At 46.3% G+C, this 58,827-nt stretch overlaps 3 protein-coding genes and 1 pseudogene across 4 annotated transcripts; 3 read left to right on the top strand and 1 right to left on the bottom strand.

Annotated features, from left to right (window-relative positions):
• The first annotated feature begins 8,123 nt into the window (after positions 1-8,123).
• On the top strand, positions 8,124-8,621 carry LOC114491324 (annotated as a pseudogene).
• A 184-nt stretch (positions 8,622-8,805) lies between these two features.
• On the bottom strand, positions 8,806-20,842 carry CTF1 (cardiotrophin 1). Of its 2 annotated transcripts, XR_004902121.1 has the most exons (5): positions 20,745-20,842; positions 19,446-19,564; positions 16,996-17,961; positions 16,629-16,635; positions 8,806-8,817 (listed from the first exon to the last, which is right to left on the bottom strand). XR_004902121.1 is itself a non-coding variant. In XM_028526560.2 (3 exons), exons 1-3 carry the CDS (start codon positions 20,767-20,769, stop codon positions 17,503-17,505), a joined length of 603 nt encoding a protein of 200 aa, XP_028382361.1. In that variant the 5' UTR covers positions 20,770-20,842; the 3' UTR covers positions 16,889-17,502. The 2 variants fall into 2 exon arrangements, 1 of the variants encoding a protein (XP_028382361.1); XM_028526560.2 differs by lacking the exons at positions 8,806-8,817; positions 16,629-16,635 and having other exon boundaries at positions 16,889-17,961.
• LOC114506516 (cardiotrophin-2-like) lies at positions 13,980-16,635 on the top strand (the record flags this gene model as incomplete). Its single annotated transcript, XM_028524292.2, has 2 exons — positions 13,980-14,129; positions 15,640-16,635. Coding segments are annotated over 2 exons (609 nt in total), but the record flags the coding sequence as incomplete, so codon positions are not given.
• A 2,266-nt stretch (positions 20,843-23,108) lies between the features above and the next one.
• On the top strand, positions 23,109-26,924 carry BCL7C (BAF chromatin remodeling complex subunit BCL7C). Its single transcript, XM_028530066.2, has 6 exons — positions 23,109-23,353; positions 23,890-23,968; positions 24,283-24,391; positions 24,489-24,650; positions 26,098-26,183; positions 26,728-26,924. Exons 1-6 carry the CDS (start codon positions 23,262-23,264, stop codon positions 26,851-26,853), a joined length of 654 nt encoding a protein of 217 aa, XP_028385867.1. The 5' UTR covers positions 23,109-23,261; the 3' UTR covers positions 26,854-26,924.
• The last annotated feature ends 31,903 nt before the right edge of the window (positions 26,925-58,827 follow it).

The raw sequence follows: 58,827 nt of genomic DNA, 5'->3' as shown, positions 1-58,827 counted from the left end.
GTCCTGCCAATGCCCCATGAATGGACTTAAGCAGATTCTTCTGCCCTTTGAGATGACTGTAGCCTTTTCAAAGCCTCTCAGCTCAGATTCTTGGCCCACAAAAATGGAAATAATAAATGTTATTTTAAACCATTGGGTTTGGGATAACTTGTTACATAGCAGTGGATAACTAATCCTGTTGTCCTGTCTTTATAATATACAACAGTTCCCAGCTTTTTTTTTTTTTTTTTTGGCCATGCTTGTTTCTGTATGGAAGATAGGGTTGTGTATATTGTTCAGTGGCACTGAAAGTTGGACCCAGAATCCCCTGGGAGCTGGCCCCAATTAAAAATTCAGACAAATATTAGCTTCCGGCCAAGATGGAGGTGTAGGTAGATACACTTTGCTTCCTCACACAACCAAAAGAAGGATAACAACCAATTTAAAAACAAAAACAACCAGAACTGCCAGAAACTCAAACTGTAAGGGAGTCAAACAACCAAGGAGTTAAAGAAGAAACATTCATCCAGACTGGTAGGAGGGGTGGATGGGCAGCCAGAGTGGAGAAGATGTGGGGCAATGTGGTGGCTGGTGGACTGGGCAGTCCCACATTTATGTGCAGATAAATGGGGAGGAATAACTGGGGAGAGAGATAGACCAGGGAACCCAGGGTTCCAGCATGGGCAAAAATAAAGCCTCAGAACCTCTGGCTGTAAAAACCTGTGGGTGCTGTAGCAGTGGGAGAAACTACCAGTCTCACAGTGGAGTCCATTGGAGGGGCCCATGGGGCCCTGGAATGTACACAAGCCCACCCACCTAAGAGCCAGCACTAGAAGGGCCCAATTTGGTTGTTGGTCATGGGGGAAGTGACTGAAAGTGGGGCAAGAGCCTAGCAAAAGGCATTGTTCTCTCTGACTCCCCACCTCACATATAGCACCACAACATAAAGCCAAGTGGGTTGCCCTGCCCTGGTGAATACCTAAGGCTCCACTCCTTACTATGTACCAGGTGTGCTGAAGCAAAGAAATATGGTTCAAATGAAAGAACAAATCAAAACTTCAGAAAAAGAAGTAAGCGACAAGGAGATAGCCAACCTATCAGATGCAGAGTTCAAAACACTGGTAATCAGGATGTTCAGAGAAATGATTGAGCACAGATACAAAATAAAGGAAGAAGTGAAAGCTATTCAAAATGAAATAAAGAAAAATATACAGGGAACCAACAGGGAAAGAAAGGAAACCAGGACTCAAATCAACGATTTGGAACAAAAGGAAGAAATAAACATTCAGCTGGAACAGAATATAGAAACAAGAATTCAAAAAAGTGAGTGGAGGCTTATGAACCTCTGGGACAACTTTAAATGTGCCAATAGCTGAATCATAGGGGTGCCAGAACGAGAAGAGGAAGAGCAAGATATTGAAAACTTATTTGAAAAAATAATGAAAGGAAACTCCCCCAATCAGGTGAAGGAGATAGACTTCCAGGAAGTCCAGGAACCTCAGAGAGTCCCAAAGAAGTTGGACCCAAAGAGGAACATGCCAAGACACATCATAATTAAATCACCCAAGATTAAAGATAAGGGGAGAATCTTAGAAGCAGCAAGAGAAAAGGAGAGAGTAACCTACAAAGGAGTACCCACAAAACTATCAGCTGATTTCTCAAAAGAAACTTTGCAGGCAAGAAGGGGCTGGAAAGAAGTATTCTAGATCATGAAAGGCAAGGACCTAAATCCAAGATTACTCTAGCCAGAAAATCTATCAGTTAGAATGGAAGGGCAGATAAAGTGCTTCCCAGATAAGGTCAAGTTAAAGGAGTTTATCATCACCAAGCCCTTATTATATGAAATGTTAAAGGGATTTATCTAATAAAAAGAAGATCAAAACTATGAACAGTAAAATGACAACAAACTCACAACTGTCAACAACTGAACCTAAAAAACAACAACCCTAGCTGGTGTGGCTCAGTGGATTGAGCGCCAGCCTGGGAATCAAATTGTCACTGGTTCCATTTCCAGCCAGGGCGCATGCCTGAGTTGCAGGCCACATCAGAGCCCCAGTAGGGGGCGCATGAGAGGCCACCACGCACTGATGTTTCTCTCCCTCTCTTCCTCCTTCCCTTCCCCTCTCTCTAAAAATAAATAAATTAAGTTAAAAAAAAACTCAGTAAACAACTAGAACAGGAACAGAATCACAGAAATAAAGATTACATGGAGAGTTATCAGTGGGAAGGGGGAGAGCGATAATGGGGGAAAAGTACAGGGAATAAGAAGCATAACTGGCAAGTACAAAATAGTCAGGGGGAGGCTAAGAATAGTATGGGAAATGGAGAAGCCAAAGAACTTATATGTATGACCCATGGATGTGAGCCATGGATGTGAACATTTCTGAGGGGAGGAATGTTAGAGAGAAGGGAAGTACAGGCAGAGGAAGATAAAGGGGAGAAAAAATGGGACAACTGTAATAGCATAATAAATAAAACATACTTTAAAAAATTCAGATGCATGGGCTCTTTGGGACCTAATGACTCAATGGATGGGGTCCAGGATTCTGTATTTATAGGAATCCCAGGGATTCTTTCATCCACTGAAATCTGGAATCAAAGATACTTGATTTGGAGACCTGGCTTTACCACTAGCTGTGGGGCAATGTGTGACCTCACGTATTTGAACCTCAGTTTTGTCATCTGTAAGAGATATTTCTCATAATGCTGCTCTCTTTCTGTCTCTTGATCCATGAATTTGATCTCTCTTTTGTGACAGAAAAAGAGATTGGATTGTAAGTCAAGTGAGGGGGAGCTGGGCCTAGGGATGGATGGTTTCACATATATCCTTGCATACTCACTGTTATATAAGCATGTACAAACTCAAGTCGTTGCAAGGGAGAGCCAACCTGGTTTTTCAGTTTGCCAAAGAGAAGTTTTTCTGCATGTTAATTTTCATATATCTAAGAAACAAACTACATTTATGGGAAAATCAGCTCAATTTTATATAAAATGTTGAAGAGTCAAAAAATTTTAGGAAATCTGAAACGTTAAACCCCCTTTGGGTTCTAAACTGTCCAGATTCTTTCTGCAAATTGGTATTGAGTCTATGTAATTTAATTGCTCTTCATTTTTGTGCCATATATTTCACATAGTCCCTGTTTTATTTATTTTTCCTAAATTTAGTGGCTTAAAACAACAGTTGTTTGTGATTTCTCATGGTTTCTGTGGTCAGAAATTCAGTCAGGCCACAGTAGGGATGGCTTGTCTCTGTTCCATCATGTTTGAGGTCTCAGCTAGAAGATTTAAAAGCTGGGGGCTAGAATCTAAATCTTCATTCACTCAAGTATGTGGCTATTAATGCTGGCTGTTAGGCTGAGGGCCTAGTCTGGGGCTTTAAGCCAGAAACCTACACATGGCCTCTGATGTGGCCTGCCTTCCTTACAACATGAAATCTGGGTTCCAAGGGCAAATGTCCAGAGAGCCACTTCTAACGACCTAGCCTCAGAAGTCACACATCACTTCTGCCACATTCTGGTTGTTACCGCTGACAGTATCAGTGGAAGCATAATCCATTAGTGTTCTGTGTTGCAAGAGAGTGCAAGTTAATAGTAATCACAAGCAATATCTGGGTGTACTTATAATAAAAAAAGGGACAGATATATTTAAATATATCAAACTTTAACCTTTTATTTTTATAGGTATTATGTTTTGTGACTTGTTTTTTTACTTTATTAATTTTTAAAATTATACTTTACTAATTATGCTATTACAGCTGCCCCAATTTTTCCCCCTTTTCCCCCCTCCGCCCAACATTCCCCACTCCCTCAGGCAATCCCTACACCATTGTTCTTTGGCAACTCCATTTCTATACTATACTTTACCTCCTTATGACTACTCTGTAACTAACAATTTGTACCTCTTTTTCAAAATGACTTTATTTATTTATTTATTTTTAGAGAGGGGAAGGGAGGGAGAAAGGGGGGGAGAGAAACATCAATGTGTGGTTGCCTCTCGTGCACTCCCTACTGGGGACCTGCCCCGGAACCCAGGCATGTGCCCTAGACTGGGAATTGAACCAGTGACCCTGTGGTTTGCGAGCTAGTGCTCAATCCACTGAGCCACACCAGCCAGGCTCCAATTTGTCCTTCTTAATCCTCTCACCTCTTCACCCATTCCCCCAGACTCCCTTCTGATCTGGCAACCGTCAGAACACTCTCCTTATCCATTATTCTGTCCCTGTTCTTCCTGTTTGCTTAGTTTGTTTTTTAGATTCAATAGGAACTCCCCTGTAGGTAACTGTTTTTCTCTCGCTATTTTTAAGATTCTTTATCTTTAACCTTTGGGATTTTACTTATGATGTGTCTTGGAGTGGACCTCTTTGTATCCATCTTGTTTGGGACTCTGTATGCTTCCTGGACTTGCATGTCTATTTCTTTCACCAGATTAAGGAAGTTTTCTTTCAGTATTTTTTTCAAATAGGTTTCCAATTTTTTTTTTTAGATTTTATTTATTTATTTTTAGAGAGAGGGGAAGGGAAGGAGAATGAGGGAGAGAAACACCAATGTGTGGTTGTCTCTCACATGTCCCCTACTGGAGACCTAGCCCACAACCCTGGCATGTGCCCTGACTGGAGATTGAACCAGCGAGCCTTTGGTTCACAGCCCACACTCAATCCACTGAGCTACACCAGCCAGGGCAAATTTCCAATTTTTTGTTCTTTTCTCTCCTCCTTCTGTCACCACTATGATGCAAATGTTGGAATGTTTGAAGTTGTCCCAGAGTCTGCTTACACTATCCTCATTTTTTAAGATTCTTTTTTCTTCTTGCTGTTCTGGTTGTTGTTGTTGTTGTTGTTGTTGTAGTTTTGGTTTCTTATGTTCCAAATCATTGATTTGATTCTTGGCTTCATCCACTCTACTGTTGTTTCCTTGTAAATTGTTCTTTATTTCAATTAATGTACCCTTCATTTCTGACTGGATCTTTTTTATGTTGTTGAGGACTTCACTAAGTTTTTTGAACATTCATGACTTGTTTTTGAAGGCTCTCTCTTAGCCATTTTTTATATACTTTAAAAACTTTATTTATATTTAAAACTCATTTGCTTTTAAAAGCATTAGCAAGAGAGAAAGAAAAACAGAAAAGGTATGGAGCAGAAGACCTGCCCCTTAGTAGTATTCAGTGGGAAGGTACAATTTTTGGTTTTCTGGAATTGAATGCTTAGTGTTTCTTTAAACAACAACAACAACAACACAAAAAAAGACAGTTCAAGGTCCCCCAAAGCCCATGGCTGTTCTATTACCCACATCTCACCAATAAAATGAGCACCAGAAAAAGAGAAAAGAGGACAAGAGAAACAAGAGTGGGGGCAGGTCCAGACAGGGGCAGTTTTCCCTGTGCAGTATTTTCAAATACCCTTTAAAGTATTTTTCTATGTTTTTTGCTTAGTAATTTTAGAGATCTCTTTTGTATTTAACACATTTTTAAAAAATGGTGTTAGAAAGGGATCTGCCTTATTTTAGGTTCCCAAGAAACAGTCCAAAATGAAAATTCTTGACCAAGTGACTGAGGAAATGTTCTCAGAGGAGAATGAGGTCATCAGGATAGGGTGGTGATGAAAAGCTGAGCAAAAATGTGCTCTCAGCTGGTGGTCACCAAGTTAGTTCTTCCTGGAGGCAAGAAATCTGCCATTTATACATCTCTGCCATTCAGTCACTGGCCAAGATCTGCCATGGAGTGCTGGGTAGTTCTCCAGAGGTGTGGGAAGCTGGTGGATGGGTGTACAGTTAGTAAAGGGACCTGGGGTGGTACTAACAGTTGCACTATAGTTCATCTTTGCACTTCTCTGATCTACTTGTTTTTCCCATGCAGTTCGCTCTATCCGCATACAGCTTCTGCAGGATTCTGATTGGTCACAATTTCTGGATAAACCTAGGGGAATTAGTTCTAGATCGTTAACTGATGTTTATCATGTCCTTCTTCTGCTGCTCACTCATCTACCCCTCCCCCTCCTCACCTTATACACTGGCTTTTCTCTGCTGGTCCCCATATCTTGCCTTGTGGTTGACCCAGGCCCTCATCCCTGAAGGGATGAGTCCCTAGTTATCATATTCTATCAGGCCATGGTCATAGTACTTGCCTACTTACAAACAAAACTTAGCATGAATATCTGGAGATGTCCTAATGGATTACCTGGGTGCTAAACATATTCCTGCCTTCCCCATCACATAGCAGCAGTTCTACCTCCTGGTGACGACCAGGGTTTATTATTTCTGGCTGTATGTCAAGTCCTTTCCTTGCCTGCTGGTCTATTGACAAAAGGAGACCAAAGTGATTAGGGGATAGGTGTAGTTCAAAAGTCACTGGGACTCTAGCCATGGCCCCAGTGGAAATACCCACACCCACCATGGGAATTAGGACCTCTACACCCTCAGGGTCTGAAGTTGGGGGGCTGGAAGCATAGGTTCCCTGGGGAGGTCACTGGCAATGATGGTAAGCAGAGTCACTTCTGCTTCTATTCCTTTGCTCCCAGACTCATGTACCTATGTCTGGGGCACAGCATTTAAAACAGCCATTGGTTTAAGGTGTGTGCCTCATCCCGAAGGTTGGTGCTGCATCCTCTCCATGTTGTTTTCTCAGCTGTGCTTCCTGAGGCTGATCTACCACCTCAAGTGGCCAGCAGGTTCTTGATGGTGCAGCAAATTGTAGTGTGTCCACCACCACATTTCCTTTGCCACAAAGTGGGTTCCTGGATATGAGGGAGGAGGAGGCAGTTGTGAGTCAGCAGCCAACACTCATACCAGCATGGGGATAGGTGCACTGAGAGCAGAGGGGATCGGGATCTGGGTGGGACACCCGCTGCATGCATCACAGGGTCTAACTTAAAATTTTCCATATAATCTTGCAGCCATACCAAGACCCTTCATTTTAATATTTTATCCTTATCCTCCCTCATTTGAAATGTCCCTTTTATCACACCCTAAATCCCTGTGTATACATGGGTCTATTCCTGGTCTTTCTGTTCTGTTCTATTGACCTACTAGCCTGGTTCTGTGCCTCTATCACTCAGTATTTAATTCAGTACAGTTTTGGGGAGTTTTGGTTATTTGGTAGGATCCAATTATCTGATTACACTCTTCATGTGTCACTTCTTTGGGAAATTCAGGTTACACAATGGTAATGCAGTATGTAATTGCTGGATGGAATACAGCCCTGCTGGCTCTAATTGCACTTTCTCCCAATTTTAAAACCAATGCCCCCAACCTGCTCCCCATCAGACTCTGCTTCTGGTACAGGGGTCATTACACCTTTTCCTCTGGCCCTCCTTGTTAAGGCTATGGTTGCTCAGGAGTAAAAGCGAAGCTGGGTTAGATTCCAGAGAGATTGCCAAGGGCCAAGTTGGGACTAGGTTAGGACACCAGTGGGGGTATAGGTGCATTGGGCAGCACACTGTCTGACCTGATCTGTGTTTCCCATTTGGTCCTCATGGTGTTCAACTATGTGCCCCAAGCATGGGGACAGATAGTGGTGCAGATATTGGGACAGCAAAGGAGCTACATCTGGGGGTGGAAGGGAACAGCTTGGACACTGGGGCCAGTTCTGAGTTAAAGGCTTATACAATTCATTTTCTGTATGATCTTTGGCAAGTCACCTAACCTCTGAACTTCATCTGTAAAAGTAGAGGTAATAACCACACACCTACTTTCCAGTGTTGTTACAAGGGTTAAACAAGATAATGTCTAGGTATAAAGTGACAGGTAACATATGCATCTGATCTGTGAAATGGGGATGATAGCCCCTTGTCAGATAACCCTGAAGGGAATCCGGGGTGATAAGGATGGTGGGAAGGCTCCTGGACCAGAAAGTATCAATTCCTAGAGACTAGAAATGGTGATAATGATAAAGAGTCTCGGCTCTGGAGCCTGCATTCAAACCCTAGCTATACTTGCTCCCTACTAGCTGTGTGACCCTGCTTAACCTTGCTGTGCTTCAGTTTCCTCATCAATACAATGGGAAAACAGTGCTCTCCACTCTGTGGGGTTTTGTAAAGGAAACATGAGTTTTACAAAAACAGCTTAGAACAATGCCAGGCCTCTAGTATGCACTCAAGAAATGTCATCAAGTGCAGAAATGCACTCAAGTGATGCCGGTTCCAGCCTCTTGAGAGTTTTGATGAGACATGAAGCTGCTTACCCACAATTTCTTGAGCTCACACATGAAAGGAGTGGGACTCCATGGATTCCCCCTTGAGCCTGCAGGCCTCTGAGGTCTGCATCATGCTCGTGGAGTTCAAACCTGACTTCCTGGCACCTACGTACCCAAGGTGGAGTGGGCAGTGCTTCAGGAGGTGGCCAATACCTTGCATCTGGGCGGGGTTCCCACAGAGCAGATTCAGGGATGTGAGCAAGACGAGACATTTCTGAGGAAGATGCACCACATACAGCTGGAGGTGGAGGTGATGGAGGGCACGCTGCAGTGCCCAGAGTATGGACGACTGTTCCACATCACCTGTGGGGTCCCAAACATGCTGCTGAGTGATGAGGAAACTGAGACTTAATCGTGCCAGGTATCAGTTTTTCATACTGTGACCATGTATATCTTTGTTTATGTATATTCCTGTTTGTTAATTTTGTAAAGTGTATCCCCAATTTTGACCCAGTGACATGCCACACTGTTCTTGAGCTCGATATATATTTTTTTCATTAAAGGTTCAACGCAAACAAACAAAAAAGAAGTGTTAGTGACAATGACAATGAGGAAGGCTGTGTGCTCCCAGAGGGCAGGAGCCCTTCCACACCCCAGCCTCTGGAACAGTGCTGTGAAGGCTCATGGACTAGATGAATGCAGCAGACTGTGCTCCTCATCCTGAAGATCCCTGCCCTGGGCACCTCTTCTGTGTACTCATGCTGTGCCTTCAGCTTGCCACCCCATCAAGAAGAGGCAGTAACAAGACGTGCATCTGAGATCAGGAACTAGTTTTCAGCAGAACAGACTCCTGGACTTGGCTTTGCACAGCCCCCATGCTCCTGCTTTCCTTCCTTCATCCAACACTCACTGAAGTGTCTCCTTTGTGCATGGTCTGGCACTAGGGATGTGAAGGTGACAAGGCTCTGCCTCTTGTCACGAGCAGGAGAGAGAGACTGGGAGACTGAGAATCACAGTGTGAGGTGACCAGTAAATGGACAGGGGGAACGGGGATGCTGAGGGAGCCCGGAGGGGGCAGAGGAGGAAGGGAAAACTTCCCAGAGGAGGTAAAACCTGAGTTGAAGTTTAAAACGTGAGAAGGGTTGTGTCAGGTGAGGGAGAAGCAGGAGAGGTTTCTACGCAGGAAGAATTCCATGAGAAAGGCCTGGTGTTGAGCAGGCAGGCATTATAAGCAGGTTATGCAGCTGAGGCAGAAAGTGGGGAAAAGCAAGGGACTCAGGGGTTGAGACCTCAAAGGCCAGGCTACAGAGTGAGAGCTTTCTCCTGAGGGCGCTGGGGAGTAAGGAAAGGTATGGAGGTGGTGGAGAGGGCAAGGCCACAGTTGCTCTTCCCTATCGTGTCATATCTCACCAAGCATCAGTCTCTGCTCTCGGTGTTCTGAAAACTGCTGAGCATGCTCCCACCTCAGAGCATTTGCATGTGCTGTTCTCTGCCTGGAAAAGGAGGGTGAAGATTTATAGTTAGGGATGGAAGGAGAGCTGAACTTAATGTTGAGGCCTGGGCCTCACTCTGTGACTTGCCAGGTGGCATTGGGTCATGCTTGAGTGTCCTGGGAGATGTGTGACTGATGTGGACTGAGCTTCAAGTGTGGCATCGTAAGACATTGAGAAAGCATTATGTACCATTGGGGAAACACTTCAGGGGCCCAAGAGGGGCCTCGTAGCAGGAGTCAAGGCACTTGGAGGGTGGAGTCAGTGAAAGCCTGGGAGGTGGGTATTATCCCAGTTTCCAGATGATGAAACAAACTTAGGTTCGTAGAGGGTTAAGTAACTTGCCAAAACTAGTGATGAACAAAGGCAGGATTTGAATCCAAGTCTGTTGACTCATAAGTTGCTAGGATTCTTCAGACATCAGTTTTTGGTGAGACCAAAAGAGAGATGGAGAGAGGTGGGCTATGAGGTGGGGCTGGACAGGGTGGCAGAGCCAATAACCTCTGCCAAGACAGACATCTTGGATGAATAGAGCTGGGCCTGGAATGGGGTCCTATCCCTCCAGCTGTGAAGGTGCACTTAGGGGTCCAGAGAGGGAGAAAGTGAAGGCCTTGAGAGAAGCAGAAGGGGGTGTGGTTGGGTGAGGGTGAGTCTGCCCTTTTGGATGAGGCCCAGCCCCATGTACACCATCCACCTGTGAATAGCACCAGATCAAGTATCTGCCTCCCTCTTCCCCTCCTCCCCTCCTGCCCGCCTTCTCCACCTCCACTATCTGGCCTGGCCTATGCCTCAGTGCACCCTGTCAATGGGCCGCGTCTAATCCCCTGACATTACCGCCTGACCAGTTTGGAGACTCAATTTAGAATCCCTCACCTCAGAACCCTTCTTTTTCTCAACCTCTTTTCTCCTTCAGCTCACAGTTCAGGCCAGGGACACCCCAGATCCAGTCCTGTGCTAGGGACAGGAGTGTAGGATCTGTCCTGGACTTGCTATGTGAGTCCATATAAGTAGCCATCCCTCTCTGGGCCTTAGTCTCCTTATCTAAGTCTCCTTGACCCCAAGCTAATCACATCCGCCTATATTGGCATCTTCTGAGCATTGTTGCTTTAGGAATTTTTTCAATCAGTTCATATGTTTATTGTTTGCCTAAACCACTGGACTGGGTGCCCAGAAGGGGCCTGGCCTGCCTGACTGTTCCCCTCCAGTGCCAGCACACAGCAGGGCCTCCATCAAAATCTGCTGATGGCATGTATACATGGGTGGATGAGTGAACATACGTATCTCCTGCCTAAGCAGAAAGGGTATGGGCTTTCTCCTTCCACACCAGCCCCAAAGAATGAGGGAAGGTAGAGTAATATTTCAGTCACCCACAAGATGGAAGCAGGGTGGGGTTCTGACTGACACTCTCTGACTCAGCAGGTAGGCAGGGGCTGAGAATTGAACAGTGATCCCTTATGAAGAGATTGGAAAGCTCTGGAGAGGGACCAGATCTAACACCTGTCTCTCTACCCACCCCTCTGCCGTAAGGCCCAGAAAAGGGAGGGCTTTAGATACATGTCTGTGTGTCGGTGTGTGCTGTGCCTGGACGGACAACAACCATTGGCCCAAGATCTGCCAGGACAGCAAAGACTAAGATGTGTTTAGATTTCAGGACTCCTGCCCCCCAGCTGCAGATGTATCTGTGTGCACACACTTGGCCATGGTGTGTATACACCCATGTATGTATATGTTTGCTGTGTGAATGCACCTCTGGCAGGGCCTCCTGTTGTGGCTATGCACTCACACATCTGCACCTTTGTGTGGACACCTGTGTACTCCTCTGTACACAGGCTCTCCCTGTGCAATGTGTGCAGGTCTGGCGGGGTGTACGTGTGACAACATGTGTGTAGGTATGGAGTGTCAGTGCCACGAGGGCAAGGACTTTTGTCTGACTTGTTCTCTGCTCTATTCCAGCACTTCAAACAGGGGCCAGCACCCAGTGGTTGTCAATAAATACTTGAATGAATGAATGAATGAATGCATGAAAGTGTGTGTGTGCACATGCCTGGTGTGTGCCCATGTACCAACATATGTGTAGATGTGAGCACATCTAAGAGTGCACCTGGGTGCAGGTGGTATTGCTTACAGGACATCCATCCTGTCCTTTTTCCAAACTCCTCTGAAGCCAGGGCCCAATGCCTGGGTCCCTGTGGGGCGGAGCAGGCAGCCTTCTCCTCATGGGAAACTGGATCCTGGGACGTGCAGAGCTGCAGGGAGCAGGGCGTCCCCTTTGTCCCCCATAATCCCTCCCTGCCCATATCCCCGCCCTCCCAGCATCCAGGGTTTAAAGTTGAGTTTGGGGCTGTAGGGTACTAGTGTGTCACCTCAGTGTCCCTTTCCCTGCCTCTGGAGCTTCTGCATCTCCTCTTCTCCACCATGTGACTCCTTCCCTCCCCCTCGGGCAGCTCCAGGGCTCATCACAGGTATAAAGCCATCTGAGGGACAGGACAGGTGCCCAGAATGACCCAGAGACTGCAGAGAGGAAGGAGCCAAGGAGAGAGCATGATCTGTTTGCTGGGTGAGTGAGGGGGATGGGGCACCAGGACCCCAAAGACCAGGAGGTCTCAAAGGGGGCAATGCCTGGGCCTTCTGGCCCAACTGTGCCTGGCTATTTTTGCATCTGCTGGGAAACACCAAATTCTTACACACAGAAGGCTTCATTCATCATTAATTAATTAATCCATCCATTCATTCAAGAAGTAGTTTTTGAGTGCTTATTTTGTACTGGGTAATAACCTAAGAATTTGGTCCTGTCTGGTGTGGCTCAGTGGATTGAGTGCCGACCTGTGAACCCAAGGGTTGCCCTTTTGATTCCCAGTCAGGGCACATGCCTGGGTTGCAGGTCAGGTCCCCAGTAGGGGGTGCACGAGAGGCAACCAGACATTGTTGTATCTCTCTCTTTCTCCTTCCTTTCTCCTCTCTCAATAAATAAATAAATAAATAAATAAAATCTAAAAAAAATAATCTAAGCATTTGGTGATAGAGCACTGAACAAACAGACAAAAATCTATGGTCTCATGGAGAGTTTATTCTGCACACAGACAGTAGTCGTGCATGTAATAAATAAGTAAATTAGAATGCCATGATAGAAGGTAAGTACAACGATCCAGTTTTGTTGAATGGATTCATAAACGAATGAGCCTTCACTTTCAGCCTTCCCTTAAGTTCTGAACTTCTGGGAACCCAGGAATCTAGAAAGGAGAATAGAGGAGGCCATCCTGGTTTGCCTTTCATCTCCATTGCTTTCTTCTGGCAACCTTAATAACTCCCCTGCCTCTGAGTAAGGTGTGCCTCCTTACACCGTTGGTGGGAACATAAACTGGGTTTGACCTTTGAGAGGACAATTCGGCAGCATTTACTGAAATCGAAAACGAGCATACCCTCCAGTCCAGATATTTCCACTTTTAAAAGTGCCCACAGAGGCTGGGAGAAGGATGTTCATGGTAGCCCTTCATTCATTGGACAAATACTAAGCCCTGTGCTAGGCACTGGGAAACCAGGTGTGGTTGCCTCTTTCCTGGAGCCAACATTCTAGGGGCAGAGACAGCAACAAGCATGTAGACAAACAAATAAATGAGGTAGCTGCACATAGCACGAGTCTGTGAAGACAAAATCTGGGAGAGGTTGAGGCTTTTGATATATGAGTTGCAGCCTGAAGTACAAGAATGAGTCAGCCTTGGGAAGGTTTGGGGGTGGTCCCAGCAGGCTAAGGAGAATGCTGCAGAACAGAACAGAGGCCAGTGAAGAGGGGCCAGGCCTTCTGGGCCACACTGAGGACTTTGGCTTTCACTCTGTGTGAGGTGGGAGCCACGGGAGGGTTCAGGCAGGGGAGTGATCTAAGGGGTTGGACTTGAGGGGTTACAGCAAGGAGGGCAGAGGCAAGGGTGGAAGCAGAGACCAGTGGGGAGGCCACTGTAAATGGTCAGGTGAGAGGTGCTGGCAGCTGGGATTCAGGGAGTAGCCAGCTACCTTTTAAGGACAGAGCCAACAGGGTTTACTGTGGGGCTGAATGTGGAGAGGAAGGCCTCAAAGAGGACCCCATGGCTTTGACCTGAGCAACTGGAAGAATGGAAGTGTTCTTTCCAGAGATGGGAGAAGAGATGAGTAGTGGATAGTTTGAGTTTGAGATGCTTATTAATATCTAAGGGATAATGTCAAGAAGGAAGTTGAATACATGGGTCTGGAGTTGAAGGGAATCTTCTGGACTGGAAATCTACTTTCAGGGTGATTCTGCCCTGACTTGGATGTACAGGGTTGTTGTAGGCCACAAGGGCTGTACCCATTTGAGCTGTTATGAGAAATAAATGAATCAGTAGACAGGGTCAGGGGCACGGGTCTGACCTCTGATTTCTTCTGCCAGCCCTTCTCTGCCTGTTGACCCTGCTGCTGCCACCCCTCAGTTTGGGGGCCCCCACTTCCCCAGCTGAGCCCATCAGTCAAGCCTATAGCCTGGCCCTCTACATGCAGAAGAACACATCAATGCTGCTGCAGACTTATGTGAGTGATACTGGGCACGAGAGGGGACGAGGGGAGAGGAACACTGCCTTCCCTGTCCAGCCCTGGACAGGGGAAACAGAGCAAGGCTAGGAGGAGTTTCCTCCATGGGTCCGAGGGTACAGGGGATCTGTCAACTAGAGACTCACCCACATGAACACTGTCACTGATGGCTGGTGATCCTGGGTAAGTCATTCTTTCTCAGTGTCAGCTTCCTCATCTGCAGAATGGGATGGTGATCCCCCCCTTTGCTGACCTGTCAGGACTGTTAGGAGATTCAAAGGAAGCATGCAGAGGGAAGGGCTTTACCGGGTCACAATTATTTCCACAAGCATTTGATCCTTCTGCCATGCTGAGCACTCTCTCTCATTATCCTACTGACTCCCCAGCAAGTTCTGAGACATAGTGTTATAATCCACTTTACAGATAAGAAAACTGAGTCTGAGAGAGCGTGAATAGTTTGCCGGAGGTCATACGGCTAATAACTGACAGTGCCAGGATCTTAAACCAGGTCTGTGACATTCGATGCCAATTCCTGCCAATTCTCCCCAAGTCCCCCAACTGTCTAGAAGTTCAGACTGGCAGCCTATTGGCTGGGTCTGACCAACAGATGTTTTCTGTTTGAGCCACGCAGTGCTTGTTCAATTTGGAATATGAATGCCTGTCTGAAGCAGACACAGGGATCTCATTGATCAAAGCCCCTGCGCCCCCACCCCCGTCCATCTTAGTCTTCCTTTCTTCCCTGAGTTACACCATCTGCCTGGCCCCTGGACCTCTAGAGTTTGTGACTCTCCCCCTGTCCTATATTCCAGGCCCATGTGGAGTCACTAAATCTAGTTTCTAGTCCCATACCTGCTACCATTCCATGGATAGTTTGGGGTACCCTAAGCCTGCTTCTCCACCTGTACAATGGGGATGTGCAACTAGGTGATCTATCTGTGAGGGAATTTATCAGTGTGCAGTAAGATTCTGTGGGTCTAGGTTTGTGGAGGTAAGGACTTTAATGAGAAAGGCACTCAACTAAATTTTATAATCTTAATAATTATTTCTCAATGATTATAGTAAAATCAACCAACATAAATAACTAAATGCTATAAATAAAAAAGAAATATACATGGTTATAACTATATTGTCAATAATACATTCAGATCGAAAATATTATAATATAGTAAATAATTACTATAATCTGTGCTCATGATATTAATATTATCCATTAATGGTGCCGTACTAAGAGCTTTATATATATTACTTCTTATCATCTCACAATAATACTGCCACATAGGGATTATTGAAGCTGTGATTCAAAGTTGTACAACTTGTACATGGAGGAAATTAAGTAGGAACCCAATAGAGCCCAGGCTCTGTGCTAGGACATCTCACCAACTCTCTGAAGGGTAGAGGATAGCAACTCCCCCTGGGAAGATGCTGGTCTTGTAAAAGGCAAATGTGAAATCACAGGGAGTCTCAGCGTACCCCTTTGGTCCCCTCACTCCTATCTCTGTCCCTCATGCAGCTCCAGTACCAGGGCAGCCCTTTTAGTGACCCTGGCTTCTCAGCCCCTGAGCTCCAGCTGAGCAGCCTGCCACCTGCCATCGTCTCCTTCAAGACCTGGCATGCCTTGGATGATGGGGAGCGGCTGGGCCGTGCCCAGGGGGCCTTCCTGGCTTTGACCCAGCACCTCCAGCTCGTGGGGGATGACCAAAGCAGCTTGAACCCTGGCAGTCCTATCCTGCTGGCTCAGCTCAGGGCTGCGAGACTCAGGGCCCAAGGCCTGTTGGGCAACATGGCTGCCATCACGACTGCCCTGGGCCTGCCCATCCCCCCTGAAGAGGACACTCTTGGGCTTGCCTCCTTTGGAGCCTCAGCCTTCGAGAGGAAATGTCAAGGCTATGTAGTGACCCGGGAATATGGCTACTGGACAGACAGAGCTGTGAGAGACTTGGCTCTGCTCAAGGCCAAGTACCCTGGATAGATGAGGTAGGACTTCCTGTCAGAGGCTGCAATATTTCTCCTGTCACAATGGATTCTTTTCTGCCTTGCTTCTTCGCTAGAAAGAAAACACATCTTGTCTAGCAGACGGGGTTTGTGTGCCATGTTTGGGGAACATTTCTTGAGAAACAGGCCTCAATTCCCTATTGCCTCGGCCTTCCTGCCTAGGTCCTAAGGCTTCCCTTCCAGATCTGGGTGGGATTCCATGGATATCATTTCATGAGTTACCAATCCAGTGATGCTAGTTGCCTACTTCCTGGGTGGAGAGAAATGCCTCTTTGAAGAGGCTTCACTTCCACTCTATGGGGAACAAACAGTTGGTCTCCTTCCTGGGCTCTCCTTGAGACCTTCCCCTTCCTGTAATTTTGGGAAGGTCCAAGGGCTACCTTCATGTCTCTGTCTACCTCACTTCCTGTCTAAAGATACAGACTTTGTGGAGCAGGTGGGCCTCTCTTCTTGCTGTAGTTCATTTCCTCCCCTAGTCTCCTTTTCTGACTGTGCCACTGTTACAACTTCCCATCTTAAGGGGCTTTACTTCCTGATCAATGGAAGTTCAATTCTTAAAAAAAACTAAGGATTCATGCCACATCTGTTTCCTGATCAGCACACATTCATTCCTGTTCCGGGCTGACAGATAGCATCCCTTGCCCGGGTCTCTCAGGAATACCCTATTTATACTGTGGCTTTTGGGTATGTCTCAGGGGCCAGGCTATATCCCAAGGATCCTATTCTTCTCAAAGGTGTCTCCCACTTTCAACAAGTATATATACTGGTAACTTTTGCGTTCTTTTTATCTTTTTTAACACTTTATTTACAAAAAAAAAGATTTATTATCAGAAATTAAACTCTTTTAAGGTGTAAAGTGTTTCTCTTCACAGACCTGGCTTGGGGGAAGAGGAGATGCAAGAATAGGGCAGAGGGAAGTGAAGGAGGGGAAGGGCATGAAAGGGAGAGAGGGAAGGGGTGGGATGGGGGAGGAAGAGGGCAGCAGGCGAAATGACTCTGGGGAGAGGGAGAGGGACAGAGGGAAACAGTGACAAGGTGTCCCCTTCTTGAGATGAGGCTGAGCTGTACATGTGCTTATATGGGGCTAAAAGGAGATAAGAGAGGAAAAGGGGGCACAGAGTGCCCCCCAGAAATGGGTAAAGGAGGGACCAAGAGAGACTTAGGCAGACCCAAGTGATGGAGAAAAGAGGGAGAAAGCAAGAATATGATAGACATGGAAAGTCACTATGGAGACAAGAAGGTCCCTAGAGAAAAATGAGATAGAGCACACAACGTAAAGAGAGACAACAGACAGAGACAGAGAGATGGAGACACTGAGAGAGATGGAGAGATGAAGACAGGTGAGGAGAAGGTGTCAGAGAACTGAGGGCCACGCCCGCGCTCAGGAGGGGCCCCGGGGCACCAGCTGGCCCAAGTCGGCTTCGGTGCGGCTCACCCACTCGTGATAGAGGCTGCACACGCGGAGCCCCAGCACCTTGGCGGGAAAGACGCCGGCGGCGGTAGCAGCGGCTGTGGCGGCGGCGGGCTCGGGCCCGGGCCCGCGGGGCTCGGCCCCCAGCGCAGCCAGAACCGCCTCTACCGCGGCGCTCAGGGCCCGGGCCTGGCGCGCCGCGTCCTCCAGGCGCCGCAGCAATCGTGGCGCGCGCGGGTTCAGCTCGGCCTGCAGGCGGCGCACTACGTCGAGCAGCGGTGGCAGCGCGGCCAGTGCCCGGGCGTCCAGCTGCAGCCGCTCGGGCGCCGGCAGGCCCTCGTGGCCCGGTGCCGGAGCGCTCAAGCCCACCACAGGCATCCGCGGAGGAGAGAAGCCCGGAAGCCCGAAGGGGTCTCCCTGGTGTTGCACCTGTGGAAACAGGGCCGTCAGCGGGACTCCCGGAACTCCTCCCGTCTCCTGGGGCCTCAGTATCTCCATCTCGCAAAGGACAAATTCCTAACAGAGCTGCTGTGTTTGAGGTAATACAAAACAACAAAAAAGTGCCTTTGTTTCCTCTTCTCTAAAGTGAAGATAACAACACTATCAACTTCATAACGTAGTTTATGAGCATGTTCAAAAGCTTAAGGCAGGTCCTGGCCCAGAGGAAAGGCATAATAAATGATAGCTCTTTTATTAATGCTATCTTACACACTAGGTTGCAATCCTGTTTCCACTACCTGTTCCGTTTCTTACAAAACCATTTTCCTTCTCTGAGCCTCAGTCTTCTGTAAAATGGGGGCGGGAGGGGGCCCGGGAACAGCTCCCTGTCCTGTCTTCCAACCAGAGATCTCCATAAAATAGTGCATTAACTAGTATGTTTCACTCTCTCCCTTCATCTTTGCTCACCTCTGCATCTGCCTGGCACACAGCAGGGGCTCCATGAATAACTGTCATATGAATAAACAAACAAAAGCTAAAGGTGATTCATAATTTGTAAAACTGCTAGAACAATGCCATTTATTCTTTTCTAACATCTTGCCTCTGGCTCAGGCATTGTGCTTGCTGGTTTATACACACTACACTACTCCTAATCTTTGCAATAATGGGTGTGATGGTAATGATGGTGATTTTGAAAATGAGCACGTTGGAGCTGAAGAAATACAGTAACTTGACTTAGGCTACCCATCTAGGAAGGGACAGAGCTGGAATTTGAACCAAAGTTGGTAGGACTACAAAGCTAGCTCTATTATCCCACTACATGCTGTCATAGTTGTTACATCACTATTTTAATGTTATCACTCCTGCCCAAAGTCACAGCAATGTGTCAGGCCCACTGTCTGCCTGATTTGAAATGTTCATCCACTACACCAGAATAATTTGGGAAAATTCCTTCTTTCCTTGGGCAGGGCCCTCTATCCAACCAAAGATGTTGGTAGATCCCCCTCCTTTGTAAAAGTCCCCTCTTGGGATGGAATTTTTGTCACAGATTGAAAACCTTTCTTAGCCTCTCTGCATAGCACAGGTAGAAGAGTTGCAGCTCATCTTGTACAACTTCCTTGTTTTACAGCTGGGAAGACCACGGCCCATGGAGGTGAGGTGACAAAACCACACAGAGCCTAGAAGCTAGGCTTCTTGTCTCTCAGACCAGAGACCTCTTCATTCTCAGGTTGCCTCTGTCGTAAAGCACCAAGGAGGGAGCCTCCAAGCAGAGGTGGACAGAGGGGCATTTGGGGCATAAAGAAGGTCCTCCTCTAATTTGCTCTGTGGCCAGGGCCAAGTTACTGATTCATCTTGGAGCTCCAATTTCTGCAGCTGAGAAATGGGGTTGAGAAAAACTGGTAGTCAGGAAACCCTGTGATTTGTACTTCCCTGTCCCCCAGGCTTCTGGCACCCCCATATCCATCCACACTCACATATTCCTGGAGCAGTTGCTCAGCATATTTGGTGAGGAGGCGGGCAAGGCTGTGTGTCTGATGGATCTTGGCCTCCAAGAGGGGAAGGGATGAGACTGAAGAGTCAGCCTGGGGGTTTTCTGGTGGGAAAAGGAGGGGAAGAATGAGGGTAACCCAAACCCCTACTCCTGACCACTTTCTTCCTGAACCCAGAAGCTCAGCTTTGAATTCCCCAACTTTTAAGCCAGGCAGACTCTGCCCCATTCCAACTGAGGGAAAATGAGGCACCAGACATTTGCCAAATGGTTGTTCTACCTGAAATATGTTTCCTGTCTTCAATTCACTATTGGAATGTTATTATTAAAGCCAAATTCAAATACTGCCTCCTCAGTGCAGCCTCAGATTCACCCCTCTCTTAAATTAACTTCTTCTTTCTACTTAAGGCCTTTTCTTCATACTTCCAAGGTAGTTATTTTAATGGCTCTTTTATCTGTGTGAATTGGTTTCATCCTGGAAGCCCTTTGATGGTAAGGCGCACATATCTCTGTACCTCTGTGATTGTTGGTGGAATTCAATATCACGAAAGCACAGAACTTCAAATCGGAATGTGCCTTTCAGCTCAGTTTACAGACTGGGAGACTGAAGTACCATTTCCTCTCCGGTAGCTTTTTTGCGCAAGGCCCAGAGCTGGGCACCAGGCAGCATCAACGTATGAGTGATCAGTCTTGCTTAGCACAAGCTGTAGGGTGGTGCCCTAAGAGGACTACATTTCCCGAGACACCCCGCGCACGCGCCCAAGGCATGCTGGGGGATGTAGTCATAGCTCCGCAACTCCCGCTCCGCACCACCTCCACCGGGTTTGAGTTTCCCACCGCCTATTCCCATCCTCATCAGCCTTGACTTTCGTCTCCTGTTGTCATTCACTATCTCCTGTGGCCAAAAGACTTCCTCTCCTAACTCTACCCCTCCCTCTGGCCCCCAGGTCTGATTCTTTCCCAAAACTCAAAAGAGGGTCTAGTCGTACAGCCTCAGCCACGACCCCAGTCCTCCCCCAGGGTGTACTCGAACCCGTGATCTAACCCCAGAGACCATATACCTGAGGCACTGCCCCAGGCCTCTTCTGAACTCTGGCGTTAGCACCTTCCCACAGCTCACCAACAGCTCACCGCTCGTTACCTGACACCCGGGCCCTGCTCTCCCCCCCACCCCCCAGGCCGCTCCCTTCCCGGACCCGGAGGTAACAGGGCCCAGACCCCAGTTTCCAGCCCTTCTGACCACTGCTCCCCTTGGGCACTCGGCATCTGCCCTTCAGTCCCTTACCCAGACTTCCCTCCCTCCGGCTCATGCTGGCCCCAGGCTGATCCCGGTTGCCTCCACGCCCCCCTTCCAAGGAGAGAGAAGGGGGAAAGGGGTAGGGGCGGGCCCGAGCGCAGCCAATCAGGGCTCAAACCCCCGCCAAATTCCCCCGCCCCAGGCAACTTTCCTTGTCCCAGAGCTTAGTTCACTGCCTGCGCTGCCTAGTCGAGAAAGGGGCCTGAGGGGGTCGGCAGGTTGTCGGTATGGTGGACTTGGAACCTCATTGCTGGGGGCGCCTAGGCCTGGGAGGCAGCTCTGCATCACGTCAGAAGTAGGAGGCTCAGGCTCGGATCTGGGGCAAGGCTTGGCTCCTGGGCTGCTTTTCGGAGAAAACTGGGGAGATAGGAGAGGGTGGAGCTGGCAGGACAGGAATGTGCCCGCTCTCTTTCTTGGTTGGGAAGGAGGGGGAGAGGGAGTTCGAGAGAGGCGAGAAAAGGCCCTAAGGCTTGGGCTGCACCTGCCCAGACGTACACCTCCAGGCCTATCTTAGATACTTTTTGCTCTCTGTCTCCTCCCACTTACTGGGAGCAGGACTGTTACACCAGCTCATCTCACTTTACTGCGCTCAGTAAGAGAACCCTTCTGACACCCACTTCTGCTGCATACAGACTAATTCTCACCCAGGATCAAGCTACAGAGACAGGTACAGAGTGGGGTATCTTACTCACGTCACCTCCACTAACCTAGTGCAGACAAATGCCTACTTTGTCCTGGGCTCTGGGACACAGAGGTGATCCATACTTGCTCTCTGATTCCTTGAGGAGCTCACAGTCTGATGGGGGAGACTACAGACAACAGCAGACAATGTGAGAGAAGGGACTGGGAAGGAGGCCTGGGTGTCTGTGAAGGTATTGCCAGAATAAAGGAAGAAAGGGATTGCTGGCAGAGGGCACAGCAGTTAAAATTCATGAAGCCAGATTGTTGGTAGGGGCCACAATCACATACTTATTAACAGCAAATATTTATTGGGTATTTACTATGTGCAAGGCATTGTTCAAAGACCTATATGTTTATTAACTCACTCCCATGTTATAGTTGAGGAATTAGAGACAAGTGACTTATCCAGAGTCACTGGATAAGCAGAGGTGGGATTTTACCCTAGCAGTATGGCTCCAAAAATGCTGTCATAACCATCTTCCTATACCTTAACCTCTGTGGACATAGTCACATCAAAACACACACACACAGCAACACAAGTTAATACATGTCATATCTGCTGGCAAACAGCTTCATATCAACCAAGACATGCTCATTTAAAATAAAGTTTTACTTGAAATATAATATACATAGGGAAAAGTGCAAACATCCATGAATTTTTAAGAGTAAATATGCCCAAGGAACCAGCACCATATTAAGAAACAGAACACAACCAGTTCCCAGAGCCCCCTCTTATCCCCTCGCAGTCCCAGGGTGTCCCTTATCCTGATTTCTCACACCATAAATTAGTTTGTCTGTTTGGAACGTCATGTAAACAGAATCACACAGTGTGTACAGTTGTATCTGACTTCTTTCGTGAGACTTGTTCCCCTTGTTGGATGCAGCGGGACATCATGCTCCTTTCTGTCTCCAAGGTGTGAATAGGCTACAGCTCCTTTTCCACTTTCCTTTGATGGGTTGTTTCCAGTTTGAGGCCGTTATAAATAGTACTATGAGCATCCCAGTACATCTCACTTGGTGCTCATAACTACACTTTTCTGTTGGGTGTTGATGATGTAGGAGTGGAATTGCTGGATCATAATGTTGGGGTGTATTTTGGGCTTCAATCGAAAACTGCGCTTTCCAAGGTGTCTCAGAATTTACACTTCCCAGAAATATGAGAGGTCCATTCGCTCTACTTCTTCGTCTACCCTTGGTGCAGTCTGTCATCCTCAGTTAAGCCGTTCTGGTGGGTAGAGATCCAGTGTCTGGCACGTACTTGGCACGCAGTTAATAGACTGTTAAATGAATGGGTGAAGAAATAGTTGGACAGTGTAGACCTAGACCCTGGTGAGGGTGGACACACACACACACACACACACACACACAGGCGTGCGCGCGTTTCAGGGACGCCCACGCGCAGCGGACGCACACCCGGACACAGTCTCTCTAGCTCTCCCAGCCCACGTGGTCTTGAACGAACCTCTAGCCCTGCCGCGCGCGTCCAGCCGCGGAGCTACCCCCAACCTCCTGTGGGCGGCGGGCAGGGGGCGCTGCGCGTCTGGGCGCCCCGAGGGGGCGGGCCGGGGAGGGGCGGGGCTGGCGGGCTTCCAGGCCTGGTTCTGGCGGTCTGCGTTTTAAGGCAGCTTCGGGGACGGGGCGGGGCGCGGCGGCAGGAAGCGGGGCGGGGACTCGCGGAGGCGCTGGGGAGAGAGGGAGGGCGCGGCCAACTCCCGGAGGGACGTCTGGCTGAGAGAACGGCGACCCGGCCTGGCGCCGAGCCTCAGCCCGCCGGACGGGAGGCGGCCCAGCCGCGGGCTCGGTCTCGGCCCCAGCCCCGCCAGCATGGCCGGCCGGACCGTGCGGGCTGAGACCCGGAGCCGGGCCAAGGATGACATCAAGAAGGTGATGGCGACCATCGAGAAGGTCCGGAGATGGTGAGCTCAGTCCCGGGGCCAGGGACTGGACGTGGCGGGGCCACTCCCCCTCTAAAGGCGTCTATCCTCCTTTCACCAGCTGTGGCCCCAGGTGTTAGGAGTGCCCCCCAGCTGCGCCCTGGCTCTGCAGGACTCTGTCCCTCTTCTCCTGGCTACACCCTGGGGTCTACAAAGCTTGTTCCCCAGCGGTGCCCTCCCAGAGCAGGAGCCCCCCATTTATTCCCTACCTCCTAAAGCTCTGACACTTCTCCAGAAAGTATGTCCGGATTTCAAGCCAGACCCGTAGGCGTGTGCCCCATGTATACCCCAGAGGTTTGTGAGCCGCGGCCCCAAGCCTCTCTCTCACTAGAGACGCCCCCATGTATGCCCTGGGGTCTGCAGAGCTCTCTTTCTCCCTCTAACTATGCCCCATTAGCAAAACTGCCCCTTCCCTATGGACCACCCCCATCTCTGCAGGTATCCCCAGATGTGTCTAGCTGCTGCGGGGGGGGCTCTCAACTCAGGCCTTTCTGACCTAGTCCCCCACTCTCCCACAGGGAGAAGCGCTGGGTGACTGTGGGCGACACTTCCCTTCGTATCTTCAAGTGGGTGCCCGTGGTGGACCCCCAGGAGGAGGTGAGCAAGCACCCCCACACCAGACCCTGCATCTGTGCAACCCCAGGCAAGCCCCTCCCCATCCTGGCCTCCACCTCCAGTCCCCACTCTGAAACCTCAAATACAGCAGCCCAGACACATGTTAACAATTATTGGCAACTCCACCGCTTCTCCTTTTTTCCTCCTCCAGACCCCAGAATTCAAGATCTTATACCGAGTGTGTACCACCTCTATCACCTCATGCAGGGCCTTTTGCTTCTTTGTGCCTCGGTTTACTTATTTGTAGAGTGGGGGTTCTGCAAGCGCAAACTGATCCTTGCCCCTCTTATCCCCAGGAGCGAAGGAGGGCAGGTGGCGGGGCAGAGAGATCCCGAGGCCGGGATCGTCGGGGCAGGGGTGCCAGCCCCCGAGGGGGTGGCCCTCTCATCCTGCTTGATCTCAATGGTATGTAGGGATCCTGGGACTTGGGGTGGGGTGCTATGGGATTGAAGGAGGAGACTGGGGACCTCAGGCCCAACCCTTTCAACTTTTGCTCTCACAGATGAGAATAGTAACCAGAGTTTCCATTCGGAAGGCTCCTTGCAGAAGGGCACTGAGCCCAGCCCTGGTGGTACCCCCCAGCCCAGCCGCCCTGCGTCACCTTCTGGACCACCAGAAGGGGTCCCGGAGGAAGCTCAGCCTCCACGGCTAGGCCAGGAGAGAGGTAGGACCAGGTGCCTCCCAAGAGCCCTCCCCTCTGCGTCTTGTCCTCTCCCAAGCTGAAGCTACCAGCTTATCCCCATACCTGTTCCCCCTCCTGTGTCGTCTCCTCAGGAGGCCTTCAGTGACTCCTGTGGGATGTCACTGCCCTACTTCTAGTGACTGTCTTCTTCCTCTTGACTTCTTCTGGTCTGTTAATAACTTATCACTGCCTGGGATTTTCATGTAAATTTAATTTTTACTACCTGAGTATCTTTTCCCCCTACTCCCACCTCCTGTCAGCTTCCTGAATGTTGGGTCTGTATTGATCTTGTTTGCCATTGTGTTTTCAGAACACCATTTAGCACATAGTAGGTGCTCAGTAAATATTTGCTGAGACATAAATAACAGTGATAATTCTAAGAGTCATTAATAATAAGTTTTAATAACGGCTAATACTTGCTGAGCTTCTACTGTGTGCCTGGCACTCTTCTAAGCATTTTACACGTTTTATTTTATCTCATTTAATCCCTACTACAATCCTGCGAGTGTTGTTATCACTGTTTATAGATGAGAAACTGAAACCCAGAGCAGCTAAGTAAGTTGCCCCAGCTCACACAGCCAGTGAGCCAGCGTGTTGGGCATGAGTCTTCCTTAGCTTCTCTTTCTTCCATAGAGTCAATCCCCTACTTGGTCAGTACTGTCTCCCAACATTGCCCACCTTCCTTCCCCTCCTCAGGCTCTGTCATCTCTCACCTTCACCTCGTTCCAGCCTTCTTGTAGGTCTCCTTCCTCCCAGTCCCCTCCACACAACTGACGGTCATTTTCCTGCTCAAAGCCTGCAGGGGCTCCCCATGGCCCTTATCGCTGCAGCCTGGCACTCTGCGCCCTTTGTGAACTGTCCCCTCCTGACCTCCCTGCTCCCTGCAGGAACACCGTGATTGGGGCCTATGGCTGTGTCTAGATGGTGCCATGTACTTCTGCACCTTAACTGTTGCAGAAACAGTAACTGGCATTCACTGAGTACTTAACTATGTGCCAGACACTGTGCGAAGGGCTTTACCTGTATTATCTCATTTAATTCTCTCAACAGTCTTCTATGGTAATTACTATACTTATCCACATTTTACAGATAGGGAAGCTGAGGCCCAGGAGAATTAAGTCCCTTGCTCAAGTTTAGGATTTGAACCCACAGAGTACCACCCTAGAGTCTGTGTTCCCTAAGAATATTTTCCCCCTTCCTAAAATGTGCTCCACTTCCCAATCCGTCTACCTGATCAAATCCTCCTCATCTGTCAAGATCCCACCTAAATGTCCCTCCCATGTCTTTCCTGGATTGCAGCCAGGTGCTCGTCTCCCTCCTCAGTGCTCCCACAGCCCGGGGGCTCACGTGACCGGTGTGTGTTTCCCCCTGGTCTGTGCTATGGCATGAGGCAGCTGCTCAGGGAATGTCTGTTACCTTGACATTCCAGATCCTGGGGGTATAACAGCAGGCAGCACCGATGAACCCCCAATGCTGACCAAGGAGGAGCCTGTTCCAGAATTGCTGGAGGCTGAGGTGAGAGAGGCCAGAAGGCTGAACTCCTGGGTCTCGGAGGGAAGGGGCTCTGGGGCAGCCAGAGGCTTGGGGGATGCACTCTTGAGGTCCAGGTGGGAAATGCAGACCTCAGATTCAGTGGAAGCGTAGAGCTGGGTTCTCGGGACTAAAAAGGAAAGGGTGTTTCAGAAACAAAGTCCTACAGGCTGGATCAGGGCTGTTTTAAGACCATTAAAAGCCCAAAAGATCATGGTGCTCCTGTAAGTGTTATTTGTTTAAATCCTAAACTATACAATTAGCTTAAGAAAGTCCCCCATAAACTTTTCTGACTTTTCCCACAAGGACTACTTTGATGCATTTCCCAGAAATGTTAAATATCAACTCCTTTCCTCAAAACAGTATTGTTTCTGGTGCCCTACTTAATCTGCATCCCGGGTCCCTGGCTCTAGGCTAGACTCCTGGGTCCGGGAGGGGAGTGGAGTGGAAGCTTTGGAGAAGGCAGAGGCTAGGAGGCTGCCCTCCTGGGTTTGGGTGGAGCTCACGCCTGTCCACCCTTCCTCTCCAGGCCCCCGAAGCTTACCCTGTCTTTGAGCCAGTGCCACCTGTCCCCGAGGCAGCCCAGGGTGACACAGAGGACTTGGAGGGCGCCCCCCCACTCAAGCGCATCTGCCCAAATGCCCCCGACCCCTGAGAAGCCTGTCTGCCTTTCCTGTTGCCCCAGGGGCCCCTTTGACTTTTTTACAAATAAAGACCCTTTTGTAATTTTGTGTCATGTCATTTCCCCGTCAGGGGCTGGGGAGGGTCTTTGGAGACAGTTTTGTCTCAGGCTCCATTTCTCAGATGGTGTCACTGAAGCTCTAAGAGGATCTTCCTATAGTCACACCATGAATCAGATACAGAATGGGGACTTGAGCCAGGACCCCGACTCACCCAAACTCCTTCCACCTTGCCCTGTATCCCTTACCTTTGACCACTCCTGACCTTCAGCCCTCTTCTGGGAATCCAGGGACCTGGGCCCAGCAATTACCAAAGCTCTGGGCAATTCCCACTTGTACACAGGAACATGGAGGCCCTTTGGGGCCTGGGACAACTCAACCCCTTTGCTGCCCTCAGGAAGCTACAATATAGTGCCTCCTTGCCTCTGCTTAGTCATTCTTCCACTGGAACCCCTTCCCACACTTTCAGTTGAGTCTCACTTGTCCCCAGCCTGATCACCACCTCCTCCAAGAAGCCTTCCCTCACCCCAGGCACAGTCAGTTCCCCATCTTTCGGTTTCTCACAACCCTCTGTGCTTCCTTCTCTTAATCTCAGCATTTATCAGGCTGTTTGGGATGGTTGGTTTGTGTGTCTGCCTTGTTCACTATGCTGTGGGCTCCTGAGGCAAGACTTGGTCCCCCATGGTACTTAGGCACTGGGCACAGAGCAGTCATAGCAACTGCTTGGCAAATGAATGAATGAATGGTCTGAGGCTATCCAGGAAGGCTTCTCTGAGGAGGTGGCATGTAAGGTGAGCTCTGAGAGATGAACCTTAGTGTGTTTTTGTTTGTTTGTTTATTAAAGATTTTATTTATTTTTAGAGAGAGGAGAAGGGAGGGAGAAAGAGAGGGAGAGAAACATCGATTGATTGCCTCCTGTATGTGCCCCACAACAAGGACCTGGCCTGCACCCCAGGCACGCACCCTGACTGGCAATCAAACCAGTGACATTTCAGTTTGCAGGCTGGTGCTCAATCCACTGAGCCAGGGCCAGTGTGGTAGATTTGAAGTCAGAATCCTGTTACAAGTCCTGGCTCTGTTACTCACTAACTGTGTGGCTCTGCATGGAACATTTCCCTTCTCTGAGCCGTAGTGTGTCCATCTCAGCAGTGGGGAAAATAACTAGGCCTCATCTGTCCCAGTGTTTATGGGAACCTTCAAATAATATAAAGCACTTTCATTCACTCTGTGCCTGCAAGAGAGTCAGGGTCAGGTGTATTAGCCCTATTTTTATTTTTAATAAAAGAAGAGATTAAGGCTCAGAGAGGACCAAAGTGGAACCTGAAAGAACTATTAGAAAGTGTGAGGGTATTTCCTGACCACAGCTGCCGCAGTAAGTAGCTGAGCCAGGGCTGGCCTGGGGGCCAGGTGTGCAAGGATGTGTATTCATTTTCTGTTGCTGCTGTAACAAATTAGTACAAAGTTAGTGGCTTAAAACAACACAAAATTATTATCTTACTATCCAGAGGTTAGAAGTACAAAATTAAGTCTTAATGGGCTACATGTCAAGGTGTCTGCAGGGCTGGCTTGTAGGGGATAGTCTGTTTCCCTGCCTTTTCCAGTTTCTGCACACCACCTGATTTTTTGCCTTGTGGCCCCTCCCTCCATCTTAGAACCCAACAGTGTAGCATCTCCCAAACTCTCTTGTTCTCTGCTTTGGTCGTCAGGTCTCCTTTTCTGTGTCTCCTGCCTCCCTTTTTTGTGTAAGGACCCTTGTGATTACATTGGGCCCACCTGGATGATCCAGGATCATCTTCCCATCTCAAGGTCCTTAACTTAATCACATCTGCAAAATCTCACTTGCCTGGCAGAGTAACATAGTCACAGGTTCTGGAATTAGGGTGTGGACATCCTTGGAGGGCCATTATCCAACCTCACTATTTGTGGTAATAATTTCCACTATTTTCTGGGTGTGTGGGTCATCTCATGATTCCCTTCAATCAGCCTATGGTGTGATGAGAGTGCTCTGCAAACTGGGAAGCACCTTGTATAGGTTAGTAGTACAGTATTATGGCCCAGGATTCGGGCTCTGGGTTCGAATATCAGCATCTCCAGTCATTCACTACGTTAACTTGAACAAGGACTTTACATGTCTGTGCCTCAGTTTTCTCATCTGTAAAATGAGAATAGTAACATCTACCCAGTGAGACCATTGTGAGGATTAAATACATGGACAGAGAATACTTGGCCTGGCACATACTATGTGTTTCATAAATGGCAGCTGTTTTTCCTGTTATCCCATTTTACAGATGAGGATACTAGGGTGTAGAGTCAGAGGCCAGAGACTTGCCTGTCAACGAAACTGGGGAGGAGAAGTCCATTTCTGAGCAGCCTTGAAAGGCTAATGCTTGAGTCTCCCCAATCTCTCTCCTTCTCCTGGTCCCAGTCCCCAGGCATTTATCTGTTTCTTAGCCCTGGCTACACAACCCCTACTCCCCTACTTGTGACTGGGTTTGTGTGTTCACTTATTTATTAAAGGTTTTATTTATTTATTTTTAGAGAGAGAGGAAGGGAAGGAGAGTGGGAGAGGAACATCAATGTACAGTTGCTTCTCACACACCCCCTACTAGGGACCTGGCCCACAACCCAGGCATGTGTCCTGACTGGGAATCAAACCAGGGGCCCTCTGGTTCGCAGGCCAGCACACAGTCCACTGAGCCACATCACCCAGGGCTGACCCGATTTAAAAGCTACCTTTTCTATAGCCAAATTCCTCAGTCATCACCTTACCATGCCCACCCCGCCTCCTCCCAAAGTCCATATTTTTCCTTTTTGTAATTGTTCTCTACCCCTGGCTCGGGTCCTGGCCCAGTGCCACTTTTCCCCTCTGCCACTCTCTCCTCTCCCTGATACCTTAAATATCTCTTGCCCTGGGCTAGCTCTTTTCTTCATGCCGCTCTTCTCCTTGCTGGGACCCGCCTACTCCTTGACTCAATGGTTCTCAAGTCTCTGCCTCCAAGGTCTGCCTCCTACTTCCAGACTCAAAGCACATGCCTTCAAGACTTCTCCACTGGGATGTCCCATAAAACCTGAGCCTCATCCTCCTCCCAACCTGTTTCCACCACCCTGTGCCAAGAAATGGCTCCATGATACCAGAAATTGGCTAAGATGGGAGCACCCAGAAGTCAGAGTCAAAATCCCATGTGCTATCATGACACATTAAGTCTCTGTCCTAAGTTACCATGCCCTCTGCCCCTTTGTCTAGGGTCCCACTCTTTTCTGGGCGGTTCCCTGTGGGTTTCCCTGCTTCACTCTTGCCCACCCCCAATCCATTCTCCACCTAGCACATGGGCCGTCTCAGAAACCCAAATCTGTTCACGATGCTGCCCTGGGTTAGAACCCTCCAGTTTTCATCACCCACAGGGTGAAGCCCACATTCTGACACTTGCACCCTGCCCAGCTACCCTTGGAATGCTTATAATCGCCTTCAAATACACGCCACTGATTTTCGTCCTCTAAGGCTTTGCTCATGCTATTTGCTCTGCCGGGGTGCCCCTCTCATCCCCTCTAAGTCTGGCATATGCCTTGTTTTTCAAACCTCTGCTTCCTGGTGGGGTTTTCTCTCTTTTCATGCCCCCTGTACCCTCCTCTGCCATTTTGTGGAGCCCCAGTTATTACCCTGGGATGGTCTGTGTTTGCTGTGGCACCAGACTGTGAGCACCACTAGGGAGGGGAATTCTTTATTCACAGCAACGTGTATTGTGCTCTTACTGTTTGCTGGATACTGTCCTAGGCCCTGGGGATACAGCATAAACAAAACAAAACAAAACAAAACAAAACAAACACCCTGCCTTCGTGGAGCTTACGTTCAGTAAATTATATTGTATGTAGGGAGTTAAAAGTACTTTTTAAAAAAATAGAGCAAGGAAGATGGGAAAAGAGTGAATTGCAGTTTTAAATAGGGAGCTCAGGGGAGGCTTTACTGAGAGACATTTGATGAAAAGTTTGAAGGAGGTAAGGGAGAGGGCCATGCAGATATCTGGGGGAAGAGCATTCTGGGCAGATGGAACAGACGAAGGTCCTGAGGGGCAGTGTGCCTGGAAAGAGGTCAGTAGCGTGGCTGGAGGGGGAGGGAGGCAGGGACGCAGGATGGTGGAAAATGAGGTCGGGTCAGGAAGGGCCTCACAGGCAAGGCAGACACATAATCTGTCATTCAAACTTGAAGAATGAAAGAGGATGATGTATTTATAATTATGCCCAGATAACAGGTGAAACCTGAGATAACCAGAATGTATTGTCATCCTGTTGGAGGCCATTGTCAGGACTTGGGCATTTACTCGGGGACGGATGAAGAGCTACTGAAGGAGTCTGAGCAGAGGAATGACATGATCAGACTCAGTTTTTTCCCCTAAAATTTTATTAAAAAAGTGTTAAACATACATCAAAGTTGCACGAATTTTACAGGTAGCACCCATATTCTCACCACTTGGATTCTATAACATTTTACTGTATTTGCTTTATCCCATATCCATTTCAAAATAAGGTGCAATGGTATGCTTCCCTCTAAACACTTCAGCATGCGCATCATTAACTAGTATTTATTTACAAGTTTGTTTTTCTTTTTTCTTGAGGCAAAATACCCACGTAATGAAATGCCCAGGTGTTAACAGTGAATTTCAACAAATACATACATCTGCATAACACGAGCCCTTGTCAAATATGTCACTATCTTCCCCCAGTTCCTGTTGCCCCTTCCCCTCCCAACTTCCCAGAGGCAACCATTGTTCTGATTGTCATTTTGATTAGGTTAACCTGTTCTAGAACTTCATGTGCATGGAATTATACAGTATGAACTCATTCGCACCTGTTCTCTTTGCCTCAGCATAATGTTTTTGAGAATCATCCATACTATGGTTGGGTCAGTAGTTTGTCCCTTTCTATTGTTTGGCCGTATTCCACAGACTTGGGTTTGACTAGGATTGCTCTGCCCCATGGAGGACAGATGGGTCTAAGTCCCCTCCCTGTTTCTAGCTACCTGCACAAGCCTGTCAAGCCTGGGATTCAGCCCAGGTGAGTGCACCCCAAGGAACTAGATGACCCTTTTGCCAGGGACCTTTCTAGAATGTAGAGTCAGTAGCATCAGTCCCCCAGAAATCTGGGGAGAGAGAACTATATCAGGAGGCAGGATCTCGCATGACAAAGCATCCTGGTTTGCCTACTTCTTTCAGTACTCAAGTTCCATGTTCCAAGAAATCACTCAGTTGTGGGCAAACTGGGGTGGTTGGTCACCCTAGCCTTGCCTGGAAAGAGGTCAGATCTTAGCCAGATCCCACCACTACCCCTTTCTCACCCCAGACTGCACTACCTTCCTCCTAAGGGTGGATTTTCCTCAAACTCTAAACTGGCCTGCTCCTCCCCTGCTCTCAAACTTCCCAAGGCTTTTGCCTGGAAACCCAAATGATATACAGGTGTACCTCAGATTTTGCAAGTTCCATTCAAGGCCACCACAATAAAGCAAGTATCACAACAAAGTGAGCCATAATATTTTTGTTGGTAGAGGGTCTTGCCTCCCATTTATAAAAAAATGCAACACCTGTGAAGCACAACAATGTGAGGTATGCCTGTACTCAGCCTACAGCGGTGATTCTCAAATGTTTCTGCACGTTGAAACTACCTAGGATTGTGTTAATACCTGGTTTGTACCCGCAGACATTTTCAATGGTATGGGAGGCAACTTGGGCATTGGGCGTTTTTAAAGCTTCACAGGTGATGCTAGTATGCTGCAAAGTTTGGGAACCATTGGCCTATGGATATAACTTGTTTGGCTTACATAGTGTTGAATATGTTGCAAACACTTAAAATCAAGTGATTTCATATAAAAACATCTGAACTCCCAGCTACCTTTGACAAACAGGACAGTCTGAGACACTGAGGCTGCCTCTAAGCTAGTACTCACCCTGCAGTGTGGAGCGCTGCCTGCCCCCAGAGGCGGAGCCCCTGTGTTCCCCATTTGCATGCCCACCACTCCTTAGTGTCTTATTCTTCTCATTTATGTTCATTTGCATGGCCTGCAGACTAATGTCTGAGCTCTGCAGCCAGGCATTCTGAGGTCTTGCAGGTGCAGGCCTCTACTCACCTCCTCAGCCTCTTTACTTTGTGCCCTCCAGCCACATGTGCCTCGTGGTTCCCTTTCACACCTGCCTTTGCCCATGCAGTTGCCCCCCACAAATTCCTTATCATGGCAGAAGGGAGTCTGTCTGCTCATCTTGGCCCTGGTGCATCTCTTTCACTCCTTCCCTCTTCCATAAAACACACAGAACTTTGAACACACTGAAGTCTTTCCCATCGCAGCACCTGTGGTCCCTTGTCTGGGTAACTCTTCCCTTCCTCTTTCTTCCTGGCTGATGCCTACTTATTCAGCCTTGGCTTAGATCTCACTCCTTCAGGAAGGTTCCCTGACTCTTAAACTAGGTCAGGTACCCCGTTAGTCACTTCCTTTTTCGATTGACATCTCACTTGCCCTGCTAGAGTAAGGTCACGTTGTTCATCTGTCCTCCTAGGGCCTAGTGGATTGCCTGGTAAATAATAGGTGTTCATTCATGAAAGAACAAGTAAGCACATGTCCCTTTCTCCACTGGCAAAGTTATACTCTTCTTCTGCTTACATTTTTATTATAGTATTCAAAACTCTGTTCTCCTGGAGACCCCAAACCTCCCTGAGCTCAGGTTCATCTCACAGTGGGCCTGGCGGGTCCCCAAACCCGTCCAGTTGCAGACTGAATAACTGAACAGGCACACTCAGCGATGGGCAGAATCCCCACGTAGGCGACTGGGTCTCTGCGCTGCTGTGGACGCCAGCTGTCTGACTGGTGACACAGGGCCCTACACAGGGCAGAGCACAGTAACGTACTTTCCATTTTACATTTGCCTATGGATTTTCAGTTGGCAGTGGCTTTTCCACCGGTCCCCTCTGTTTTTCTTCCATGTCTGGGAGGTAGCTGTGGTGTAGAGGAGGCTCAAGCAGCAGGATAGGAGTGGGCTTTTTCAGGTTCAGCCGATTTGTACTCACTGAGTGATCTCGGACACATCCCTTCCTTCTCTAGACCTTAGTTGTCTCGTCTGAAACATGGAGCCAATAATCTTTTCCTCGTCTTTGGGCCATCCATTGGTGAACCACGTCAGGAGCAAACAGCATCTGAGAAGCTGTATGTAAACCAAAATTTTGTAAAGTAAAATCTTTAATTTTTAGACTTATCAGTAGGATCACTGGCAGGCTAGGACATTTAGGAAATGCAGAGCCAAAGAAACGAAAGTAAACTGCCTGTAACGTGTAATGATGCCAGTTGAGGTTTTAATGTTCATATTTTAAGATACTGTGAAGCTGTTGGGATAAATGACGACAGCGCCCAAACGGGGTGCCTGTGCTAGGTTCAGCGGCTGTGCTACTTCAGTCGCCTTGTCTGTGGAATGGACCGTTCTCCCCACAGCCTTTGTGAAGAAGCTACCGGGAAACAAAGGAGGGCGGCGCGCTCGGAAAGGGCCCCGCGCCCGCGCCGTGGCGAGCAGACGGTTAAGGGCGCCGAGCGCCGCGCCGCGCCCCGCGTCCTAGAGCGGCTGCGGGCGGACTTCCGGCGCCGGGCGGGGACGGGCAGGCAACGGGGGGGGTGCGAGTGTCCGCGTCTCTCTTCGGTCCCTGGCTCTCGGGCGAGCGGGCCGGGTGCCGGGCACTACCGAGGAGAGCTGCCGGGCCAAGGCCCTGCCTTGTTTGTGGTGGCGTGGGTGGGGGGGGGGGGGGGCTTCCCCTCAGTTCCGGACTGGCGGTGTGACTTTGGGCGGCACTTGAGCGCCCCTGCTCCTTGGCCTGCCAGGCTGTAATGCAGGCGTGAGGATCCCGGGGCTAGTCCGGTTTCTTTCACCGCACCCTGGGATCCGCCGTATCCCCATTATACAGTCAAGGAAACAGACCGAGAGAGAAGTTCCTTCGGAATAGAATAGGCATGCTTCCCCACTACCTTACGTAGTCCAGGCAGCGGCATGGTTCACAGCCACATCCCCTAAGTTCTAGCGCTGCTTCTCCTGGAATATTTCTGAGAAGAGCCACTGTCACCAGAAAGAGACCTGGCTGGGAGCGGGATCTGCCTGTAGTGTGTGGGTACAAGTCCAGGTGATTTTGAGAGTACATTAATTAAAAGCTGGTGATAGTGAAACCATGAAGGGCTTAGGGTAGAAGAAGCAGTAGGAGAGAATCTAAGCGGTCTCTGCTTTGGCCCCCTAGAAACGTTTTAGGAAAGAAGTGAGCCAAGGCTGGCTACTTTTAGCTCAACCGGAGAGTCAGAGAAGAAGGGGTTCTTCTCTGGTGAAGGTTCAGGGGGTTAGCCCAGGATGAGCAACTGCTGCCCTCTGCTCTCCTGGTTGCAAGTCTTGTGGGAACCCTTAGAGTTTAGGAGAAAGAAAGTTAAAAGTCCGGTCCTACAAAAGGCATGAGTGTGTTCTAGAGCCAGCCCATTGTGTCCTTTATCTTGAGGGTTTTTAATCCCTCTTCTGTGGGCAGGAATCTTAGGGGAGGTCTTAGGGAGGGTTTCAGTAGACTATTCATTAGTTTTCCAGGTCCTTCAATAAGCTGATTCACCAAAATGAGCCTATAGGGGAGTTTGGGATCATTCTTGGTCAGTGTTACTCTTTTATTTTTATTTGGGGTCTGTCTGGCTCTAACTGGGTTTTTGTTACCTCTTCCCCTGACTTCATCTGTCCTTGGGTTTGGCTGGCACTAGTAGCATTACTTGGATCTCTGTTACTTATCTCCTTGACCAGGGCTGATTTAAGCTACGTATTCTCTGGTTAGGGAAGAGAGAGACGAGTAAACCCCTTGCTCTTAAGTGCCCTTGATTAGGGAAGATAAGGTTTCACAATATACTAGCTGGCTGTAAATTGGTCAAGTTGTTTGGCCTTTTCTAATTAATCGTGTTTCAGTTTCCCCATTCCACTTGCCAATGAATTTGCCTTGGTTCTTACTGTCCTTCCTCAGCACTATTGGGAGCTGTGCATCAGGAACTGTAGCTACATATTCCTCTCCCCCTTATTACAACCTCTTAAGGCAGGTGCTGTTCACATTTTAGAAGTAAGACAAACGGGCTCAGGGCAGTTTTCTCCAGAGTTGCTGAGTAGGCAGGAGTATAAACCCAGGTTTGACTTGACTGGCAGGTCTGTTTTGGGGAATATCAGCTAACACTGAGTGCTTACAACGAAACCCTTTCACAAAGGGGCAACAGCTTACCACTAGGAGATGATGGGAAGGTGGGTGTCACAGATCTAGTAGTCCAGGTTCAGGTATTTTTGTATCCCTTCATTTACCTCAGAGAGCAAGAAACACTTAACATCTTTCTCTTTATGAAAAGCTGTATTGAGATATAACTCACTATACAATTCATTCATTTAAAGTGTACAGTTCAGTGGTTCTTAGAACACTCACAGAGTTGTGCAACTATCACCTTTCAATTTCAGAACATTCTCATCACCCCTGGAAGGGAACCACACTCATTAGCAGTAACTCCCATCCAAACATCCCACCCCCAGCCCTAGACTATCACTAATCTAATCCCTGTCTCTCCAGATTTGCCTATTCTGGACATTTCTGAGAAGGTCATCAAGTGACCTTTGGTGACTGAGATAATCTACTTTTAACAAAGTCTGGGCTTTGAGCTCAGAGCTTTGGCTTATATATAACCATAGCCAGCTAGAATTGAATAGCATTGTTTTGATTTTGTTGTATTTATTTTCACTACTCTAGGGTAAATGATAAGTAATTCCAGTTTATGGAAGTGATAATTTTCTTTTTTAATAAATTCATTTCCATAAAAAGTGAGTTAATACTTTTAAAGAACAAGATTAAATGAATGACAATAGAGGTGGTGCACAAATCTGCCTGAAGGGAAGTTCGGAAAACTCTAGACTGGTTTGAGATTCTCCAGGACACAGTTTAAAAACCACCCTGTTACATTTCACTCTCCTAAAAGCTGTGATGAAGCACATCATTTTACTGATGAAAGAAATGGGTGCAGAAAAGTTAAGTACAGTAACTTGTCCAGGGTCACCCAGATAGTGGCATAACCCAGACTTAACCTAAGTCTGTCTAATTCCAAAGACCACATATTTTTCAAGTCTAGAAGGAAGTAAAATGGGCTGAGGAATGGACTAGCAAACTCAAGAAAGGACTGTAGCCACTAGACAAAAACATGGACATGAGGCTGGTTAAATTGTTTTGAGTACAAACAATATTCAGATAATTCAAACAAATATCCAAATGTTTCTATAAAACAATTTGCAACTCTAAACAAACATTCTCAGTCACTGTTGGGGCTCTCTTCCTCAAAGGCACACCAGAATCCAGGGTGTGTGTTGGGAGTGGGGGTATGTAGGTGCATGTACTTTCTCACACGGTGTTGGTGCCAGGGAAAGTCTAGTTCATCTTAGTTGCTGTTGGCATCACTGTCCAAGCCCACAGTGGTTCCTTAAATTCCATGCCTTCTGCCCTGTACCACGTGGGGCACCAGAATCTCTGTGCTGGCTGAGACTCCTTGCGCATAGGATCCCATGATGTCTCCTAGGATATCAGGCAGCCACCTGCTCTCAGGACCGGCTACTTCGTGGAGCAAGGCCACACACGTACCCGGCCTTCCTCTCCCCACTTCCAGGCCCGGGGAGTTTTCCATCTCCTGTCATCACTGTCTCCAAGGCCTGCCTCTCCCCTCAAGTCCTTCTCATTCCACTGAAAGAATAAGTGGAATAAGCACGTGAAACTCAGAGCTCATTTCCAATAAAACTAGTTTCCTTTTCTTCAAATGCAGAGAGAGCTTAATTTTTATTATTTTTTTAATCCTCACTTAGGATACATTTAGATTTTAGAGAGAGAGGAAGGGAGGGAGAGAGAGAGAGAGAGAGAGAGAGAGAGAGAGAGAGAGAGAGGGAGAAAAGCATCAATCTGTTGCTTCCCGTACATGCCCTGACAGGCGATCAAACTGGCAGCCTAGTATGTGCCCTGACCAGTAATCGAACCCGCAACCTTTTGGTGCACATTACGTCACTCCAACCAGTTTGAGCCACCCAGTGAGGGCGAGAGAGAGCTTAATTTTTAAACTGAAAAAAAAAAAAGTAGCAGGTAGAAGACAAAACAACCAAATCCTGCCATACTTTTGTCAACACAATTACCTCAGTCCTAATCTCACAGAGCTATGCAGTTCAACTTGGACTCAGACTTGAAGTTAATCACATCTGTCCTCCTTAGGAGGCAATTAAGTTTTGTCTATTGTTACTCATCTTGAGTGGGAGTCTCAACCCTAACTCCAAGCAACTTACATCTAAGAGTAATTTTGGGTCTAATAAAAACAAAATAGCTAATATTGAGCCAGGTAATATTCTAAGAGCTCTACATGCATAATTTCACAAAATCATTTCAGCAACTCTGTGAGGTAAGTACATGTTACACGAGGAAACTGAGGCATAGAGAAGTTACCTCACCTGTCCAAGGTCCCACAATAAATAGTAGAGGCAGATTTGAATCCACGTAGCCTGACTTGAGTGTGTGCTATGGGCTACTTCCTTTAGCATTTACAGTAGGTTTTAGCATTCCCTATACACTGGCGCCCTCCTGGAGCAGTTTGTAGCTACTTGGGAAGTAGAATTGGGGTCTCCGCTTCCTAAAGAGGTGTCTGAGCATCCTGAGACCTGGATCTCCCACTCAGGACGCCTTTCTCCCTCCCCAGCTCCTGCCTCTTAGGGCATGAGTCAACTAACAGCTGCTTGTTCTCTTGATCCAGAACTGCCACTCTGAGTTACTGCTGTGTGTCTACATCAGGCTAGAAAGATTTACAATTTCTCTGTTCTTTGCTACAACCCAGCAAGGAGTAATTCCCATTTTATAGAGAAGTGAACAGGTTTAGGAAGGTGAAGTGACTTGCCCAGGATTACACAGTTAGGGAATAGAGCAACAGTGATTGAAACCCAGATGCCCATCCCCGAGTCCTGTGCTCTCTTAACTGCTTAGTGTCTTCCAAGTTGAGAACCACATAAATGAGTCTGGGATATGAGGACTGGCTGTGGCACCCAAGCAACCCTCTATGGCTCTGTCTCCTTAACTGCAAAATCTTTTTCTCTCAACATTTTTTTTTTTTTGCAATTTCACAATTAAACTCAAAGACCACTACAAAGCCTGTTTTATAAAGAAAGAAGTTCTTTTTGGGGATGGGGGTGATCACGCAGTTTACTCTTAGGAGACCTGCCTAGGCTTCTGGAGCAGCAAATGGGCTGAGGGGCTTGGAGCTTGAATCAAAGAAGATGGGGCTCCTTGAGCCTGCGTGGGGAACAAGGACATGATGGTAACAATGATTCTTATTTACTGGGTCTTCATAACTTGCCAGGGTCAGGCCAAGGGCTGTGTATACATGGGTGTTACAATGTAATACATACATATGCTAGAAATCATGCTTTTATCCGCTTCCCTACTTCTCTAGAGTTTTAGAGAAGGGTTTTCTTAGAGATCACGGTATCCAACCTCCTAATATAGAGGTGAGGAGTCTTTTCTATTCAGTCCTCAACAGTCATGGAGGTTCGATTCCAGGCCAGGCTACACACTGAGCTCTTACAAAAGACCAACTTGAGATATTAGCAATAGGAATCTCTAGGTGTTAGGAATGTAGTGTTGTTCTTATTTTTGCTTATCTGTGTTTCTTAACCTTCTACAGTGAACATATACTGCTTTTATAATAAATTAAAATAATTTCCCTTCCCTCACAATATGCCTTAACTTGTACAGTACTCCTTCTCTAATTTAAATGATTACATACCTCAAAACCCCCCTGGTGGGAGAAATTCCAGTGAAGGAATTCAAGACCTTTTGCTAGAGAGGTTTTCTCCTAATTCAAGTGGCAGTCCTCCTGAGTAAAGGGGCCAAGCATGACACTCCACCCTCCTCTTAAATCCACAATTAACCCAGGGATTGGCACCTGGACCCAATTTTCCATTTCAGTGATTGTCAGCTGGGCAGTCCTGGGCCTGACAGGCATGGGGCAGATGCCCCATGCATTTGTCACAATTTCCAAGGGTGCTGCCAGCACACAGTTAGCAGGGCCGGGGGTGCTGATCATCCTGCAATTCACCAGGCAGCCCATACAACTGATGTCCTGCCCAGAATGTCAGTGGACTCCTATAGGCTGGCCTGGTGGCCTCTGAGGTATTTGGACCTGAAAATACTTCCTAATTAATTGTATCATGCCTACCCAGCTGATCAGATCTAATCTCTTAGGAAGTTTGAAAGCCAGACCCAGAAGTAAATTGAAACAGCAGGGACCACAGGGGCCCATTTCAGAAGTCTGGTGGGGTCACTGCTGGGAGTGAATGTGCTGCTTTTAAGGAACAAGGATATTTCAGGGCCTCTGACTTTCGTGGGTATCAAAAGTATGACCAATGTCCCAGGTGTCTGTGAGGCTTCCTCATGACCAGTCAGCAGCTAGATGGGATACATAAACCTGTGGAAGGTCCCGTAGATGTTTTTCCTTGTACTGAAAGTCATTGAATAGGCAGTAAGTGACATTTTAAATAATTTAAAATTACTTCCTCTAGTAATAGGTACTCTACAGACCCTTCCTTATTTTCTTGAAATATTTAGGATTTATTTGTTTCATGGGCTATTTTGGCACAGGTGATGTACCCTCTAAGAGGGAGATTATTCTATGGGATGTTTGCTGCCTTTTTAATTTTACAGCTCCGAGCCCCAATGTCATGACTTTGAAATGACTTGAAATACTTCTTTCAAGTCAGAAATGACTTGAAATTTGTATATGCTGGATCTGAACTTCTCAGCTGCCTAACAGTTGAACAGAAAGAAGTAAATACCCATACTTATTTATTTTTAAAAAGACTATTTAGTTTTTAAATGATTTTTTTTAGAATTTTATTTATTTATTTTCAGAGAGGGAAGGGAGGGAGAAAGAGAGAGAGAGAGAGAGAGAGAGAGAAAGAGAGGGAGAGAGAGAGAGAGAGAAACATCAATGTGTGGTTGCTGGGGGTCATGGCCTGCAACCCAGGCATGTATCCTGACTGGGAATCAAACCTGCGACACTTTGGTTCGCAGCCTGCGCTCAGTCCACTGAGCTACGCCAGCCAGGGTTTTAAAAAGATTTTTAAAATTTATTTTTAGAGAAGAGGAGGGAGGGAGAAAAAGAGGCAGAGAAACATCAGTGTGTGGTTGCCTCTTGTGCGCCCACTAGTGGGGACCTGCTACACGACCCAGGCATGTGCCCTGACTGGGAATTGAACTGGCAATCCTTTGGTTCTCAGGCCGGCACTCAATCCATTGAGCCACACCAGCCAGGGCTATTTATTTATTTTTAGAGTGAGGGGGAGTGAGGGAAAAAGAGAAGGAGAGAAACATCAATGTGTGAGAGAGTCATAGAATGGTTGCCTCTCACATGCCCCCAGCTGGGGGGACCTTGCCCACAATCTGAACATGTGCTCTGACCGGGAATCGAACTGGCAACCTTTCAGTTTACAGACTGGAACTCAGTCCACTGAGCCACATCAGCCAGGACTAAATATTTGTATTTAAAAATTTTGTATAAGTAGATTTTGTGATTGGGGAGGGATTACACCCTAAACAATGCCTACCTAAATATTTTGTTCAATTTATAGTTGTCAATTAAAATAATTAAAGTTATAGGTTCCAGGAATGCAGTAAGCTCAGAGCCACACAGCAGACTGGTATAAGTATTATATGTATGGCCCATGGACATGAGCTAAAGGAGGGGAATGCTGGTGGGAGGGGGTGTGCAGGGTGGAGGGGAATAAAGGGTGGGGGAATGGGACAACTGTAATAGCATAATCAATAAAATATATTTAATAAAAGAGTTAAGCCCTGGCTGATGTAGCTCAGTGGATTGAGCGCGGGCTGGGAACCAAAGTGTCCCAGGTTCGATTCCCAGCCAGGGTACATTCCTGGGTTGCAGGCCATAACCCACAGCAACCACACATTGATGTTTCTCTTCTCTTCTCTCTCTCTCTCTCTCTCTCCCTCCCTCCCTCCCTCTCTTCCCTCTCTAGAAATAAATAAATAAAATATTTTTTTAAAAAAGAGTTAAACAAATATTAAAAAAATAATAAAGAAAATCTTTTTAAAAAATCTAGAACTACAACTTTGGTTCCTTATTTTTAAGCTTAGTTTCCATTGCACTTATTCTCTCCCAGTGATGAGACTATGTCGATTAGTTTAGAAGTGAAGCTGAGAAGGAAGGTGAAGCAGCAGTCATAGGAAAATGTTTAAAATCTTTTTTTGTTGTTGTATTAGTATTCTTTAAAAAATATTTTTAAAGATTGTATTTATTTAATTTTAGAGAGAGAGAAAGAAAGGGAGAGGAGAGAAACATCAATGTGTGGTTGCTTCTCATACACCCCCTGCTGGGGACCTGGCCCACAACCCAGGCGTGTGCCCTGACTGGGAATCGAAGCAGCAACCCTTTGGTTCTCACACTGGCACTCAATCCACTGAGCCAACCAGCCAGGGCTATTGTATTAGTATTCTATTATTGCAACAAATTACCACAAATTTAAAGGCTTACAACAGTACAGGTTTATCATTTTACAATTTTATAGGTCAGAAATTTCACATGGGTCTTACTGGGCTAAAATCAAGGTGTGGACAGGTTGTGTTCCATCTGAGTCTCTAGGGAAGAATCCATTTCCTTGTCTTTACCTGCTTCTAGAGGCTCTCCAGATTCCCTCTCCCCTAACTCGGAGCTGCAATGTCTGCCTCTCTGACCATTCTTCCACAGTTACATCTCCCTCTGACCATAACCAGGAAAGGTTCTCCAATTTTAAGGACTCTGTGACTGCACCAGACTACCTGGATAATCTAGGATAATCTTCCCATCTCAAGATCGTTAACGTAATCACACCTGCAAAATCCCTTCCGCCATGCGAAGTACCATATTCACTGTTTCTGTTACCAAGCGGTTTGCCACTTGGGGTGTTCTGTTCAAGGGTGAGAGTGGTTGTCATTAGGTTTATTTACTTGCAGCAAGTAGAGGAAATGTGATTCACATTCAAAGCTGTCTCCCCAAAGGGAAGGCTTAACTACTGCTCATATACACTATTTGATTAATTACATATGGATTTCTTCTTTGCATCTGGTTGGGTGAGGGTGGTTCAGGTCCAACTCATCTGGTTATAGCTGCATCTGCAAAACATTGTGCTCCATTTTAACATGTAGCAAGAATAGCATTTAGTAAGAACAGTCCAGACCTTGAGACCCTTGTCCTATCTAACAATTTACATGGAGTTTTTTCAGTCCTCATTCTTGAGGGAATGGAGATGAGGATCATACTTCTGTAATTGCTTTCTGCTTAACGTGGACAGAGTACATCTTTAAGTTAGAGGAGTGAAATTCTCTGGCTTCCTAATTTATGAAAGTCTTGGGGTCCCCTGGGTTCTGGGGTTCCCAAGAATAGGAGTCTATAAAGAGACAGAATATGGGGGGAGGGAGAGTCAGGGGTAAGAGTAGACTTACTGAACATCACTTGTCTTTTCAAGAGCAACTTGAGGTCAGATGGGCTCACAGGAGTACTATAGATCTGGGTCCTTGTTCTCACTAGGTGGTATAGCTGGTTTCACCGGAGAGTAAGTTGTATCCAGGGAGGTTTCTTGTAGTTTAAGAGAATGAGTTGTTAATAACGCCAAATGAGGACCTGTCCATATTGGGCCCAGCTGATCTTGCAAGGACCCTGATTCCAGGTTTTTAAATATACCCGGTTCTCTGAATTATATGGGTGTAGCTTGGTATCTGTTGGTATGGGTAAAATCAGATTAGCATATTTATTTAAGTTTTCAGTTACTTTTCCTAATTGGATAATATGCTTAACAGCCTGTTTTATAAATGAGTTCAGGCATCCTAAAATTTGGGAGGAGTCCAAAAAGGGTCTACTGTAAATAAGTTCAAAAGGACTTGTGCATTCTCTTACACACTGCCCTAATCCAGGTCTGGACAGTTGGTATTCACTGCCCTGATCTGAGCCGGGTCTCACTGGTTCCCCAGTGCAGTTTGGTCAGGGTCTTTTTGAGCATTTGATTCCATTGTTCTGTTTTTGCTGTGGACTGTGGTCTCCACAAAAAATGTAAGGCCCAGCTAACTTGGAGACGGCTCTCCTACTCCCTTTATTACAGCTGCTGTGAAAGCCAGCCCATTGTCACTTTGAAAGGTCCTGGGGAGTCCAGACATATGTATTATTTCCTTAAGCAGGCCTTCACAACTTCATTGCTTCTTCCAGTTCTGTGTGGGAATGCTTCAACTCATCCAGTAAGGTATCTCCTGATACTAGTAAGTATTTGCATCCTCCAGGAACAGGGGGCATTACTGTAAAGTCTACCTGCCAGTCTTGAGGCAAAATTTCCTGGCCTGGACTGCCTGGCTAAAAGTGGTACTGGAGGCCTAGTACATGTGTGATTCTTTGTGTGTTGCATGCAGCTCGCTATGACACTACTAATGATTCTTCTTCTGATTCTTCTATTACCCTAACTAACCATTCATATAATGTTTACTTTCCATAATGTGTATAGAGAGCCATGAGCTTCTTTTACTATTTTCTAACCCAGCCCTGGAGGAACAATGTCTTTTTGTGTTCATTGATCACCCGCCCCTTAGATGTAGGAGTCTACTTAGAGCTTCATTTCTGGGCAACATTTAGATAATTTTTGGTATACAGAGGAGCGTACTGACTCAGAGTTAAGCTGGGAAGGAGGGCCAGCTGCATTACTCTTTTGTTTAGAGATGCTCTTTTTTGCCGTGGTGTCACAGGACTGTTCTTTTGTGCCACTTCTGAGTCTTCTCTCGGGCAACCCCTGTGGTGTACCACTGCAGTCTCTTTAGGTTTTACAGTGGTTTCTAGTAATCCTAGGATTAAGGGTCTACATTTATCTCCTTATTTCTAGTCATCAGCAATCTCCATTTCTTCTGGACAGTCCCGTGGACATGGAGTATAGAGTATGCATATTTAGAATCAGTATATGTAGTCAGAGTTTAATTTTCTCCTAATTCCAGGGCTCAGGTCAATGCTATGAGTTCAACTTTTTGAGAAGTCCCAGGGGGAAGGGCTCCTGCTTCAACGGCATCGAACAAGGACACCACTGCATACCCTGCCCTCCTGACTCCACTGGTTATATGAAGTTACTCCTATTATATGAAACTACTCCTGTTCGTGAACCATATTTCTTCTGAGTTAGCTAATGGCTCACTCTTAAGGTCTTTCTTACTAGAAAACACATGTTCAATTATTTCAACACAGTTATGATCTGGGGCCCTAAGGAGGTTGGCAATAGAGTAGTAGGTTTGAGGGTGTGACAACTTTTTGTAGTGAGATGCTAGGATTATCCAACAACTTGACCTGTCATTGAATTATCCTGTTAGCCAATTATTTCTCTTTGTTTCAAGGACAGTGACTACCTGGTGGGAGGTCCATGTAGTTAGAGACTTTCTCATTGCTAATTTTTCTGTTTCTAATATTGACATGCCAATGTCAAGTTTTAGAAAAATAGGCAGTCACCCATCTTAGAGGCCTCAGCATTTGAATTTAAAAGTCCTAGGGCAATTCCTTGAGTCTCATTCATATACAATTCAAAAAGCGTTTTTGTTTTTTTTTTAAAAGATTTTATTTATTTATTTTTAGGGAGGGAAGAGGGGGAGAGAGAGAGAGAGAGAAGAGAAGAGAAACATCAATGTGTGGTTGCTGGGGGTCATGGCCTGCAACCCAGGAATGTACCCTAGCTGGGAATCGAACCTGGGACACTTTGGTTCCCAGCCCGTGCTCAATCCACTGAGCTATGCCAGCCAGGGCTCAAAAAGTGTTTTCAAATCAGATAGACACAGGGCAGGAGCTTCCTGTAGTTTTAGCTTTAGTTTTTCAAAACCATTCTGGCATTCTTTGTCCCATTCCAAGTGGGTATTCTCTTCCATTTATCTTGAAATTAGGGATTGTCATGAATAATGGAGCATCTCTGAAAGGAGTCACCCACACACATTTGTGTCTGCCCACAAAGCCAGGTTTGTTAGGGGAGACCTTCCTAACAAGCTGATATAGTCACACGCAGGTTACACACAGAGAGGGGGAGCTTAAGTGAAAGAAGCAAGTAGAGTAAACTTCCGACGTGAAGTCCCCGTCACTGGTGGTATCTGCAGATGGAGAGGAGGGCATCGGTTTCAAGCACAGCGTGGCAGCATGCCTCCAAATGCGATCCACAGTACAGCCAAGCTTGAGTGTTGAATAGTCAGAGTTCTTTCTTATAGTCCACAATGGGCAGAGGTCCCGTTTGGATTGGTTTTGAGATGGAGTCCTTGTCCAGGTGTTCAGACGTGTGGTTTTGGGCATTCTGGACTTCTCCTAAGTGCATTCCTAAAGAGGGCAGTGTCCCCCCAGTTTAGGGCACCTGAGGGCAAGAAATCAAGAAAACCTTCTGAGGGGCCCTCAATGATTGGCAAGGTCTTGGCTGATAGCTCAGTTTACAACCCTTGGGTCCTCTTTAATTCACATTTCTTTTGTAAGCTAGTATTTTGATATAATGCCCTAAAATTTTGATTGTATGGGATTTCATTCCCTATTCCCCTCTCTTTTGCAGAATAGTTCCAGTTGTAATATTGTATTATAATTTAAAGAGCCATTTTCAGGCCAATACTCTTGGTTCCCTAAAACATATTGGGGCCATGCAACACTGCATAAAAAATTTGTTGTTTCTTTGTGTGTTTTTGTAAGTTTACTTAAAAACATTTTTTAATCCTTACCTGAAGATATGTTTGTTGATTTTAGAGACAGAGGAAGGCAGCGGGGTGGGGGAAGAGAGAGAGAGAGAGAGAGAGAGAGAGAGGGAGAGAAACATCATTGTGAGAGAGAAACATCAATGGGTTGCCTCCCATACATGCCCCAACTAGGGATAAACTGCGGCTTAGGTATGTGCCCTGACCAGGGATCGAACCCACAAACCTTTTGGTGTATGGGACAATGCTCCAACCAAGTGAGCTACCCAGCCAGGGCATTGTTGTTACTTTGTTAAAGGACCATATTGCAAAAGTGTCCAGTGTTTTGGGATGCATCCCAAGGTACTGGAATCCAGAATTAAAGGTGATTTCCCATTTTTCTTGAGACATTTCCAACCTCTCAGACAATTTGGCACTGACTAGCTCACTGACTAAAACCTGCTGCTGTGGTTGAGCTGAACTCTGTGGATTTGGTATACCACAAATCAGTAAATTCTCTTCTTCTGTCCTTAAGAGGTCTTCAAGCAAGAAAAAGCCTCCCAGCTCACCAGAAAGGCCAATAACAGAAGCCCAGGATGACTACCAAAAGTACTGAACCAGACAGTGGCCCGAGGATGTCTCATGTCTCTCAGCCTTCAATCCCTTTGAAAATCCCCTCCAGAAATACCTTCAAAGAGAAATATCTTCAAGAGTCAGCATCCCAACAAAGTGTTTTTTGCCTATAAAATCCCAGAATCGAAGTGTACTCTAGAAATGAAACTATATTTCCAACAATCCCATACCTAAAACAGGAGTAGAAATACTAGTTAAAGCGACCATAGGGACTGGCCTACCCACCTCCCTTCTGAAGCACTGAACGAAATAGGTTCAGGTGGCCACTCTGCTCTGCTGTGGAGGCGGGCCAGGCAGCCGGTCCAGTGGTCAGCATGGAGCAGGAGTCTCCCAGAGGACAGGCACTCCACCCAGTGGAGACCCAGGTGTGTAAGTCCCGAATGAGCTGCTGTGCTGACTGCTCCGCCAAGTGTCCACAGCACACTGGAGGCAGTCCTTTTAGGAGAGTTCCACCTGAGTCACCAGATTTGTTACCAAACTCAAGGGGTTCACTGCTCAGGTGTTCTATTCAAGAACAAGATGTGGTTGCCATTAAGTAGTTTTATTTACTTAGAACAACTAAAGGAAACAGAATTCACACCCAAAGCTCTGTCTCCCCAAGGGAGGCTCAGCCATTGCTTATATACACTATTTGGGCTCTTGCTTGCTTTTAAAATACATTTGTGGGCTTGGTCAAGTTTGTATTTATTACCTTCCTCCTACCTTCCTTTGCCAGATCTTCTAGTGTTTATCTTCTCTTTCCTAACAATCATAATTATTCTTAAATTGTGATGTCAGTATGTGGTAATAATCCTACTTCACCAAACTGTTTTACTTGCCAATTCCTCCACAACCTTCTGAAAGGTAATCTCTTTAGAACGCTTTTAGCCCTGGCTGGTGTGGCTCAGTGGACTGAGTGCCAGCTTGCAAACCAAAGAGTTGCTGGCTCGATTCCCTGTCAGGGCACATGCCTGGGTTGTGGGCCAGGTCTCCAGTAGAGAGTGCATAACATACAACTACACATCAATGTTTCTCTCCCTCTCTTTCTCCTTCTTTTCCCCTCTCTAAATATAAATAAATAAAATCTTTTTAAAAAAGAATGCTTTTAACTTCCCCTCTCTCCTTACTTCTGGAGTTTTACAAAGATACCTTACAATTTTTTTGTGCTAGTCTATTATTTGGTTTTCCATTAAACTTAATCACTCTGGTCCTGGCTGGTGTGGCTCAGTGAATTGAGTGCCAGCCTGTGAACCAAAAGGCCATCGGTTCAATTCCCAGTCAGGTCACATGCCTGCGCTGCGGGTCAGGTCCCCACTAGGGGGAACATGAGAGGCAACCACACATTGCTGTTTCCCTGGCTTTCTCCCTCCCTTCCCTTTCTCTAAAAATAAATAAAATCTTAAAAAAATAATAAAGTTAATAACTCTGTAAGAGTTCTTTCTTAACATTTAAAGCACAGAGTCCCACTCTTCTACCATTTAAAGTGAACTCTCAATCATTACTGAGATTTTCTTGAGCACTTCCCTTAGAAAGGGCACGCGCATCGTATATGAGCTGTACATTGTATGCCAGATGTCTTTGCTGGTCTTGTTTCTTGGGTTACATTCCTTTTCTTTTCTTTTTTCTTTAAAGCTTTTATTTATTTATTTTTAGACAGAGGGGAAGGCAGGGAGAAAGAGAGAGAGAGAAATATCAATGTGTGTTTACCTCTTGCACACCCCCCACCAGGGACCTGGCCCGCAGCACAGGCATGTGCCCTGACTGGGAATTGAACTGGCGACCCTTTGGTTCAAAGGCCAGTGCCCAGTCCACTGAGTCACACCAGCCAGGCCATTCCTTTTCTTTTAGCAATCTGTATTGTACTGCCTCCCAGCTTATCGTATTGCAGAGAGGTGATCTTAAACTCATCTGACCCCTGTTCCTAGTCTTTCTCTCTGGAAGCTTGTAAGTTTTTTCTATTTCTGAAATTCAGAAATTTCATCAGATTCTTATTTTTATTCATTATAAGTCCTTTTAATCTTCTGACTCAAATTTCTCTGTCCAACTGTTACTTTTCTCTTATTTGGGATTTCTATTATTTGCATGCTAGATCTTCTGGATCTGTCCAACTATACATTTAATGACATGACTTCCTTTCCCTTATATGTTTAATGTGTTGTAAGATTTCTCCCACTATTTTTGAATCTCTCATTAGTGACTGTGCCAATTACCATGTATGTGTATTCTAATGATAAATTGGAACATTGAGGAAATTTCCATAGAATGGGTTTGTGGGCCACCTGGGCCCATGGAATTGGCCTGTAGTTAAAACTCCATCTGTCACCCGACCTATGTAAGCCCCTACTCTGGTAACCAAGTGGCATTTTGGGCCCCCAAGAATGAGAGCCCATTTAAAATGAATGTGTAATAATCCTGGAGAGCTTGGCTATGTCCTTTGCCCAGATACCCTAGTAAATGGCCATAGGTACCTTGGGGAAGGGTTGGAGGAAGATTTACAAGCACTTGCAGCCATGGTGCAGGGTCCTTTCTCAAAGACACCCAGCATCACCTTCAATTAAGGGGCCCTGGGTCTATGATTGATGTCAGTCTGGGGACTGGTGAGAGGCTGTGACTCTCCACCATTGCAACTCAAGTCAGAATTTGGGCTACCAGACCTAGGGTTTCTCCTTGCTATATAGATCAAGCAGGGAACTCTTCCAGAATGGCAGAGTAAGGACCTCCAAAAATTCACTCCACAAAAACAAGAATCCTAGTAAAAATTGTCAAAATCAAGTTTTCAGCACTCTGGAAATTAACTAAAGTGGTTTCTGACTAGGATGCCACTATTTTTTTTCTTGAATAAATAGTGGCATCCTAGCGAGAATATGAACTTTGTCGAGTTTTACTTGCCCTAGTCCCATTCTCTTCTCCCCATGTCCACAGACACCTTTAAAACTAAAAGCCTCAAAATTAAAGGAGCTGTGAGAACAATGGCCTAGCAGCCACTGGAGGGAGAAGAACAGGTTGGATGCTCTGCAAGAGCCCAATTCCCAAAGAAGTGTCACTCTTGTACCTGTCTGATAGCTCTCTGAAAAGCTCTTTCTCAAGGGTTGTCTTTATTTGACCTGACTCAGGGGTCTTGGTGTGTGAATAGCCATATCCCTAGGGATATACTGAACTATCCCTAGTTGCAAACAGTCACTAGCAATTGTTTAGCATTATAGCTGCCTAAGGTGGCATTCCAGTTGCAGGTAGCAAAAGGATGACAAAAAAAAGTCTTAAAAGGAGAAACTAGGGAATGAGATGTCCATAGAGGGCCTTGAAAAGCTCTGACATATTCCTGGGAGTTTTTAGGTCACAAGCATATGTAGAGGTGTTTGCGTGTCCAGGAAAGTGCCTGAGAAGACCATAATCTCTCACCTCTAGCTGACTTTGAGGCTCTGTAAGCAGGAAGCAAAGGTTAAAGTGGTTCTGCACACATATACACACATGGCCCCTCAGCAAAGGCTAGGAAACATTGGTTGAAGGTATTTAAGGATATTTTTGCCAATCGTTAGTTTACCACTAAGCAAGCTATTTGAGCAGAGACTTCCATGACTACACAACACAGAACACAGTCCTTACAGAATTAGTCTAGGGAAGTCCATAACAAACAGCAGCAACAACAATGAAACCTGGGGAAGGTGAAATCTGATTTTCAGAGTTGCCACAGATAATGTTTAAGATACAACTTTAGCCCTGACTAATGTTGTTCAGTGGGTTGGGCTTCATCCCACAAAACTAAAGGTCGCTGGTTCGATTCCCAGTCAGGACACATGCCTTGGTTGCAGGCCAGATCCTTAGTGGGTGGCATGTGAGAGGCAACCACACATTGATGTTTCTCTCGGTCTCTTTCTCCCTCCCCCTCTCTCTCTAAAAAAATTATACACACACACACACACACAATAAACAGGGTCCAGCACAACTAACAGCCCCCCCCTTGTTTAAACAAAATCATAAGCATGTAATTCTGTAATATAACATCATACTCAAGCACACCATATGACATTTTAGGTGAAATGTTCAAATTAAAACTGTAAATCATTGCACCCATGTTATTACCCAGCCATCCCACTCAAGCAAGCCTTACTTCTACTGTACTCCTATATTATGCCAAATATAGATACACACATTTATATATATATTATATATATGTACACACACACATATACACATGCACACATACACACCAAATAGAAATTCTATAGTTAAAAAGTACAAAAGTACAATAACTAAAATGATAGATTCACTAAAGTATCTCAACATATTTTTACTTGGAAGAAGAAAAAATCAGTGACCTTGAAGACAGGTAATTTGAGATAATTTTTAAAAGATTTTCTTTGTTTACTTTTAGAGAGAGAGGAAGGGAGGGAGAAAGAGAGGGAGAGAAACATCAATGTGTGTTTGCCTCTTGTATGTACCCCAACCGGGGACAGAACCTGCAACCCAGGCAGGGGCCCTGACCAGGAATTGAACCAGTGACACTTTGTTTTGTGGGACAATGCTCCAACCAAGCTACATGGATCAGGGCAATTTGAGATAATTTAGTCTGAGGAATGGAAAGAAAAAATAATGAAGGAAAGTGAATTGTGCCCCCAGAGACCTATGAGATACCATCAACTGAACTAATATACACATAGAGTCCCAGAAGGAAAGAAGAGAGAGGACAAGAAAGAATATTTGAAGAAACAATGTATGAAAGCTTTTCAAATTTATACATCCAAGAAGCTCAAAGTAGGATAAATGGAAAGAGATTCACATCTAGACACATCATAGTCAAATTGTCAAAAGACAAAGAACACTGAAGCTGCAAGAGAAAAAGCAAATTGTCATGTATAAGAGAGCCTCAATAAGAGTAACAGCTAACTTCTTATCAGAAACTGGAGGCCACAGAGCAGTGGGGTAACATATTCATAGTGTTGGAAGAATGAAACTGTTATATATAATTATTTAAATTCTGTTTTGTCTGGTCCATTAGGAGGACATAATTATAAGCATATATGTACCTAACAGCAGGGTCCTAGAATACATGATACAAAAACTGACAGAATTTAAGGAAGAAATAGACAGTTCAAGAATAACATTTGGAGATTTCAATACCCTACTTTCAGTAATGGATGGAATAACTAGACAGGAGATCAAGAAGGAAACAGATCTAGTAGTACTGGAATAGACTGTCCATCTATTTCATTCCTAATGACACTGTGATCAATTACCCATTGACAAAGACCTCTGCAAGCCAAATCAGACTGCCTGGTGGTCCTTACCACCCTTCACAGTTGATGTATCCACCTTGTCTTGATCCCATCATATCCACTTGAGATCAGGGAGCCCATATCTGTGGTGGTTTCCCCTACAGTCATACCTGAGCTACAAAGCAAAGTAACCAGAGAGCTTTTAAAAGATGGAGGTGCTCCCTTCAATGCCTTAGTAAAGGAAGTGTTTTGGGGTCCTCTCATGAATATAGTTGACAGGTGGAACGTGATGGATACACTAAGTCTATCACACTAAGCCTTTGGATTTCCTATTCTACGTGATGCCAGAAAAACTGGCACCTCAACTTCACTAACTATAGACAACCATCAAGTTTAAATTTCAGTCAACCAGCCAAGTAATTTCTCAGAGCCAACTTCAGATGCACAAGCTAGCACAATAAATCTGGAATTTCTAACACATGTACTCATATCAACGAATTTGGCCCTATCTAGTGCCAAGAGAATAGTCTAGAATACAGACTATTCTCATTAGTTTAATAACTTTAAAATCCATTCCCACACTCTCCCCATGTTTTAGAAAACATAATAGAAAACATGTTTTGCTAAAACAGATTAGCAAAACATTTAGAAAACATATTAGGTCCTAGGCCTGGCACATATTGCAATTCTTTTTGTGTATAAGCTGTTCTTCCTGGATCTCAGTGTGTACTTGTTCCCCTGGAATATGTTGAGATTTGACCCTAGTTAAAAATCTAGTGGCAACAGTCTTGTGGATTTTGAATGGAATCAGCATCCCCTTTCAAGACATTTGCCCTAGGTGAGGGTATCACAGGGTTTTCAGGTAGAGGAAAGCTAGTGTCTTCAGCCACAGGAGGGTAACCTACTTCTACTGGCAAAGGAGAATCAGAATGAGTTGGGAGTTCAATATTGTCCACTTCACCTGGGTGCAACTAGATGCAACATTCCAAATTTCTGGATCCACTCTTTCCTTATCAATGCCCTAGTTTTACCATGACAAATTTGATAGGACTCTGAGTTCAATTATCATTATAAATCAGCAAGCTATAGAATTAAATTTTGTTTGACTTTTAGCAATATTAACCCTCATCTACTTAAGAGACCCCTTTAGAACTGTTATGAAAGCATCCTGGTTCTCAGATTGTGACTTGTGCTCAGAGTTAAACCTGAGCGTGTCATTTTCTCTTTATAATCATTCAAGCGCACTGAAAAAAATCCATCCTTTGGCACAGTCCTGAGTCGTTACTAATGCCACAAGCAGCCAAGGGCAGGAACCATTTAGGTTCCTAAGGCAGGTGCTTCAACTGGCACTTCCTCACAATCAACCACAGGTGACAGCATGATTAACTGTGATGCCACTGCCCGCTCTGGATTACTATCCCATTCTCCATTGACAAGGAGCTCAGCATTGTGCTAAAGCCTAAGGGTGTGACCAAATCATCCCATCTTTGTCCATCTATTTCCTGGTACTACTCTGAGTACCAATTATTATATCAGTTGAGGTCCAATCAAGAAACAGAAGGCACAATGGGAAAATTTACCATAAAGAATTATTACAGGGGATTGGGCCTGGCTGGTGTAGCTCAGTGGATTGAGCACAGGCCTATGAACCAAAGGGTCGCCGGTTTAATTCCCAGCCAGAACACATGCTTGGATGTAGTCCAGGTCCCCAGTAGGGGGTGTGTGAGAGGCAACCACACATTGATGTTTCTCTGCCTCTCTTTCTCCCTCCCTTCTCCTCTCTAAAACTAAATAAATAAATAACATCTTAAAAAAAAGGAACCATAATGTGTGGAGTTAAATGGAAGTCCCACAACTATGGAATTGTATCCACATCCATGGAACCACATCCATCCAGACTGATACAGGACCGGCGACACAGATGGGCTGGTTCCACACCCACATGGATAAAAATTCAGGAGAGATGATATCTCAGGAGCAAAAAGTCCAAGCCCTACATCAGGAATCCCAGCCCCAGCCCTAGGGTTACAGTGCTAGGAAGATAAATCCCCATTACTTCTGGCTGCAAAAACCAGCAGGCATTGAGTCAGTGGAAGACATTTCTGGAATCTCAGGCAATTTCTCTTAAAAAAACGACACACATACTCACCCTTGGAGTCCCAACACTGGGGTAGCAGCTTGAAAGGCACCAGTGGTATACAGGGAGGAAGTGAAGTGTCTGGCATCAAGGCAAGACCTGGGGGACAGCTTTCTCCCACATACAAAGGTAGGCAGAAGCCATTGTTCCTTTTCACAACACTCTCCCTCATAGAGACACAGGGCCAGCAGGCTGGTACCATTATCTGAGACTCCATCAGCCTGGGTAACACTGTTTGCACCACCCTGGAGATACCTGAAGATCACCTGAGACTCTGTCCCACCCAATTTATGGACCCACCCAAGCTGTTAACAGTGGCTTTTTCACATGAATGGCTAGTCTTGGCTCATGCTGCACAACTTCCTAAATTCTCTCAAACAAGCAACAGCCAGCCTCAGCAAGCTCCTAGACCCCACACCACTTGCTAAGTGGCCCTAGGCCTGGCACTAGCAACGGCCAGCCTAGGTTCACACACAGCCTGACTTTGCCTGGGAACCTCCAAGCCCAGCACAAGTGGCAGACATCTGCAGATTGCTCATGCAGGCAGTAGCTCATGCTGGCAGGCCCCAGGCAGAACACAGGTGGGGCTCACCCTGGCCTGTGCACCGAGTGGACAGCTACAGACCATGTTGAAGCACCACCATCCTGTCCCTGTGCAGCCGATCGTCCACAGAGGGTGGAGGTTGGGGGGCAGTGGTCACAACCTGTCCTTGCAGCTGACTGGCCTGGGTGAATCCCTCCCATCAACCTGACAATGGCAGTCAAGGCTCTACTACAAGAGGAGGGTGTACTCAGCCCACACAAAGGGTGCACCTTAGCTTGGGAGAGAGCAGAGGCTGTGCCACTGGACCCCACAGGACACCTACTCCATTAGGCCAAGCTACCAAGACAGGGAGTCATAGCAGCTCTACCTAATACATAGCAACAAACACAGGGAGTTTGCCAAAATGAGGAGATAAAGAAACATGGCCCAAATGAAAGAACAGAGATTTCTGGAGATTAAAACTCCAGAAAAAGAACTAAATGAAAGGGAGATAAGGAATCTACCAGATGCAGAGGTCAAAACACTGGTTATAAGGATGCTCAAGGCACTTAGTGAGGATCTCAACAGCATAAAAGAGATCCAGTCAGAAACAAAGGATACGCTAATTGAAATAAAGAACAACTTACAGGGAAACAACAGTGGAGTGGATGAAGCCCAGAATCAAATCAATGATTTGGAACATAAGGAAGCAAAAAACAAACAATCAGAATGACAAGAAGAAAAAAGAATCCAAAAACAGGAGGATAGTGTAAGCAGCCTCTGGGACAACTTCAAGAGGTCCAACGTTCACATCATAGGGATGCCAGGAGGAGAAGAGAAAGAGCAAGAAATTGGAAATCTATTTGGAAAAATTACTCAAAGAAATCTTCCTTAATCTGGTGAAGGAAATAGACACGCAAGTCCAGGAAGCACACAGACAAGATGCCCAGACAAGATGGATGCAGAGAGGCCCACTCCAAGACACATCATAATTAAAATGCCAAAATTAAAGATGAACAGAGAATCTTAGAAGCAGCAAGAGAAAAAAAGCAGTTACTGTATTTTGCCATATATAAGTGCACTCTTTTGCCCAAATTTTTGAGGGAAAAATAAAGATGTGCATTATACATGGGAAGTACTAATTCCATATCTGTATAAATGTTTTACATTTGTATTTATGTTTACACGTTGAAAATGTAACTCTAGAAAGCAATAGCAATATCCATATGCAAAATTATACCCTGGAATACGTGGAATACGATAATCACTCTTGTCCCTAAATATAAATAAATAATTGAATAAAAAATTAAAACAAAAGTTTTCTTCCCTGAAAATGTGGGCCACAACTGTGGGTGCACACTATACATGGCAAATGAGTTATCCACAGGGGAGTTCCCATAAGACTGTCAGCTGATTTCTCAAAAGAAACTTCACAGGCTAGAAGGGATTGGCGAGAAATACTCAAAGTCACAGAAAGCAGGGACCTACAGCCAAGACTGCTCTACCCACCAAAGCTATCGTTTAGAATCGAAGGACAGTTAAAGAGCTTCCCAGATGAGAAAACACTAAAGGAGTTCATCATCACCAAACCACCATTACATGAAATGTTGAAGGGACTGATTTCAGAAAGAAAAGATCAAAATATGAACAATAAATGTCAATAAATACATATCTATCAACAGTTGAATCTAACAAACAAACTAAGCAAATAGGAAGAACAGATCAGTATCATGGATATGCAGAGTGTTTTGATGGTTGCCAGATGAGAGGAGGCTTGGGGGAATGCCTGAAGAGGTGAGGGGATTAAGTACAACTAGGTAGGTACAGAATAGCCATGGGGGTGTAGAGTACAGTTTAGGAAATGGAGAAGCCAAAGAACTTCTATGCATGACCCATGGACATGGACAATGGTGTGGGGATTGCTTGAGGGAGTGGGGTGTACTAGGTGGAGTGGGGCAAAGGGGGAGAAATTGGGACAACTGTAATAGCGTAATCAATAAAATATAATTAAAAAAAAAAAAAGATCAGAACCCGGAAGAGCAATCCTTTCCTCGTTCTGTGTCCCTTTAGCGCCCTCTACTGATAAATCTTAACCTCCTGTTCAGTTCAAGGAGAAATGCTTAAACAGTTCAGCCCATTTTCTTAGAGCAGGTACTAGAAAGTGAGTTAGGAGCTGAGGGACAATAAACTGAAAACAGACATAGTAGCAGAATCTACTCTAATCTACGACCCATAGACTGGGGCCAATGGTAGGAAGGGCTAAGTGACGTTTCCTTATAACTTCCTCCTCCCTACAAAGACAACAACAGACCAGTAAAAAAATATCATACTCCTGGGAGAAGCAGAGATTTATGTCACTGTCAAAGAACTGAAAAAAGCAGGAGTAGTGTAACCTCTCACATATCTGTTTAACCCACTAGTTTGGCCTGCAGAGAACTCGATCATCTTAACTTTCCATAAAATATCACACTGGTCCACTACATTGATAATATTATTGGACCTGATGAGCAGGAAGTAAAAAGTACTTTAACTGCCTTCATAAGACATATACAAACTATAAAGTGGGAGATAAACCCCAGAAATGATGCAGGAGACCACTGCTTCAGTGAAGTTTCTGGGGACTCAGTGATCTAGAGTTTGTAAAAATATCTCCTCCAAGGTCAAAGACAAGTGGCACCTTATACAACCTAGTCCCCCCCAAAAGAGGCACAGTGCTTGGTAGGCTATTTGAAGACAGTGTTTCTCATGAATAGAGTCACCTGTGAGGTGCCACTTTTGAGAAGGGACCAGAATAAGAGAAGGCTCTGTGGTGAGTTCAGGCTTCAGTACACTACGTGCTGCCCTACCACTAGGTACTTGTGATGCAGTAGAGCCGGTGATACTCACAGTGCCCATAACAACAGGGAGGCCATAAGGGACCTCTAGCAGGTACCGACGGCAGAATCAGGGCACAGACTCAAGGATTTTTTATCAGTGTGCGCTCTTTTTCTATAACCATTGTACTTTTGAGTACAATGGGTTGCTATTGGGACATGGGTGGGACTGAACACCTAACCAGGGGACATCAGGTGACCACGTAGCCTGAGATTATTATGAATGGGGTGTTGTCTGACCAAGCCAACCATAAGGTTGGTTGTGTCCAGAGAAATATATCACCACTTGATATAAGAGAGCAGGCTTGGAAAGGTCCAGAAGGAATGAGCCATTTAAATTGGCAGGTGGCTCCTGTTCCAACAGGAGGTCTGTTGTTGTCTTTTCTCCCCCAGTCGATGCCTATGACCTCCTGGGGTACCCTTTATGCCCAGCTGACTGAGGAAGAAGAAACACAGGCCTGTTTACAGATGGGTCTGTGACAGGCTATTATGACCTGACAGTGGACAGCTTCAGTGCCACTTGGGTAAACCTGAAGGACAGTGGTAAAGAAAAATCCTTGCAGTAGACAGAACTTTGAGCGGTGCATTTGAGTGTTTATTATGTCTGGCATGAAAATGACAGGAAGTAGAGACCTGTACTAATACATGGACAGTTGCTAATGGTTTGACTGGATGGTCAGGGACTTGGAAGAAACTGAATTGGAAGACTGGTGGCAAGGAAGTTTGAGCTCTTAAAACTTTTTTTTTTAATTTAAAGATTTTATTTATTTATTTTTAGAGAGAGGAGAAGGGAGGGACAGAGAGAGAGGGAGAGAAACGTGGATTGGCTGGTCTCTCACACACCTCCA

The sequence above is a fragment of the Phyllostomus discolor genome, chromosome 3 (genome assembly GCF_004126475.2).
Source record: "Phyllostomus discolor isolate MPI-MPIP mPhyDis1 chromosome 3, mPhyDis1.pri.v3, whole genome shotgun sequence".
Classification (NCBI taxonomy): Eukaryota; Metazoa; Chordata; class Mammalia; order Chiroptera; family Phyllostomidae; genus Phyllostomus; species Phyllostomus discolor.
The sequence above is the reverse complement of the archived record's forward strand: the minus strand, read 5'-3'. Positions and strand labels throughout refer to the sequence as shown.

What these genes read in the sequence shown, in the direction of transcription:
- BCL7C (XM_028530066.2), top strand. Translation starts at nt 23,262, where the DNA reads ATGGCCGGCCGGACCGTGCGGGCTGAGACCCGGAGCCGGGCCAAGGAT. An exon ending in ACGGCTAGGCCAGGAGAGAG is followed by an intron (nt 24,651 to 26,097) that starts GTAGGACCAGGT and finishes TTGACATTCCAG; the next exon opens with ATCCTGGGGGTATAACAGCA. An exon ending in CAGAATTGCTGGAGGCTGAG is followed by an intron (nt 26,184 to 26,727) that starts GTGAGAGAGGCC and finishes CTTCCTCTCCAG; the next exon opens with GCCCCCGAAGCTTACCCTGT.
- CTF1 (XM_028526560.2), bottom strand. Translation starts at nt 20,769, where the DNA reads ATGAGCCGGAGGGAGGGAAGTCTGG. An exon ending in CCGGAGGGAGGGAAGTCTGG is followed by an intron (nt 19,565 to 20,744) that starts GTAAGGGACTGA and finishes TTTTCCCACCAG; the next exon opens with AAAACCCCCAGGCTGACTCT. An exon ending in AGCAACTGCTCCAGGAATAT is followed by an intron (nt 17,962 to 19,445) that starts GTGAGTGTGGAT and finishes CTGTTTCCACAG; the next exon opens with GTGCAACACCAGGGAGACCC.